This window comes from Neofelis nebulosa, chromosome 10 (genome assembly GCF_028018385.1).
Source record: "Neofelis nebulosa isolate mNeoNeb1 chromosome 10, mNeoNeb1.pri, whole genome shotgun sequence".
Lineage (NCBI taxonomy): Eukaryota > Metazoa > Chordata > Mammalia > Carnivora > Felidae > Neofelis > Neofelis nebulosa.
The window spans coordinates 102,208,702-102,280,790 of NC_080791.1; the positions used below are offsets into that span (position 1 = coordinate 102,208,702).

General features: G+C 42.2%; 1 protein-coding gene and 1 long non-coding RNA gene across 2 annotated transcripts; one reads left to right on the forward strand and one right to left on the reverse strand.

Annotated features, from left to right (window-relative positions):
• The first annotated feature begins 5,249 nt into the window (after positions 1 to 5,249).
• Positions 5,250 to 6,191, forward strand: LOC131486677 (putative olfactory receptor 5AK3). The gene has a single exon (XM_058686567.1). It carries the CDS (start codon positions 5,250 to 5,252, stop codon positions 6,189 to 6,191), a length of 942 nt encoding a protein of 313 aa, XP_058542550.1.
• A 19,135-nt stretch (positions 6,192 to 25,326) lies between these two features.
• Positions 25,327 to 45,196, reverse strand: LOC131487857 (uncharacterized). Its single transcript, XR_009250000.1, has 2 exons — positions 45,001 to 45,196; positions 25,327 to 26,104 (listed from the first exon to the last, which is right to left on the reverse strand). It is a non-coding gene; the product is annotated as an uncharacterized LOC131487857 (long non-coding RNA).
• Positions 45,197 to 72,089: the final 26,893 nt, after the last annotated feature.

Consider the following 72,089-nt stretch of genomic DNA (forward strand, 5'->3'; position numbering starts at 1 on the left):
TTCTGTGATCTCATTTTACAGACACTAGACCTGAGGTCAAGGGGAGTTACCCCTTTGAATCTATGAGGTGGTATGACCAAAATTCCAACCCAGGTCAGCCTATTCACTTTCCCTTCCACCTCACGGTGCTGCATATAAAGGAAGCTTCAGAAGCACCAGAGTTCAGTATAGGGTAGTCACGCTTGGGGGGTTGTCTCTTCTACTGGTTGTCCATAGTTCTTGAAAAAACGTCCCCCAATATCTCATGCATTTTATTTAAATTCAAGATGATTACATTGAAATGGTAAATGTCAGGATTCTATCAAGATTCTAAGCCAAGTAGACTCACGAGAATTCTAGCTTCCTCTGACCAGTGCCTTCACCCACTGGATAGAAGTCTCCTTGAAAGGGCTCTATTTCAACCCTTAGCCCTCACTAAATGTTGAAGAGCACGGTTTCTTTTTCCATCACTACAGAGTTAAGCCACTCTATTCTTCAAGATATTTGAAAAAACCAGACTGCCCAGGAAACATTAACAACAGGTGCAGTTTGCTAAACTCTCCACCACTAAATGCACTTTCTTAGCTAAAACTGATCATCTCATCTATGGAGCTATAGCTCTGCCTGGCTTTAATGACATGAGAACAGGAGATTTCTACTGATATAGTGGGGACATGGCTTTTCCTTTGTGAGGGATTTCTGTTATTACATAATATTTAAGGTGCATGAAAATATATTTAAGATAATGTAACAACTATTCATGAAGCCACCATCTAACTTCTGCGACTTGCTTTTTGTTGCTCAGCATTCCATTTGAGAAATTTATCCACATGGATTTTCTGGCTCCAGCTTACTGAATTTTCACTACTTTATTTAATAGTATATTTTTCTGTGATCAACAATGCTTTTTGTGTGTGTATAAATATATTTATATGGATACACTTACACGTGCATGTATTCATGTGTATATATATCCTTGCTTATGTGGTCAAGAATTTCTCTAGAATATGTACCTATAATGGAAATTCAGGAAGGCATATATTTAATTTCACTAATATTTCCAAATTTGCCCCCAACATGATTATGCTAATTTACCTTCTACCAGAAATATATGATTCCACATCTTCACCAAAACTTTGCATTTTAAACTGAAGAATACAAAATTATTTTTCAATGCAGCATTAATATATAATTATCAAATAACTAGTGAGTTGTGTTTACTTTCACATTTCTATTGACCATTTAGGTTTTCTTTTCTATAATATCCTGATTATATATTTTGTAAAGTTCTCCCTTGGGATAATTTATAGAAATTCTTTACATATACTGGATGCTAATTACCTGACATTTATATATGTTGCAAAAAAAAAAATTACCTAAGTAAATTTCTAGTCAGTATTTAGCCTCTTCTCTTTTACAATGTTGGTATTTTTAATTTAAAAATGGTTGGATTTTCAATGTTTTATTTTTTGTGCATTCATGTCCTATTTAAGTATTTTTCTGTATATCTAAGTCATGGGTATTTTGTTTTGTTTTACTCTCAAAGCTTTACAATTCAAATCTTTAATCCATTTGGAAATTATTTTCATAAAATGTAAAGTAGGAATACAAGATTATTTTTCATGTGTATAAACATTTATAGCGCCAATGTATTGGACCATTTTTCACTGACGTACATGCTCCTGGCTTCATACATCAAGCTTCCAGAGGCCCATGGGCCTGTCTTTTATTTCTTTTTTATGGATTCCATTGATCCATTTGTCCACCCTCACACCATTCCACACGATAATGTCTTTACTACTATCACTTTTTAAGAAGTTCTGATTCTGATAGAGTAAGTTCTCATCCTCTTCTCCTTTAAAATTGTCTTTGCTATTTTTAGATATTTTCTCTCCCACATAAATTTTAGAATAAGTTTGTCAAGATGTATGTAAAATTCTTCCAAATTTGCTTAGAATTACATTGAATTTGTAGATTAATATGGGGGGGATGTAATGTTTATAATATTGAGTTCCTCTCCATGATCCTGGTCTGTTTGGGTCTTCTTTAAGCCTTTAAATAAAATTGTATTAGGGTCATGAACATTCTTTCTCAGATTTATGTCTAGACACTTTATTTTTGATGTTATTATAAAATAAATTTTTTAATAACACTTTTGATTTCTGGTGAACAGAAATGCAATTGATTTGTTTATATTAAACTATTATTAAATAACTTTACTAGGCTCACTAAGAATTTATCTGCCAATTCTCTAGGATTTTTTATAGAGACAATTACATTATCTAAAGCTAATAACAGTTGTGGTTTTTCCTCATAATCATTTTACCTTTCATGTCTTCTTCATTTCGTTCTGGCTTCTGAAGAAATACTGAACAGATTCAGTCATAACAAGCATCCTTGTCTTATTTTTTATAGGCACTGTGTCTCATGATTTAATAGTAATTACGTTTAGTCCAGCAATGTGGTAAGTAACTTTTACCAGGTTATAACAGTCTCTGTTTTCATTTTTGTTCTATTGAATCATGAAAAATTATTGAATTTTACCCAACAATTGTTCTGTATCTATTGAGAAGATCATATGGCTTTTTAAAGAATATATTGATATGGCAAATTATATCAATAAAATTTCCAATGTTAAAAAATGCTTTCATTCCTGGGATAAATACAAATAGGTCTTGATTACTGATGGTAAAGTACCTTTTCGCTGCTTCTGATGTTTCTTTCCTGCAAGAAAACTCAGTCTGTATAATCGCAGACTCTCTATCCCCATCTTATCCACTAAGTTCCTAAAAAGATGGCATGACAAGTCTGATTAGTAAAACTGAGAACAATCTGGCATGTTTTGCCCTGCCTTAATTCTTAGCATCAGTCAACCTACTAAAGCCCACGCTCCCCTGAACTCCCAGAGGCACTTTCCCACCATGTGCAAGAGGCATGTTCCTATCACTGCCTTTAAGACTGGGTGGGAAAAATATCAACTTATGGTGTTCATTGGCAGCAAATAATTTGACTAATAAACTTACAATTTGGGGCATGCCTGGCTGGATCAGTTGGGGGAATATGCAACTGTTGATCTTGGGGTTGTGGGTATGAGCCCCATGTTGGATGTAGAGATTACTTAAAAATAAAATCTTTTCAAAAATAAATAAATAAATAAATAAATAAACCTAAAATTTCCCCCCAGGTGTCCAAAGGTGATATTATGGTCCCCATACAGACATTATCTTTTATTTATCAACTTGTTCAAATCCAAAAAGGAAGAGAATAGATATTTACGAGAGCCTCTTTGATATCCTAGAAACTATTTGTTTAATACATGAATGGATTTGGTCAATGAATGTGTATTTAAGTTGTTTGCATCTGAATTCACAAATGAGGTTGGGTCTAATTTTCTTTTCTCATATTTTACTTATTTTGGTTCCAATGCAATATTGACATGAATTGGAAAATGTTCTTTATTGTGATTTTCAGGAAGAGCTTATATAATATTAGAATTCATTGTTCCATAAATGCATGATAGAACTTTCCTATAACACAATGGGGACAAGTGTTTGTTTGAGTAAACTTTAAAATATCAAGTAAAGTCATTTAATGGTTTTAAAATATTTAAATATATTTAAATATTTCACACACACACACAATCACTCCAACTGCTATCACTACCCATTTAATCTACATTTTTCCTAAAAAGTTTTTTTAAACAAAATAAATTTTCCAAATTATATGTATGGAATAAAACACAGTTCAACAAACATCATGTAGCAGCAAACAAGTATAAAATGGATAGTAAGTTTTATTACTATGTTTGACTTTCCTGGGTAAATGAATCAAGGCAGGAATGGAGTTTATTCCATTTTTTCCCCAAAAGAACAAACAATAGGGGAAAAAATAAGGAATTGTTATTTTAAATGTAAAGATTTCTGGTCTACGGAGAATACTATAGACAAAGATAATAGACAACAGAATGTAAGAAAATTTTTGTCAAGTCAATAACAGAGTGCTCAAACTATATAAAGGAAGAGCATCCATCCATAAATTGACCCACAGAGATATCGATAAAAAATATGATTCCAAAATTCTACAAAAATATACTATACAAAGATCAAATTAGTTTCTGGTTAGAAAATAAAACAAATTAAAATGGAGATGTCACTTTACAAGTATTTTCTGGTATAAAAACTATTAAGAAAATACTAATGTTCCCAAAAAAGTGAGGATATGGGAACCCCCATGAACAATTAGCAGGAATGCACACTGGTGCCTCCATTATGCAATGTGATCTGGAAAACTTGGTCAAAATAAATACATGCATACTCTAAGAGTCAACATTTTTTGTTCCTAGAAAAATTTAGTTATTTGTAGTGGACATACAGTGGAAATAAAAAACACTGAGTTATTTGTGGTGGAAACAAGTTGTAGGTGGCCGACTACCCATTGTTAGGAAAGCACATAGGTAAATTATGATAGATGGACACCATAGAGTAATGTTACTCAATGTGTGGTCCCTGGACCAGCACCCCAGGTCCTGGACTCTCTGTTTCCACTCAATGATGTGATAAGAATTGAAAGTGAGATTAAGCATCTAAAACTATTACAGAATTTTGACAATGCTGATAATTTTTTATTGCTATATGCAACAATATTGATCCATGACATATAACAAATTTTACAAAGAAAATGGTCCTTTACCATAGATAACTTGATAAACACTTCCATAAAAGACTCTACTTGGGCATGAGTCCATGATAATGGAGGGAGCAGAATTAGTAAGGAGACAGAAAGAGTAAGGTGAGAATACAGAAATAAATTAAAGCAAGATCATATAGAAATTTATGGGTAAATCAAGATTTTCATACATAATAATTTATGTTAAATGAGATTTATGAATTAAAATGTATACAGCATAAAAGAAAGCTTAATTTTTAAAAGTATGTTTTCATATGTCCCCTAATTAATAGATTTAAGAAATATATTTAACAAAAGCTTAAATTCTTAGTATAATTAAAGAGTCAGTTTTCACTCTCATAACAAAGAAACTGATCCATGGCAATTTTCCCAAAACATAGATCTAAATTATCTAAAGTCAGATGTCAAGGTATAGACTTTAAATGTGAGCCAACTGTCTCATAGAAAATATCCTCTGACTCCACTGTGAAACCAAATATTATACCATTGCCAATTCCAAAATTAGTTAAAGGACCACAAGGTCTTAGCTTTCTCTGCTCTTCTTTCTTTACACCTTTCCAGCTGATACTTAATCTTTGCTAGTCATGGAACAAAACAATGGCACTGAAATAAGTGAGTTCATTCTCCTGGGATTTGCTGGTCAACGCAAGTCTTGGCATATTCTCTTCATAGTATTTCTAGTGATCTACGTGGCCATCCTAGTGGGCAATATCGGAATGATCCTACTCATCAAGATTGATTCTTGCCTTCATACCCCGATGTATTTTTTCCTCCAACACTTGGCATTTGTTGATCTCTGCTACACCTCTGCTATCACTCCCAAAATGCTGCAAAACTTTGTACAAACAGAGCAATCCATCTCATTCATAGGGTGTATGGTGCAATTACTAGTCTATGGTGCTTTTGCAACGACTGACTGTTACATCTTGGCCGCAATGGCAGTGGACCGGTATGTCGCCATCTGCAATCCACTCCGCTATCCAATAGTCATGTCCCAGAGAGTCTGCATTCAACTCCTGTTTGGCTCATACTTCATAGGTTTTCTAAATGCCTCTGTAAACACAAGTTTTACTTTTTCACTGAACTTTTGCAAATCCAATAAAATTAACCACTTTTTCTGTGATGAACCCCCAATTTTAGCGCTCTCTTGTTCCAACATTGACTTCAACATCATGCTGCTAACTGTCTTTGTGGGGTTTAACCTAATGTTCACTGTGCTGGTTGTCATCTTTTCCTACATATATATCCTGGCTGCCATCCTGAAGATATCTTCCATTGCAGGGAAGAAAAAAGCCTTCTCCACGTGCACCTCCCACCTGACAGCAGTCACTGTTTTCTATGGGACTCTGTCTTACATGTATCTGCACCATGGGACCAATGAGTCTCAAGAGCAAGAAAAACTGGCTTCTGTGTTTTATGGCATTATGATCCCCATGTTAAACCCCCTCATCTACAGCCTGAGAAACCAAGATGTGAAGGAAGCCCTAAAAGTGGTTACAAAGAAGTGCTTCTGGTTGGATCATTGATTTCTGATTTTTTACACTTGTAAACAAGACTGACAGTGCCAGTTTTTAAGAAATCAAAACCAAACCTCCAAGCAACAGAAGAAAATTTGCTCAATCTTTCTAATACTGAGCTGCAAATTAAAGTTTAACAGTGAGATAACCAGTTTAAAGTAACTGGCAAAACTGAAAAAGAATCCTAACACTTACTAATTGCTGTGATGCAAGGGCAATCATGCTCTCATTCATTGTGAATGGAAAATTGAAGTGTTACTTCACCCTAGAAAGTATCTGGCAATATCTTTTTTTATGTTTTTAAATTTATTTTTGAGAGAGAGAGGGAGAGAGAGAGACAGAGTGCAGGTGGGGGAAGGACAGAGAGAGAGGGACACATAGAATCCGAAGCAGGCTCCAGCTCCAAGCTGTCGGCACAGACCCTGATTTGGGGGGGGGGGGGCGGCGCAGTGGGGTTCAAACTCACAGACCATGAGATCATGACCTGAGCTGAAGTTGGACGCTTAACCAACTGAGCCACTCAGGCACCCCGGCAGTATCTTTTTTAAACAAACAAAGAAACATCTTCAATTCAGAATTTCAGATGTGTAAACTGATCTATGGAAATAGAAATTCCAGTCCATAAGGTCATATATTTAATAGATATTAAATTGCAGCACTGTTTAGGAAGATAAGACCAAGAAAGTGAATACTGTTCACTAGGGAAATAAATTCGTATTTGTTATGATTCCAAAATCTGTATCTGTTGCTACATAGCAAATTTCTACAAATTTAAGGGCTTAAAACACAATTATTATTTTATGCTTTTATGGGTCAGGAATGTGGACACTGCTTACATACATCCTCTGAGATGCTACAATCAAGGTGTCAACCAGGACTGAGAACTGAGGCTCAACTGGGGATCCAGTTTCCAAGCCCCCTAATGTAATAGGCAGGACTCATCTCCTTGCAGTCGTAAGACTGAGATTCCTGCCTTCCTATTGGCCGCCAGCCAGAGGTTTCGCCCAGCTCTTAAAGGCTATCCACAGTCTTTTCTGTGTGGCCCTCTCCATAACCCCTCTCATAACATGGCAGTTTATTTTTCAAAGCAGGGAAGCCATACGGTTGATCGGTATATATACCATGTGAAACAAAACACACCTCTATGCCCAAATCATACTGCCATTTCAAGAGTCAGTCTCTCCTTGAAGTTTTCCCAGCTTAGCCTTCGTTTCTTGCCAACTTTCTACCCCTTGGGGGGTAATTCTTTCTTCCACTGAGTACCTACAGCACTTTATTTATTATTTATCACTTCCTATATAAATTACTTACTTATAAGACTCTCACTACCATTTATACCATTGTCTTTCTATGACCTTTTAACATCTGGTATAGAGCCTTAGACACAGTAGGTATTCTATAAATATTGAATGAATAACTGGTGATAAAATACAATAATACTGACAGCTTTCTAACTGTAAGTTCTGTGAGCATGTAGCCTACACTAGTGGTCTTTAAAAACCAATCTGTGGGCAGCAGTATTCAAATGACCAGGAAAAGTTTTTAAAGTGTAAATAATCATTGCTTAGTCCTGGAGGTATTGATTCAGTAACATTAGCCAGAGGCCAATAACTATAAATATCTATACATGCAGAGTGTTTCTTTAGTTGCATGGTCCACTGGAAAGCAATATTTAAGAGCACAAGATTTTAAATAGTTTAGTATGTAGTTGATGTCCCAACCCTGTCACTTGCCAGTACTGTCCTTTACAAATTATTTCATCTTTCAAACCTTGTTTCCCATAACAATACATATCTCAAGAGATTTTTTTTTTTTTTGCTTGCTTGTTTGTTAGTAATAGGTAAGCTAAAGAATAGAAATCATAGTACCTGGCACTAAGGTGTGGCAGTCTTTATAAAAATACCCTCATTACTCTCTCTCTCTCTCTCTCTCTCTCTCTCTCTCTCAGTAAAAAGTCTCCCAAAACAAAACAAAACAAAAAGTCTCCCAGGGTTTGCAACATGAAATCTTTCCCCTCTGGGAAACTCCTCTCTTTCAGCAGAAAACTAACCAATGAAGACTGTTTTCTTTGATCCTGTTTCAGCATCTAGAGGCACAGACACTCAAGGGAACAGATACTTACTCCCATACCTCAACTATACACTTTTTTGTGGAGAAATCACTTGGTTAAACATAAGCCTGCACTAGCTGGGGGAAGGGTGGGGGGGGGGTGGAAATCTAAAGACAAATCCCCTGTAAATAAATCAAATTGAATTTTTCCTGTTCAGCTGTGCATTATTTTGACAGGGGGGAACCACAATAAAATCTGTAGGATTAGAGCCAATGTGCCAATATAATTAACTCCAAGGGTGGGTACAGTCATCTTATCTTCAGCAAAGTAAAAATGTAAATGGAGAGAGGAAATTATCAATCATATTGAGAAATTATGAAACGGTCAGAGAGATGACAGCTAACATGTTAGCCATGATGTCCCCAGCTGAACTGAACAACTTTTACAGAATATAAGCAATAATAAGACAAGGCCACTCCATGAGTGAGATGAATTCAGACGGAGAAAAGGCCACTCTTGCGACGATGTCTGAAAAGTGACCGGAACAAGAACTCAAATATTCCCCTTTCCAACGAAAAGGAGTAAACATCCCTTCCCTAATCACTTTAATGTCTCTCTTTCTGGTATAAATTACAAAAGTGTCTAATCATCAAATTCCTGGTAACACTCAAAACAGAACTTGCGTCCACTTCCTAAATCCTTCTTCGAATCACCCAGCGCAGGTCTAAATCCTTCAAAAGTCCTTCCCAGTTTCCTCTCATCCAACACGCGGGGCGCTCCGAGATGCGACGTGGTTTTCCTCACTGCAGCAGGTGAAGGAGGCCCGTCTACATCTGGGCTCCTGGTGTTGGTTGGCTATTGTGTGTTGACGGTGAGAACTGTGCCACGTGCATCTATTAGCTCTCTTGAATTCGGCTTCTCTTTGTTACTCATTTTCTTACCGCAAAAGAAACTAATATGTGCCCATGATCTTTTAAAATATAGCTGGTCTTAAAGTTATTTTTATTCCTCAGCTTTCTTAAGTTTGCCATATATTTGTCCAGATGGAGTTTTCCTCACATAAGCACGCGTGCGCACACACACACACACACACACACACACGCATAAATACACACAAATTTTTAGTTAAAAAACACTTCACATACTATATACATTTTTCTGCAAAATGCTTTACTTACCTAACAGTACGTTATTAACAGTTTTTCTAAAAAAATACACATAGATCAGGGCGCCTGGGTGGCTCAGTCGGTTAAGCGTCCGACTTCAGCTCAGGTCAGGATCTCGCAGTCTGTGAGTTCGAGCCCCGCGTCGGGCTCTGGGCTGACGGCTCGGAGCCTGGAGCCTGTTTCCGATTCTGTGTCTCCCTCTCTCTCTGCCCCTCCCCTGTTCATGCTCTGTCTCTCTCTGTCCCAAAAATAAATAAACGTTAAAAAAAAATTAAAAAAAAATACACATAGATCTACCCCATTATTTTGGGGTGTTTCATGGAACCATAAACTATAGATTCACTCTCATTTATTTTAGCATCACCCTACCTACTGCTTATATTTTGGTGTAAAAAAAACAGTACTTCATAGAATCCCCTGGATTTCTGGGTTTAAAGTCAATTTTTTCCATCTCCTTCTATGAAAGATAAAACGGAAGTTGAGGGAAATTACAGTTGCTGTCCAAGATCACATACCTACTGGATGCTAGATTCAAGATGCAAATCTAGATCTTTCCGACGACAAAGTCTATCTACTTTTCATGGCAGGTGATATAAAATAAAACCTCAAGGTAGCTTGGATACAATATAGTTTGGACAACTCCAAAATGCTTGTATTATTCATCCAGTTAAAAGCCCCTTCCAGAACTTCTACTTCTTCCCAAGATGGAGTAACAGGGATTGGATTTACCCTCCTACCTGAAACATGAAAAACTGGACAAAATATATAAACTAATGGTTTGCAAGACACTTGCATCAGGCGATAAAAGACAACGATTCTTGAGAAGCAACAAACAAATGAGCTCTAAAATTTCCCAGACTTCTGCCTTAAGAAAGTTTCCAGACCACAGTTCAGAAAGGTTAGTAGACTTTCTAAAGGAATGGAGCTGAAAATCTGGAGAAACCAAGGAAACCAGGGTTTGCAGGACAAGACATTGAAGAAAAGGAGTTGCACAGACAGAAAACCCTAGATGTGCAAAGGGTTAGCTGAAAGCTGGTCAGTACACTTTCTTCCTCTATGCAATTTTTTTTCTCAGTAAAAATATGTAATATCTGTGTCTAAAACTATAGAAATCTACAATGACCTTTTTGTCGATTTTTCTCTTTTCTAGTAGGTGACACAGGCAGGGATCAAAATAACTTTAAAAGCATATTGCAGAATTCATTCCTTCATTTCATCTATTGCCTGCCTTGTTCCCAGGAAAAGTTTAAAGTATATTATGGACTCTCTAAACACAAATTTTAATTTTTATTCAAGAAAGTTTAACACACTATAACACAAAGCCATTTTGTCAGATGTCATTCTGCAAAGGTGATTTTAATGTTGAAATGCCCATCTAATAAGTGAACATAAGCTTAATATTTGAGGCAAATTATTCTGCAAAACTTCATCACGGATGATCAGAGATTGAGGTAACTTCAGTGAACACCAGCACCATAATCCAATGAGGTATAAAAGAATAGAAGGTGAGGAATGTACCTCCTTGATCCTTGTGAGTTTTCATACTTTCTGGCAGATGTGAGCATAAAGAGAGGCAGAGAAATTGGTAGAAAAAATGAGACCTTTGCCCTAAGAATTGTAAAAGGGAACCTGGAGAAAATCAAACACCGGGAATAAGTCTCCTGGAAAATCATTTCATGGAAGAATGGAATTACAACAGCATCATTCCATGGACAAAAGCCATGGATGTTCTTCTTTTATGTAAGACAGTTTATTAAAAGCCTGGAGACAGAATCAGACTTATTATTAACTAAAATTAGTATAGGCTTTCTACATGTCCACATATAGAAAATACATTATCTCGTTAGCTTTAACAAAATAATCCTCATTTCAGATTATGAAAAACATGTAATCCCTATGTTCACATTATGTAACTCAGAGAAGTTGAACAATCTGTTCAAACCACATAACTAAATGGTGAAACCAGGGTTTTAATTTAATCCCAGAGACTGCACTCTTGACTAATTAGATAGATAAATGATTGATTGATAGACAGACAAAGAGAGAGACAGACAGAGAGAGAGAGAGCATTGGAGGAGCAGAGAGAGAGGGAGAGACAGAATCCCAAGCAGGCTCTGCACTGTCAGCATAGAGCCTGATGTGGGGCTCAAACTCACAAACTGTAAAATCATTACCTGAGTCAAAACCAAGAGTAGGATGCTTAACCCAATGAGCCACCTAGGCACCCCCAAGGCATTTTTTTAAGTTTATTTATTTTGTGAGATTGAGAGGCAGGGGTGGCTAGCAAAGAAAGAAGGAGAGAAAGAATCCCAAGCAGGCTCCACTCTGACAGTGCAGAGCCTGATGCTGGGCTCAGTCTCACGGACCGTGAGATCATGACCTGAACTGAAATCAAGAGTTGGCTGCTTAACCAACTCAGCCACCCACACACCACAGAGTGTTCACGGAATTTTTAACAGAGCTATTGTAACTATATATCTTACCTTTTCATTACCTTTCTGCAGTTCTAATGCCATCGGTCACTTTGTCTGTCCTGAACCCCCAGTGACTCTTCATGCTCCCATATACATATCAGCATAGCAATCACTGCCTTCGTGGAGTTGAACTTGAATATTGCATCAGTTGCCATGATGGCCATCATATTCTCCTGCACATATATCTGGCTGCTGTCCTGAGGATGTGCTCAGGGACAGGGCTGTGGTTCCCACCTAATAACTGGCACCATGTCCATAGGACCCTCTCTTATGTGTATTTACAGCCTGATTCTAACAACCCCAGGAAAATATGAAAGTGACTGCCATGTTTTACACTTGCAATTCCTATGTTGGACCCTTGATCTACAGCCCAAGAAACAAGGAAGTGATGCAACCAAAAATACAATAGCAAAGAAGTGTTTAGGAACTGGGCCTTGTTTCCTAATATTAGGCACGAGGAAATATCCAAGCAACAGTTTTTCACAAGAAGCTATTTGCTCAAAGCAATTTTTCCAATGTTGAGATTCCTAAATCCCTAAATTACATGAAAGGTTATCAAATCTTCACAGAGATGAATCTATCTGGAGAGCAACACAGCCCTTTTGCCTAATGAGCTAGCCTCTCTTGCTAATGACTGATCTTTATAAAGAGTCTGAAAAAATAGCAATAAATATGCTTACAGCAACATCATTCAAAGAGTATCTGAAAACCAGCCAATGCAATATTAATCTGAGAAAAGCAACATCCACTTCCACGAACAGCTAAGGTAGAAAAGAGAACTTTTTGTACACTGGGAAAGCAGACGAGAGTCCATAAAGACATCTGAGGTAGATTGGGGTGCAAAAAAAAATATTAAGCAAATATCTATGAAGATCCAACACAGAGCAGAACCTCCAGGATAGTCAACAATAAAAAATTCTTCCCAGATCCTATAAGTACACAGATCTCATATTATCCCATCACCAATAGTGCCCAGATGCTCTCTGCCAAGATCTGAAGCCATTAGAGACCCCAGAGACAGAGGACACCTCCAATTGGCCAATGGCTGTGGTGACAGCCATGGCCAGCAGTGAGCTACCATAACAGACTTCTGACATCAGGCCTAGCAACATTCTGCCTAGTCACTGGCATGGGCTGGAAAAATGATGGAAAGCTCTCACCCAGCATCCATGCAGACAAGCTCTGTGTCAATGCAAACAGTGACAAAATTTCCCTTAACCCAGCATTTCCCAAAATGGAGTCCAGAGAACTTATTCTCACAAGCAGCTCAACATGAAAAGGCTTCCAAGGACAAGAAGTAGTAAAAATTGTAAGTTAATCAATATCCTATTTGTTTACCACTGAACTTTCCAGAAGTATATAACACAGGAACGTGCATTTTGAATCTCTAAGACAGAAAGAGCCTGGAGTATTTCCCAAATTTGTTGGGCCGCAGGACTCTTTTTAATCTATGGGCCATTGGCTGTACTGTCTTGATTCTAAAATGCACATTTCTTTCATGATTTAATATTTCCGATGTTGGGATTCTCTTAAAATCCAATGTACACTTAACAGAGCAATAAAATTATTGTAAAATTCCTGCTGATTGTCAATCTATCTAATATAATATGACATAATATAGGAAATACACAGTACCAGCTTGGAACACAAGTTTCCTGTAGTACGGTTTGAAAAATACCTTTTTTTTAAAAAGAGCTGTTTAAATATGTTTATAAAAGTAACTAAAGTGAGCACAACTTGGGCACGGAGTGGGGGAGGAGCCAAGATGGTGGAACAGCGTGGAAGGTTTTTTCTGCATCTCCTGTCCGTGAAATACAGCCAGAGCAACGCTAAACCATCCTGCACACCTGAAAAACTGATGTGGGGGGTTCACACAGCAATCTGCACAACCTGAACCACAGAACTTAGCAGGTACGCGTCACGGAAAGGTAAACTGGAGGAGAGAGAAGCCGCAGAGGGAAGGATGCTGTTTTTGCCCAGGGAGGGGGGGGGGGGGAGGGGGGGAGAATACGGAAAAGCACCCCCCCAAAGCAGCTGGAGAGAAAGTGGAAAAGGGAAACAGCCGCAGGGACTGAACTAAAAATAAAGGAGAAAGGAGAGGGTTTAAATTCCATTAAAACTTTATCAACAGAGGGAGCGCAGAGTCTGAAACTCCGCAGCTCCATACCTGGTGGTGCTCTGGTGAGAAGGGCGAATCCCCAGGAGCAGACTGGGGTCCAGGTGTCTTCAGGCCACACGGCAGAGGCAGTTTCCCTGCTGGGAGGACATCTAGTAGAGGCTGTGTAGCCCCCGCACAGGCAAAAGCGCCAGCAGACCCCAGAGAACAACCACATTGGCTGGTGCCAAAGCAGGGTCATGGAGGGTGAAGCCTGGTGCCAGATGTGTGTTGTGATTTTCAGTAATCCCTGAAATGCTGCTGCTACACGATCGCGTGAACTTTTTCTGGGGTGGACTGGCATCCAGCCACAGTCTCTGGACATCAGCAGTAGCACGGTCTCACGAACGTTCCTGGGGAGGCTGGCCCAGCCATTGCTCATTGCTCAGCGAGACCCTCCCACAGAGGATCTGAGCTGGTCAGAGCTGCCACCCCTGCAAACTGAGGTGTCGGGCAATACGGCCGCATCTGAGATAAAACTCAGGAGGGAGGTGCCGCCCGGCAACCTGACGGCTTGGTCACAGACGGTGTAAAAGCGGAGAGTGGATGGAAGCCGGAGAAAAAGGACGGGTGTGTGATTGCTTGTCAGGGAGAGCGCGGAGTTCTGATGGGAGAGACTGAATGCCTGGGTGACGCCATTTTCATCCGTCCCACGCATGCGCATACACACCTACAAACGCCACAGCAATCCACCCCAGTGAGCTAAGCAGCGCCATCTAGTGGAGAACAGGACCATTACACTAAGCCCTGCCCAACTGGGCCAACCTCGCTCTTTAGGAACACCACAAATTTCTCCTCCTGCTTAGTTTACTGACCATAAAGTCCTTCATAGTTTGACTTCTAGGAAAAAACAGTGTAATTTCAATCATATTCCAGCCTGTTCGCTGGTCCATCTATTCAATTTTCTTTGTTGTTGTTGTTGTTGTTTCTTTTCTTTTTCTTAAATACATAAAGAGAATAAATTTATTTTTATTTTCAATTTTTATTAAAAAGATTTTTCTTTATTTTTTCTATTTTTTTTACTTTTTTGTAAATTTATCAAATTCTACTTTAATTCCATCATTTCATTTTATTCTATTTCATTGTATTCATTTTCTTAAATTTTCAAGTGTTTTCCCTTTTTTCCCCCCTTTTTTCTCTAATCTATCAAGCTCCTTTCAATAACCAGACCAAACCACACCTAGGATCTAGCATGATTTATTTGATGTGTGTGTGTGTGTGTTGTTTTTAATTTTTTAGCTTTATTATTTTTACTTATTATTTCCTTTTCTTCCTTCAACGTCATGAAACAAAGGAATTCACCCCCAAAAGAAAGAGCAGGCAGAAACGACAGCCAGGGACTTAATTAACACAGATACAAGCAAGATGTCTGAATTAGAATTTAGAATCACAATAATAAGAATACTAGCTGAAGTCAAAAACAGATTAGAATCCCTCTATGTAGGGGCGCCTGGGTGGCTCAGTCGGTTGGGCGGCCGACTTGGGCTCAGGTCATGATCTCGTGGTCCGTGAGTTCGAGCCCCGCGTTGGGCTCTGTGCTGACAGCTCGGAGCCTGGAGCCTGTTTCAGATTCTGTGTCTCCCTCTCTCTGACCCTCCCCCATTCATGCTCTGTCTCTCCCTGTCTCAAAAATAAATAAAAAACGTTTAAAAAAAATTTTTTTTAAAAAAAGAATCCCTCTATGTGGAGATAAAAGAAGTAAAAGCTAGTCAGGATGAAATAAAAAATGCTATCACTGAGCTGCAATCTCAAAGGGATGCCACGGCAGCAAGGATGGATGAGGCACAGCAGAGACTCAGCATATAGAGGACAAACTTATGGAGAATAATGCAGCAGGAAAAAGAGGGAGACTAAGGCAAAAGAGCACAATTTAAGAATTAGAGAAATCGGAGACTCATTAAAAAGGAACATCAGAATCACAGGGATCCCAGAAGAGGAAGAGAGAGAAAAAGGGGTAGAAGGGTTATGTGAGCAAATCATAGTGGAAAACTTTCCTAACCTGGGGAAAGACACAGACATCAAAATCCAGGAAGCACAGAGGACTCCCATAAGATTCTACAAAAACTGACCATCAACAAGGCATATCATAATCAAATTCACAAAATACTCAGGCAAGGAAAGAATCATGAAAGTAGCAAGAGGAAAATGTCCTTAACCTACAAGGGAAGACAGATCAGGTTTGCAGCAAACCTATCCAAAGAAACTTGGCAAACCAGAAAGAAGTGGCAGGATATATTCAATGTGCTGAACTGGGAAAATATGCAGCCAAGAATTCTTTATCCAGAAAGGCTGTCATTCAAAATAGGAGAGATTAGAAGTTTCCCAGACAAACAAAAATTAACAGCAACATGCAGAAGTTTGAAACTAGACCACTTTCTCACACCATTCACAAAAATAAACTCAAAATGGATGAAGGACCTAAATGTGAGACAGGAAACCATCAAAACCCTAGAGGAGAAAGCAGGAAAAGACCTCTCTGACCTCAGCCATAGCAATTTCTTACTTGACACATCCCCAAAGGCAAGGGAATTAAAAGCAAAAATGAACTACTGGGACCTCATGAAGATAAAAAGCTTCTGCACAGCAAAGGAAACAACCAACAAAACTAAAAGGCAACCAACGGAATGGGAAAAGATATTTGCAAATGACATATCGGACAAAGGGCTAGTATCCAAAATCTATGAAGAGCTCACCAAACTCCACACCCGAAAAACAAATAATCCAGTGAAGAAATGGGCAGAAAACATGAATAGACACTTCTCTAAAGAAGACATCCGGATGGCCAACAGGCACATGAAAGGATGCTCAACGTCGCTCCTCATCAGGGAAATACAAATCAAAACCACACTCAGATATCACCTCACGCCATTCAGAGTGGCCAAAATGAACAAATCAGGAGACTATAGATGCTGGAGAGGATGTGGAGAAACGGGAACCCTCTTGCGCTGTTGGTGGGAATGCAAATTGGTGCAGCCACTCTGGAAAACAGTGTGGAGGTTCCTCAAAAAATTAAAAATAGACCTACCCTATGACCCAGCAATAGCACTGCTAGGAATCTACCCAAGGGATACAGGAGTACTGATGCATAGGGGCACTTGTACTCCAATGTTTATAGCAGCACTCTCAACAATAACCAAATTATGGAAAGAGCCTAAATGTCCATCAACTGATGAATGGATAAAGAAATTGTGGTTTATATACACAATGGAGTACTACGTGGCAATGAGAAAGAATGAAATATGGCCCTTTGTAGCAACGTGGATGGAACTGGACAGTGTTATGCTAAGTGAAATAAGCCATACAGAGAAAGACAGATACCATATGTTTTCACTCTTATGTGGATCCTGAGAAACTTAACAGAAACCCATGGGGGAGGGGAAGGAAAAGAAAAGAGGTTAGAGTGGGAGAGAGCCAAAGCATAAGAGACTCTTAAAAACTGAGAACAAACTGAGGGTTGATGGGGGGTGGGAGGGAGGGGAGGGTGGGTGATGGGTATTGAGGAGGGCACCTTTTGGGATGAGCACTGGGTGTTGCATGGAAACCAATTTGACAATAAATTTCATATATTGAAAAAAATAAATAAAATAAAATAAATTATGTAACAAGAGATGAAGAAGGGTGTTATATCATAATTAAGGGGTCTATCCACCAAGAAGACCTAACAATTGTAAACATTTATGCTCCAAATGTGGAAGAACCCAAGTATACATAAATCAATTAATCACAAACATAAAAGAAACTCATTGATAATAACACCATAATAGTAGGGGACTTCAACACCCCACCCACACCAGTGGACAGATCATCTAATCAGAAAATCAACAAGGAAACAATGGCTTTGAATGACACACTGGACCAGATGGGACTTAGCAGATATATTCAGAACATTTCATCCTAAAGCAGTGGAATATACATTCTTTCTTAGTGCACATGGAACGTTCTCCAGAATAGATCACATACTGGGACACAAATCAGCCCCCAACAAGTACAAACAGATCAAGATCATACTGTGCATATTTTCAGAACACAACGCTATGAAATTTGAAATCAACCACAAGAAAAAAATTGGAAAGGTAACAAATACTTGGAGACTAAGGAACATCCTACTAAAGAATGAATGGATTAACCAAGAAGTTAAAGAGGAAATTAAAAAGTACATGGAAGCTAATGAAAATGATAACACCACAGCCCCAAACCTCTGGAATGCACCAAAAGCAGTCATAAGAGGGAAGTATATAGCAATCCAGGCCTTCCTAAAGAAGGAAGAAAGGTCTCAGATACACAACCTAAACTTACACCTTAAAGAGCTGGAAAAAGAACAGCAAATAAAACCCAAAAACAGCATAATACAGGAAATAATAAAGATTTGAGAAGAAATCAATGCTATGGGAACCAAAAACAAAAACAAACAAACAAACAAAAAAACAGTAGAACAGATCAATGAAAGCAGAAGCTGGCTCTTTGAAAGAATTAACAAAATTGATAAACCACTAGCCAGTTTGATCAAAAAGAAAAAGGAAAAGACCCAGATAAATAAAATCAAGAATGAAAGAGGAGAGATCACAACCAACACAACAGAAATAAAAACAATAATAAGAGAATATTATGAGCAATTATATGCCAATAAAATGGGCAATCTGGAAGAAATGAACAAATTCCTAGAAACATATACACTACCAAAACTGAAACATGAAGAAATAGAAAAATTGAACAGACCCATAACCAGTAAGGAAATAGAGTTAGTAATCAAAAATCTGCCAAAAAACAAGAGCCCAGGGCCAGATGGCTTTCCAGGGGAATTCTACCAAACATTTACGGAAGAGTTAACACCTATTCTCTTGAAGCTGTTTCAAAAAATAGAAATGGGAGGAAAACTTCCAAATTATTTCTATGAAGCCAGCATTACCTTGATTCCAAAACCAGACAAAGACCCACTAAAAAGGAGAACTGTTGACCAATTTCCCTGATGAACATGGATGCAAAAATCCTCAACAAGGTATTAGCCAACCGGATCCAACAATACGTTAAAAAAAATATTCACCATGAACAAGTGGGATTTATACCTGGGATGCAGGGATTTATACCTGGGATTTATACCTGGGATACATTGATTACAATCAATGTAATTCACCACATCAATAAAAGAAAGGACAAGAACCACATGATCCTCTCAATAGATGCAGAGAAAGCATTTGACAAAATACAGAATCCTTTCTGATAAAAACCCTTAACAAAGTAGGGATAGAAGGATCATACCTCGAGATCATAAAAGCCATATATGAATGACCCAACACTAATACATCTTCAGTGGAGAAAATCTGAAAGCTTTCCCCCTAAGGTCAGGAATAAGACAGGGATGTCCACTCTCACCACTGTTATTCAACATAGTATTGGAAGTCTTAGCCTCAGCAATCAGACAATGCAAAGAAGTAAAAGGCACCCAAATCGGCCAGGAGGAGGTCAAACTTTCACTCTTCACAGATGACATGATACACTATATGAAAAACCCAAAGATTCCACCAAAAACCTGCTAGAACTGATTCATGGATTCAGCAGTCACAGGGTATAAAATCAATGCACAGAAATCGATTGCATTCCAATACACCAACAATGAAGCAAAAGAAAGAGACATAAAGGAATCGATCCCATTTACAATTGCACCAAAAACCACAAAATACCTAGGAATAAATCTAACCAAAAAGGTGAAAAAACTATACACTGAAAACTATAGAAAGCTTATGAAAGAAATTGAAGAAAACACAAAAAATGGAAAAAGATTCCATGCTCCTGGAGAGGAAGAACAAATATTGTTAAAATGTCAACACTACCCAAAGCAATCTACATAGTCAATGCAATCCCTATCAAAATAACACCAGCATTCTTCACAGAGCTAGAACAAACAATCCTAAAATTTGTACGGAACCAGACAAGAACACGAATAGCCAAAGCAATATTGAAAAAAAAAAAAAAACCAGGAGGTATCACAATCCCAAACTTCAAGTTGTATTACAAAGCTGTAATCATCAAGACAGTATGGTACTGGCACAAGAACAGACACTCAGATCAATGGAACAGAATAGAGAACCCAGAAATGGACTCACAAACATATGGCCAACTAATCTTTAACAAAGCAAGAAAGAATATCCAATGGAAGAAGGACAGTCTCTTCAGCAAATGGTGTTTGGAAAACTGGACAGCAACATGCAGAAGAATGAACCTGGATGACTTTCTTACACCATACACACAAAAAGAAACCCTCAAAATGGATGAAAGACCTAAATGTAAAACATGAAGCCATCAAAATCCTCAAGGAGAAAGCAGGCAAAAACCTCTTTGACCTTGGCCACAGCAACTACTTAAAACATCTCCGGAGGCAAGGGAAACAAAAGCAAAAATGAACTATTGGGACCTCATCAAAATGAAAAGCTTCTGCACAGTGAAGGAAACAATCAGCAAAACTAAAAGGCAGCTGATGGAATGGGAGAAGATATTTGCAAACGACCTGTCAGATAAAGGGTTAGTACCCAAAATCTGTAAAGAACGTATCAAACTTAACACCCAAAAAACAAATAATCCAGTGAAGAAATGGGCAAAAGACATGAACAGACACTTCTCCAAAGAAGACATCCAGATGGCCAACCGACACATGAAAAAATGCTCCACATCACTCATCATCAGCAAAATACAAATCAAAACCACAATGAGATACCACCTCACACCTGTCAGAATGGCTAACATTAACAATTCAGGCAACAACAGATGCTGGAAAGGATGCGGAGAAACAGGATCTCTTTTGCACTGCTGGTGGGAATGCAAACTGGTGCAGCCACTCTGGAAAACAGTGTGGAGGTTCCTCAAAAAATTAAAAATAGAACTACCCTATGACCCAGCAATTGCACTTCTAGGTATTTATCCAAGGGATACAGGTATGCTGTTTCGAAGGGGCACATGCACCCCAGTGTTTAAAATTTTTTTTTTTTTCAACATTTTTTATTTATTTTTGGGACAGAGAGAGACAGAGCATGAACGGGGGAGGGGCAGAGAGAGAGGGAGACACAGAATCGGAAACAGGCTCCAGGCTCCGAGCCATCGGCCCAGAGCCTGACGCGGGGCTCGAACTCACGGACCGCGAGATCGTGACCTGGCTGAAGTCGGACGCTTAACCGACTGCGCCACCCAGGCGCCCCCACCCCAGTGTTTATAGCAGGACTATCAACAATAGCCAAAGTATGGAAAGATCCAAGTTTCCTTCAATGGATGAATGGATAAAGAATATGTGATATATATATATATATATATATATATATATATATATATATATGGAGTATTACTCGGCAATCAAAAAGAAAGAAACCTTGCCATTCGCAACTGCGTGGATGAAGGTATTATGCTAAGTGAAATTAGTCAGAGAAAGACAAATATATGATTTCACTCATAAGAGTACTTTAAGATGCAAAACAGATGAACATAAGGGAAGGGAAGCAAAAATGATGTAAAAACAGGGAGGGGGACAAAATCATAAGAGACTGTAAATATGGAGAACAAACAGAGGGATAATGGAGGGGTTGTGGGGAAGGGGACGGGCTAAATGGGTAAGGGGCGCTAAGGAATCTACTCCTGAAATCATTGTTGCACTATATTTCAACTAATTTGGATGTAAATTTTAAAAAATAAATTAATAAAAAAGTAACTAAAGTGAGTTGACTATTGAAGTATTTACCAGAAAATATCATTTGAAGAATATCTTCAGCTCTAAACAGAATATCACATTTGTATATACATAATCAATATTCTATTCAGTTATTAACACAAGTGCCTTAAAGATTTCCAATAGAAAGCATGCTATTTACTCTGTTCTAGTTATTGTGGATGTTAGATGTCCATTTCTTTAAAAAGTACCTGATGATTCATACTGGCCATTTCACACAATCTACCTATTTTGGTGAATTCCTAGCCCTTGAAAACACTTATTACTGTCATTTTTTACTTAATTTTAATATAAGTCAGCTTTATTCCTTGCCCAAGGGAGGTATACCTTGCAAACATTTTCTGGAATCCCTGCTCAGTCTGACCCAAAGAGTAGAAGTTAATTCCAAACAGTTAAGTTGGAGAAGAAAGTTAATTCCAAGAGTGGTTGCTCATTCCTACCCATCAGCTCTCCCTGACCATGCCTCCCCTAACAGGATACCACCCATGGCCTTAAAATAGCCAAAATGTCACTTTCTGTACTCCTTGGTAGAGCTGGTGTAACAGAATAGCACCAAACTGTAATTTATTGTCTCGCATTTCTGGAGGCTAGGTGCCTGAAATTAAGGTGCTGGCAAGGTTGTTTCTTTCTGAGGGCTGTGAGATAAAGGTGCTGTTCCAGGCCTCTCTCCTTGGCTGGTAGATGGATGTCTTACCGTGCACATGGTGTTCTCTGGATCTATGCGTCTGTCTCCAAATCTCCCCTTTATGTAAGGACAAGAATAATATGACATAATTTTAATTTAATTAAAATATCCCTGTAAAGACTTTCTCTCCAAATAAGGTCCCATTCTGAGGTAGTGACGTTTAGGACTTCGACACGTGAATTTTGAACAGGCACAATTCAACCCATAACAGCATTGATAGTAAAGGCCACTCAATTGTTCAGGACAGTAGGAATCTAGACCCAAACATCTAGACCCAGAACAAAACCAGATCAATCCTTTATTCCCTCTTCCTTTCTTGATAGATGAGTCTCTGGGTGGCAATTTGGACCTGAGTGCTAATAAATGCTCAGAAGTATGACTTAAACATAAGGAAGAATATAAAAAGGTGAGAGATTATTATTTAAAAAACTCAATTTCAAGCTTAATTACAACCTCCAATAACACCAGACCTGAAATCAAAATTCCATGATAATAGCCAATAATGATGATTAATTATAGCAACCATTTACTGAATAGTTACTATGTGCCTGGAATAGGTACTGTATATGCATGATTTTATCTAATCCTATCACTGTATGAGGTTGATACTTTTAATTAAATTTGATATGTAAGTAAAAAGTTTACCATATAAGCTGTCACATTGTGTATGTTTAATAACCAAAGCTTACATACGTGCCTAATGGATAAGGAAACTGAGCTTCAGAGATACCTAGAATTGCACTAATAGTGAAAGATGCAGGCTACATTTGGATCGAGGCATGTTAAATTTTACAGCCTGAGATCTTATCTACTAAACCATGCTGCAGCCCATTCCTACCCCCGTGTCACAGAAGCCTAAGATTATATAAAACCCAAGACATCGGTTGCATCCTGAGTCACTGGAGCCTTTTACGCATGCCCTTATTTAGTCTATGGAGCTTGAAAATTACTATTTTAAGATCCAACTAGGACTTTAGAAATGTGATTTGGGAGCTCCCTCTTTCTCCAGGACCCCTTCCCCCGACACACACCCAGGTAGTACCAGAAACTTTATGAGCACCAGGAATGGTCCCAGCTGTGCTTCATGAACCCAGATGGTTGATAGCGTCCTGTTTCCCAGACCTAAGTGACCGGCTGGTGAAAGAAAGCCATCCCCGGCCACGGAGAATCCCAAGTAGTTTTCAAAACTGACTCTATTTCATGTTTTCCGGCTTCCAGCAGTCCTGGGGACCGCAGGCCCCAGCTCTGTGCTTGATCCACACAGATCAAGCACAGAGCTGAGCTCAAGAATTTACCTGAGCTCAAGAACTCAGAGTCAGCGTGTTCCTGGGGTCTTCAAAATTGGCCTATTTGGGTTTCTTCAGGTTAAAAGAGCTGTCTCAGCAGAGCCTCTGCAGTCAGGAAGGTGGGAGTATAGTGTAGCCTTGCCCCTGCCACCATTGTCCCCTACTACTCTTGTTGTCAGTGGAGGGGACACTGTGGCCCAGCCCAGCAAAACATGGAAAGTTTTCAGAGATGCATGTTCCTTAACTTGACATCAACTGGTGAATGTACCAGATTCCTCAATAAATGAAAGTTGGTTGATTGAGGAAGAGCCCTCTATTTGCTTAGTTTCTAAATCAATTGTTCTCTTTCAACTCACGTTTGGGTTGCCATTTCCTTTCCTTAATTTCCGCACCAGAACTATATACAGTGTCCAGAAATATGCAAAATACTTTTACATATGCCACTTTATCTGACATAACGACTCTGTGAATCCACTCTATGTCGTTAGCCCCTTTTATAGACACAGAAAACAATATCCAGGATGATTCAATGGCTTTCCAAATCCCTCAGCTAGGGAATCACAAATGAAGATGGATATTTATGGGGGTTTTTTTATTCTTCTGTTTTCTTTCCATTACAATCCATTGCATCTCCGATTCTCAACACTCCCTTTCAACTCTGGTGTCTCTGATTATATTACATAAATCTTACTTGATCAACTCAACTCAGTTTTCAATCTTGTTTGACATTCCTGAATCAATTTTCAGAAATTCACTTCTTAAACAAGTGGGATGCATGTTTGGTGTCATATTTTGAGCTGAGTGAGGGCATAAAAATGAGGGAGCCAGACATGGCATCTCCCTTCAGGCAGTTATAGTCTAGTATTACTGCCATAACCAGTCCAGAACTTAGCTTACGATGCCAAGAGCATTGAACCAATGAGGATATGGTTCAACCATATCCAAATGCAGGGAACAAAGGGCCTTTAATAAGGAACTTAGAGTTTAATTCCTGAAAGTGTCCATCAGGAAGAGTCCTGAGTGCTTGGAGAGATGATTCTAGAGGCTAAAATGAACCATCTGCAAACAGGTCACCTGGCTAGCCGTCTGTCTGCAAGAGTTGATGAGTAAACTCATTATGAAAACATTTTTATCTTACCTTTTTACCATGTGAAGTTCTCAGACTGAGCCAGACATAAGAGCTTCTGGAGTCTATGTTTTCGTAACAACTATTCATAACAACAGGGAGAGCCAGAGTCAGTCTAACTAATGCAGCCAAATCACGGTCTACACTGGGGAAAGGCCCCGGGCCATTACTGTCTGGAGCCTTTGTCTCTAGTCCATAGCTCTAAATTTCACAGGGTCTCCATGTTTTCATTTGTAATCTGGGAGCTGTAATAACCTGTCAAAAATGATTGTTAGGAAGATTTTTTGAGAAAATATAGTCAAATACCCTATGAAAACTCTCCTTATATAATCCCTCCTGGAGGCTCTGTTTTAAGATTTTCTTAAGCTCAAAAGAGCTACCATTTTTAGAGTGGTAAGTAAGTTTCTGCCATCTGGTTTGAAGAATGAAATTTGCCTTTGCAAGAGTCTATCATTCTTGGAGGGAGCTTGTCAGCATATTTAGTTTTGCAGATGTTAGGTGAGCATTCATTTTTTGTTTATTTGTTTTTCAGAGAAAGACCTGAATAAATCACTCTAGGTTATTGTCCAAGGATTGAACTGGCTTCAGTTTCATTTTGATACACAGACTCAAATAACAACATCCAGACTTAATTTCTTTGCATCATTTAGCTCTGCCTCCTTCCTGGGTTGTCCTCAGTCTCTAGCTGGTCTCCCTCCTGATAAAAAATGTCTATAGCAGCCACACATGATTGAAACCAGTGGCGGACAGAAGGCATTTCTTTCCAGGAATTACAGAAAATATCTCCTCAGAGCTTACTGGCTCAGCTTAGATTGTGTGCCCCTCTTTGAAACAATTGCAGAGGGGAGGGATAATCAGCTCATGCCAAAGACTCTGGAGGTGGAGCTAATCCTTCCTGACCACAAAACTAGTGGGAAGAATGGCCTGCCGGGGGAAATTTACCAAAATAAGAGAGATTAAACACTAGACCACAAGTGATAGATGTCCACTTAATTGGGGAAAGCGAGATTCCTATGCACCTCATTTTAATACAACGTTGATTAAGATGGGCCAGGTAAAGGTGTGGGCAAAGGGCAGGGAGCAGAGAGAGCTTGATTCTGAGAAGGATCCAGGAATGTCACTTCGACTTGAGCACTGGTCTTGATTCTGCTACAGCACAGTGGAAGCTGGTCTTATCTCATCTTCAGGTGACCCAGGTTCCAGCTGCTACTCCACGACCAGCCTGTCATGTCATATATACCAATGTAGTTCTCCTCCATACAGGTTCCTTGCCTACCAAATAAATAGATAGATAGATAGATAGATAGATAGATAGATAGATAGATATGTGATCTTAAACTCTTAAGCCTCTCCAGTTCTAACTCTTATGGAGGATTCTTACAGTGGCATCCTCCTTTTCTGCCCTCAGGTGCCCAGATACCCATGTATCCCTTACACTGTGATGCTTCAGCAGGTCCTGCCCTCTCTGGGTTCTGCTCTGTCTCCTGTCATCAACCAGCCTGACATCAACTGCTTTGCTGGGTAATGAAAGATACAGGATTATTATTTGCATTTTGACAGAAGCCTTCTAAAACTTGTGCTTTAACATAACAGATTTATTAAAAGAATGGAAATTTGAGTATTTTGTTTTTAATCAAGTGGGTGGGACACAGGGCCTTTCTAAAACCAACCATGAACTTAGCTGCCTTCACATACAGCTAGCAGTAGAATAATTAGGAAAACCAGACTTGGGGAAGCCAAGATTTCAGACTTTGATATTTATATAATGTAGAGTGCAACAAATATATTAAAGAACTTTTTATACAAGCCTTTGTAATTCCTCTTTGACATAGGAGCTCTGAGTTACCTCTACGGTCATTTCCCTGAAGCAAGCATGGAGACATTGTGAATTATGAGGTCGTGCTTTGACAGTGACACATTGTCTTGTGTGGCTCAGAGAGAACATGAAGGAATTGCCCTAAGGAAAGAACTGATGTCTCTGGTCAACAGCCCTCAAGAGCTGATGGCTCATTTGCCAACAGCCACCTGAGTGAGCTTCAGAGAGGATCTTCCTCCATAGAGCCTTGAAATAAGACCACAGATCTGGCTAACACCAGTAAGACCCTGAGCCAGAAACCCTCAGCTAAGCCACATCTGGATTCTAGACTTGAAGAACTGATAGGATAATAACTGTCCTTTATTTTAAACTACTAAGTTTTGGGGTAATTTGTTATACAACAATAGAAAACTCATATAATGAGTAATCAAAAATGCCTTTCAGAATCTTGTATTTAAAAAAAGAAAAAAACCTTTTACTTCTTGCCCTATATCTGTCTCTCACTCTACAAATCACTTCTGAACATTTGCCATGCTTTAAAAGTCCACTATTTTTCAAGCAATTGCTGGTCTAAAGACTTTGATAATTTCCATGAAATGTGCTCTTTCCAAGAAATTGTATAGGTATCCATATCTCAGAAAGGTTTTTTCTCATTAAAAAGGTAGTCCTGGGGCGCCTGGGTGGCTTAGTTGGTTAAGCGTCCAACTTCGGCTCACGTCATGATCTCACAGTTCATGGGTTCGAACCCCATGTCAGGCTCTGTGCTGACAACTCAGAGCCTGGAGCCTGCTTCGGATTCTGTGTCTCCCTCTCTCTCTACTCCTCCCCCGCTTGTTCGTTCTCTCTCTCTCTCTCTCTCTCTCTCTCTCTCTCTGTGTGTGTGTGTCTCTCTGTCTCTCTCAAAAACAAACAAGTGTTTAAAAATAAACTTTTTTAGGGGCGCCTGGGTGGCGCAGTCGGTTAAGCGTCCGACTTCAGCCAGGTCACGATCTCACGGTCCGTGAGTTCGAGCCCCGCGTCAGGCTCTGGGCTGATGGCTCGGAGCCTGGAGCCTGTTTCCGATTCTGTGTCTCCCTCTCTCTCTGCCCCTCCCCCATTCATGCTCTGTCTCTCTCTGTCCCAAAAATAAATAAAAAACGTTGAAAAAAAAATTTTTTTTAAATAAGCTTTTTTAATAAAATACATTTTTAAAATGTAGTCTCTGGGAAGTTGTGATAAAACACAACATAACTATGTTATATTTTAACATTTATATTTCTAACATATATATGTTTTGTATGTTATATGTATAGCTCCCACAGGATTCTGTTTGCAGGCACCTTAGTTAAGATGAATTTGCATTTTATATTAAGAAGTCTGGACTATGAGAAGAGGAACAAAGTCCATTCAAATACCCTAAAACAGCTGGTGAGTGAAAGCTTATGAACCCCACTGACTCCCAAGAGATCATTTGGGGTCATCAGCTGACATTTTTAACAACCTTTTCACCTATTCATCATGTTCTTCCCAAGCCCCAGCATAACCATCACAGGTAAGTGGCTTCATTTGCCAAAATGCAGGGGGTCCAGCCCTTAGGAAGAGTCCCCATGGTGACTCTTAACTTTGAAAGGTCACAGCTGCTGCTAGAAGAAGAGATATTATTGTCACTGGGACATCATTGGGACTCTATTAATATTCCATCAAAGTCCTCTAAGGTTTCTCTCTGTGTCTGAATCCTTCATTGGTTTGGTGTTAGACATTATACAATTCACTTCAGCCTTCAAATTCCAATGGACTTTTAGTCAAATCAACACAAACATTTTTTGTGTATCTATTTGTTAGGGCAAGGGGAGTTGGGGCGAAGGGAAAGACAAAAATGACTAAAACACAGAAGTTGTTGCTACAAGGTCAGAGACTGTACAGACCTGGATAAACAGGTTCAGCAGTAGTTTGACAATGACCTAGAGGGCACTGGAGTAGAAAGCTGAAGAACTAGAATGTTAACTTCAGCTGGGCCTCTAGACCCCACATGTGCGTGGGCAAGCGACTTCCTTCTCTAGGCCTCGGTTTTTTCACCTGTACAGGAAAGAATTTGGGCTGGATCAGGGATGCTGAAGTCGGAGTAATTCTAGGATAGCCTCCCAAGATTCCCATCACCCAGCGTACACACTCTGTATAACACAGTCCTCGTGAATACAGGTGGGATCTATGTATGTAAGGGATCTCGCTCCCATCAGTAAGTTATATTCTAAGGAAAAATATTTTTAAAGATGTAATTAAGGTCCCAAATTAGTTGATTTTTCAGTTAATCAAAAGGGGGATTATCTGACTTAATCTTTCTTGAAAAGAGAGACTGAGGGGCGCCTGGGTGGCTCAGTCGGTTAAGCGGCCGACTTCGGCTCAGGTCATGATCTCTCGGTCCGTGAGTGCGACCCCCACGTCGGGCTCTGTGCTGACAGCTCGGAGCCTGGAGCCTGTTTCAGATTCTGTGTCTCCCTCTCTCTGACTCTCCCCTGTTCATGCTCTGTCTCTCACTGTCTCAAAAATAAATAAAACGTTAAAAAAATTAAAAAAAAGAAAAAGAAAAGAGAGACTGAGTCTTTCTTGAAAATGTTTTCCTGCACACCTGGAAGAACAGAGTTGCTGTGTAGTGAGCAAGACTGGCACACAGAGGATCTCTGTGGGTACTTGAGAGCTGAGAGTGACCTCCCTCTGACAGCCTGCAAAAAAATGGGGACCTCAGTCCTGTGACTGCAAAGAAATGAATCAGCCCAACAACTACGTGAGTGTGAAAGAACACCTGAGCTCCAGGAAGGAACAGCCAACATTTTGATTGCAACTTTGTGGGACCTTGAGCAGAGGGCCCAGATAAGCCCAGCGTGCCCAGACTCCTAACCCACAGAAGCTATGAGATAATAAATATATGTTGTTAGAAGCTGCCAATTTTGCATTAATCTGTTTCACAGTAAATGGAAAATGAGTATAGATTCTAAATGAGTTCCATCTCACCTGCTAATTCTAACAATTCATAATGTCTGCCTGGAGTACCATATTGGAAAGGATTCAAAATCCTTTTGTAGATTAAGCTACGGAAAGTGTCATAATTGATTATTAATACCTACCATGGGGGTTATTAGTTTGGACTCCTCTGATTGTAAGCAACAGAAAATATCACCTAAATTAGCTTAAGGAGGGAGAAGGAATTGTTAGATCTGGCATTTCTTCAGCAAATATTTACTGAACCCTACTGTATGAGATGTTCTAAGCACTGAAGTTACAAAAAAGATGAGTCCCTGACCTCAGAGCTCACATTTTAGAGGTCATGGGAACTAGAGACTTGGGTTCTTGAAAAAAGACTCCAAGCCCTCAATGGCAACCCCATGGAGGAAGTCACAGACTATTGGAGAACATTCCTCAGATCACATCAAAGCTGGAAGAGCCTGTACCTTTCCACCAAGTGCCCATCAGTTTCCCACAAGTAGCAAGGATCTAAGACCCAGGGTGCTCTCTCTGATAATCATGTGATATCATGGAAAGAGCACGGAACTTAAAGTCAGTGTCACCAGGCTTCAAATCCTGGTTCTGCCACTAATTATGGGATCATCGACGAGGTACCATATTCTTTGGAGCCCCTCATCTATAAAAGTGGGGATAATGACACCCACCTACAAGTTCTTGTGTGATTGAGTGAGATAACAGGACACATGGCAATACCTAACAGACACCTAGTAATGAATGGGAATAAGAAAGATGGAGCCTGCACTGTGGCATGAACACGCACTGGCATATTGGACCAGGAGCCACAAGTCATACACAGTCTACAGGCTGATGTAGATGATAGTTAGGACCCTGGAATTTGGACCAGACTCTCTTGGTTAGAATCCCAGCTCCACCATTTACTAGCTGTAGGGCGTATTCGAATTTCATAAGTAACATGAATTTCAAAGTTATTTGAACATTCCATGTCTCATTTTTGTCTCTCTGTAAAATCCAGATAATAATAGTCCCTAATTCATAGGGCTCTTGTGAGAGTAGAATGAGTTCAATAGATGTAAAACCCTCAGAACAGTGTCTAACACGTTCACACTCAATAAATGTTAGCGATTATCATTATTATTCATCCATCCAACACATATTTGTTGTTCCGAGAGATATGTTAGGGGCTAGAATTAGCATAAATGTATATGGTTTGCTCCTTGGAGGATCTCAGCACAAACAGATAAATAGATTCTTTTAATTACAAAATGAAATCATAATCACAGCAACAGAAGACTTGAAATACTGTGGGAGTCCAGAAGAGGGAGCCTAACGTTGGAAGAAGGAGAGAGTCTTCCCAAAGAAGGGAACATGGCAACTGTACCTTATTTTAATAAGCCATATAAACAGGAAAGCCAAAAAGAACGGGGGAGGGAGGCAAAGCCGCTGAAAAATTAAAAAGATCCCTACCTGAGAAACATCACACTGAGGGAAAGAAAGAATGAGATTCCTAACGCTATACAATTGCTGAAATACCAAGACTTACATACAAAATGGCCACTTAAATTTTGCAAAATCACATACAAAAAATCAAAAATTCTCATGAAATATACTGAATGGGAGTGTCGAGAAGAAAATATAAACGCATAAATAACAATTTAAAGAGAAAGAAAACAAGATCATGAACAGCCAGCGGTGGTGATGCATCATCAGCTGGGCGTGGGAGTGGGGTAGCAAAATATGTGGAAATTTGCCAGCGAATATTGCATCTGAAATTCTGGAAGGGTCAGATCACTGTTGGTAAAACAAGGCATCACATCATTTGATCTGAATTCTCAAAGGTAAAGTTATGAGCAGTGCATACACCTGCTCAGACACACAAGTTTAATTGTGAAGACGAACACAGGCCCACCTGGGCCATCAGGAAAGGATGCTTCAGGTCTGCACTAGCCTACCTGGCCCACTTATGAGTTATAAACTGGTGCTTGCCCTGGACAAACTCGGTAGTAACAAAGCACACAGGTCAGCAAGCAAGAGTGGAAGCTGGATGTCGGCACCACGAATGCCCTCAGCAGGGCATCCTTGTGCAGAATGCAGCTGCACAACCCTCCTAGAAGGTCCTGCAGATCAAGCCTCCAGAAAACTCATGAGCAGCCCTAAACCACACACACTACAAAGAAGCAAAGGCACAGAAGGTGCAGATGGTGAGAGCGCCCCCTTCTGGCAGATCCAGGAGCACTGAGCCTCGGAGTGGGAAAATTGCCAATATCAGCCTCCCACGTCAGAGCATTTCCTGCGCTTGGGAAAGACTGTCTCTTGCAATGGGAGATAACATCTCATCATCTTCAAATGGAATGTCTACGGTGTTACTCTAGGAATTCCCATGACTTTTTTAACTTCAAATCATTTTCCCCCTGGCCAAGACAATGTAACCCATACTCTGCCTTTCTTCCTCTGGCCTAGGATCTTTATGGAGAAGCTACACCCTCATTCTAAACTGGAAAGAATGGGTGGATGTTAACATGTGGCAAAGGGAGAAAAGGTAATGGGAAGAAATGGAAGATGAGATATGGAGGGATTAAAGGAATAAGCAGCCTGAAGTGGTAAAGAACAAATCCTAATCAAAGTGGTTTCTTTACTTAATACAAAAGATTAAAAATCTGAAAAGGACTTTTACATCCATTTACATCATAAGTTAATGGGATCTTCACAACAGTCCTGAAGAATGAATATTAAAATCATGAGTAGTGCTGGAGGAGGAAGAAGGGACATCACGAAGGGCGGGATGGGAGGGATCAAATCTCAAGGTCGGGAGGCCATGGCCGGCTCCTTACCAGAGGAGAAAGCATTTTTAACTGTAGAAGGACATAGCAGGCAATCAGACATTGCTAATAGGGTTGTAGACTTTGCAGACAAATGGATCTGGATTCCAGCCAGCTAGAGATTTGGAAAGTCCATAGTCATTCTGAGCTAATTTTCTTATTTACAAAAGGGGATATAATAATACCCACATCATAGGGATACTTGGAGGGATAAATGTTTACAAAGTGCCTATAACCATTCAATAAATAGAAGCTACTATTCATTCATGTACTCAATTAACATTACTGAATGCTTTTTTGAGTCCATCACTGATCCAAGCCCAGGGTATAATGTTTGGCAAGAGACAGACACGGTAATTGTCCTCATGAAACATACAGTCTTGTGGGGTACACAGGCAACAGTAGAATAATTGCCAAAATAGGTATTAATCATAAATTATTCTAAGTCACTCTATCCTACCACTTTTTCACTATGTCTCATGTCTCATGTCCTTCCTTCTTTAGCTTACCTTCCATGGTCAATCACCATTGCAATCCTCTGGGAACACAAGTTCAACACCTTTGTCCCTCTCTTGCTTTGTCATATTCACTTGGTTAAAGCATAGCTCTAATCCGACCCGCTGGACCCTCTGCGCTGTCACCCATTCAACTAACAGAAACACAGGCTACCATGTTGGCTGGTCCCACTCTATCCTCTCACCGTCCCAAAGCCCCTGCTGCTATCTGGCAACCACACTGCGTGTCCTCAGTCCATCTGCTCTCTTAGCCAACTGTTTCATCCCATCTCTTCTCTCCTCCAACCTCTAACATGACGGCCCCATCCTTCCTCATAGCTAGAGAATCTGGTTATGTCACAGAGAAAATTTTTTTTCAATATATGAAATTTATTGTCAGATTGGTTTCCATACAACACCCAGTGCTCATCCCAAAAGGTGCCCTCCTCAATACCCATCACCCACCCTCCCCTCCCACCCCCCATCAACCCTCAGTTTGTTCTCAGTTTTTAAGAGTCTCTTATGGTTTAGCTCCCTCCCTCTCTTAAGTTTTATTTTCCTTCCCCTCTCCCATGGTCTTCTGTTAAGTTTCTCAGGATCCACATAAGAGTGAAACCATATGATATCTGTCTTTCTCTGTATGGCTTATTTCACTTAGCATCACACTGTCCAGTTCCATCCACGTTGCTACAAAGGGCCATATTTCATTCTTTCTCATTGCCACGTAGTACTCCATTGTGTATATAAACCACAATTTCTTTATCCATTCATCAGTTGATGGACATTTAGGCTCTTTCCATAATTTGGCTATTGTTGAGAGTGCTGCTATAAACATTGGGGTACAAGTGCCCCTATGCATCAGTACTCCTGTATCCCTTGGGTAAATTCCTAGCAGTGCTACTGCTGGGTCATAGGGTAGGTCTATTTTTAATTTTTTGAGGAACCTCCACACTGTTTTCCAGAGTGGCTGCACCAATTTGCATTCCCACCAACAGTGCAAGAGGGTTCCCATTTCTCCACATCCTCTCCAGCATCTATAGTCTCCCGATTTGTTCATTTTGGCCACTCTGACTGGCGTGAGGTGATATCTGAGTGTGGTTTTGATTTGTATTTCCCTGATGAGGAGCGACGTTGAGCATCTTTTCATGTGCCTCGCAGAGAAAATTAAAAAGAACTTCTGCAATTTTTCTTGACCAAATCTTACCCGCCTGCCTGATTCCCTGTCCATCTACTCCTACCATCCCTCCCACGCTCACGCTCCTATTTAAAGCTAACCTCTCTATTTGCACACCAAATTCCATCTCTTCTTGCCTAGTCATGAACATCGTTGTTCGCATTTTCTCCTTCCTCTTTTACAGCTTCAGCTTCCCCCTTTCTCCTGGACCATTCCCATCAGCATCCAAATGTGCTGCTCTTTCTCCCAATATTAATATAACACACACACACACCTAAAATCCTTACTGGTCCATCCCTTTTCTTCTCTTTACAGCAAAACTCACCGAAAGAGTTGTCTAAACTCACTGTGTCTAAATTTTTTCTTCCCATTCTCACTTAAATCTACTCCAAACAAGTTTTTATCACAACTGCTTTTCTCAAGATCACCAGTAACTTCATGTGGCTAATTGCAATGCTCAATCCTCAGTCCTGAGCTTACCTCACCTTTCATTGGCACTTAACACAGTTGGTGATTCTCTTATACCTCAAAAACTTTCTTCACTTGGCCTCCAGTTGCCTGGTTTTTCTCTGACCTCCCTAGCTGTTCAACCTGCTTCACTGGTTCCTCCATATGTCCTTGACCTCTAAGTGAAAGAGAATCCTAGGGATCAGTCCTTGAATCTCTATTTTTATCCATAGGCATTCATAGCTTTAATGCCATTTAATACCATAGATGCCCATGACTTCCAAACTCATATGTCTAACCCTGATCTCTCCCCGTTTTGTTTTTTTTTTTTTAATTTTTTTTCAACGTTTTTTATTTATTTTTGGGACAGAGAGAGACAGAGCATGAACGGGGGAGGGGCAGAGAGAGAGGGAGACACAGAATCGGAAACAGGCTCCAGGCTCCGAGCCATCAGCCCAGAGCCTGACGCGGGGCTCGAACTCACGGACCGCGAGATCGTGACCTGGCTGAAGTCGGACGCTTAACCGACTGCGCCACCCAGGCGCCCCTACCCGTTTTGAGTAATTATACTCAACAATTACTCTACACGTCTACTGGAGTATCTAATGGATGTTTCAAATTTAACATAAATATTGCAAATCCCCAGATAGTCCCCCTAAAACCTGTCCCTCCTGCACCATTTCTGATCTCATTTAACCGTGGATCCATGTTTCCAGTTTCTCAGATAAAACACACTGGGGTCATCCTTAATTCTTATCTTTCCCCACATTCAGTGTGTCAGAACATCCTCTCAGATACAGTCTCTTCTTTTGCCTATATCCTCAAGATATATCCTGAATTCTATTGCTTCCCACCATTTCCTCTGCTATGACCCTGATTTCAGCCAAGCTACAATCACCTCTCCTTCTGTATCTTTGTAATAATCGCCTAACTTATCTCCCTGCTTCTGTATGTATCCTCCTGCAAGCTATTCCCCACACAGGAGCCAGAGGAGCATGCTAAAACAAGTCAGGTCTTGTCTCCCTCTCTCTGCTCAAGACCCTCCAATGGGTCCTAAGCCAAGCTCCTTACCACATGCTCCAGGGCTACAAGGCTGACCCTATCACCTCTTTAACCCCAGCACCAACCACCCCATGTCCCTCACGCCATTCCAGCCATCCTGGCCTCTTGCAACTTTTCCAAAATGCCAAACTTGCCTCTGCCCCTGGATCCTTACCCGGGCCGTATTCCCTCTGCCTGCAATTCTCCCAGATACTGCTCGTCCTCACTCCCTCACTTCCTCCAGGTCTTTACTCAAATGTTGGCTTCTCACTGAGGCTTGTCCTGTATACCTCACCTAGAATTCACCCTCATATACACACATTCCCTTACTCTTGTCCTCACCTTTTATTTTCCTCCTTCAGAGGAGGAAAATTACTATAATTTACTATGTATATTTGATTTGAATTAAACTATGAGCTTGATGAAGACAGAGATGCTTGCCCGTTTCCCTTATTACCATCTATCTGGAGCCTAGAACAGTATTTAGTGCACAGTAACTTTGAAGGAATGAATGAATGAATATGGAACCTGAGTTTCCAGTAACTTTAGTAATTTCCCCCAATTACAAATGTGACAACTAGTAAGTGTCACAGCTAGAACTCAAGCCCCTTCTCAGGACGCCCATGTTTTCAAGACGGTGACCTTCCCAAGCCAGAATAGAAAACTCTCCATCCCTGTTTGGAAGAGGCTGCCCAAGATTCCCATTCTTCCTGAATTCTCGTAAAATATTTATAATCCTATGAAATAACTTTTCCCGGTGCTCCTGCTAGGACTTATTATTCATCTTTAATTTAGTCGATCGAAACAGACAGAAGGAGAGTTGCTGCCCTATGAATAAAGAAGCACATAAACAGCTCCCTAAGTTCCAAGTTGCAATTAGCAATTCCAGGGAGCAAAGTGACTTTATATACACCAAGACAGCGATTACCAACCCTGCTATAAGTACTACACCCACAGAGAAGACCAGGCCTTATCTCAATTCACAAGGCCACCACGAAACGAAAATCCATTCGTGGAAATTGAACTTGATATAGCTCTCCCCTTCAGGGCACCATTATCTAGAAATTCAGTGTCCTGACTGGCCTGGGAATTTTATATTAAGCTGATAGAATTTCCACATTTGCTGAGCGCTAAACTGTATGCAAGGCAGTCTATTCTGTTGAGAGACGGGTATAAGATAAAAATAAGAAAATAATACCATTTTGAAATGTATTATGTGTTGAACTAAGAGCTTGATAATCAGTATATCATTTAATCCTTGCAGCAACTCTGCAACATGGTATAATGTCCACGTTATGACTAGGAGCTAAGTCAGCTCATCTTCCTACAGGCCATAGACAAATAAATACCACAGTGGAAATTCCAATCCAAGTCCCTCTGACTCCATGTGTCCTTACCTAGTATGCCAGACCAGCTTTAGCTAAGATGGTTAAGAAGTTAAGAGGGGGTAAAATTCAGACTCATCCCTTGTTCCCAGAAGCTGAGATTTCCAACAGAAAAACATCTAACTCTGATTTTTTGTGTGTGCTGATCACTGTAATGATACCTGTCAGGGAAAAAATGTATCCTCTATGTATAAGACATTTGAATTATGTTTGAATTATAGGAAAGGTTAAAAGACTGATATGAGGTAAAGGCAATCCCAAGGGGAAGAGACCTAACGTGAAAAAAGAGAAAATCTTGAATCGACTAAAGCAACGATCTTCATATGTACAAGATCGAAGGTACATACACATCCCCACTCTGCAAAAGAGATCAATAACTGTACCCTAACAGGAGGACCCTCAAACTAAACTCCCACACATGCCATCTGTTTGGAATTGTTAAAGGAATAAGGAGAGCATCAGCCCCTAAAGTTCTCTCCTTTTGACCTGAAGGCCTCCATCTTTTTATCTTAAGATCTGAACTTCCAGATAGGCAATGGGTTAACAACTTGCATCTAAAAGCTAAAAGCCCCTAGGAAAATTACAATCTATAAATCACACCTCACTCTGTATTGATTTACTCCCTTGGCTTCCTTCTGACCCAGCTGAGAGCTAGCATCTGATGCACAGAGTATTGATGGGGAGGAAGGAGGGGGAAGGAAGAGGAAGAAGTAATTGTAGAACCTGAAATAGACCCCAAAGGGGCAGGTCTGAGTGAAATCCTGAGGCTGAGATGTCTGTGAGAGCTTAGACACAGGAAACGATGAGACCAATGCTAGGAAAAAAGAATCATTACAAGGCACCGAAACCCAATTCAAACCGGCCTAAGCAAATTAGGGAATCGACTGGATCATGTCTCGGGTCTAAACTGTGAAGTAGCTAAATGTGCAGGCTTTGCCACCACTTTGTCTGAGGTAAGATCTCTGCTCAAACCCTTACTCACCATAGGACCTTGAGCGTGTTACCTAACTTCTCTGGGCCTTACTTCGCTCATGTGGGTGAGGCCATGATGATAAATTCATGCCTACTTCATTGATTCGTTGTGGGGATTGGGTAAATCAACACATGTGTTATGGGTTGAATTATGCCACCCAAAAAAGATACATTGAACGGCTCACCCTCAGTACCTGAGAATGTGACCTTATTTGGAAACAGGATCTTCGCAAATGTAATCGGTTAAGATGAGGTCATACTGGAGTAGAGTGGGTGGGCCCTTTATCCAATGTGACTGCTATCCTTCTAGAAGGGGAGAAGGGACGCGGGGACACAGACACAGGAGGAGAGCACCATGGGTTCTTGGAGGCAGGATGTGCCACAGCTGCCAGACAAGGAACACCTGGAGCTACCAGAACCTGTAAGAGGCAAGGAAGGAATCTCTCCTTCAGGTCACAGGTCACGTATCAGTCTGGTTGGGCTGCCGGAGTCAAATACCCGTGGACTGGGTAGCTAGAACAACAGAAATTCGTTTTCTGGCAGATTGCGGGCTGGAAGTTCCAGATCAAGGTCCAGCAGGGTCAGTTTCTGGTGCGAGTTCTCTTCCTGGCTTGCAGGGGGCCAACTTCTCACGTGGCAGAGAGAGAGCTAGAGAGCTCTCTTGTGTCTCTTCTTATAAGGACAGTAATACTATCAAACCAATGGCCAACTCTATGATCTTATATACCCATAACTACTTCCCTATATGCCCTTTCTCCTGAGGGTTAAAGATTCAACATATAAATTGGGGGGCCTAATTCAGCCTGTAGCCAAGAGCATGGCCCTGCCAACACCTTGAATCTGACTCTTCAGCCTCCAGAACTATGAGACAACACATTTCTGTTGTTTTCAACTGCCCAGTTCATAGCGCTGTGTTATGGCAGCCTGAGAAAATGTTGACAACTTGTGAAATGCTGACACCAGTGCCTGGTACCTAGTATCTAAGACATGTCAGCTGTTACTATTACAACTCAGATCCTATTCAATCCAGGTTCTTAACCAATGTCATCAGGAACTTCTTTCTCTTCATCTCTCAGCTTTGCTTTCCTCTGGACTCAGCCTCAAGAGCCCTCGTGTCGATTCACCCTCCTGGGCTCCCTGAGAACTCCAGTCTTCAAAGCCACCAGCCTAGGGGCTTGGCAAAGAGACACACCTCTTCTGAGTCATTCTGGCAAAAGTCCTGGCATGGAATCTATTGGCCTGGAGGCGGTCACATGCCCATCCCTGAACCAATCACGGTAGCCAGAGGGTGCGGTGCTTTGGCCAGACTTACCCACCCTGCAGCCATGGCTGGCGTCAGCCCTGCTTGAACCGCGTGGACCCAGAATGGAGACAGTGGTTTGGAAATGGAAACTCAGGCTGCTAGCGCCAGAAGGGGTACCGGGATGTGGAGGAGGCAGAAACGACGGATAATCATCGCGTGGGATTGATTTTAGCAACCTGAAGTTTATCAACATCCCTGAAGTTTTCATTCTGTTCGTGGTGCTATACTAGTAAGAATTACTGGCGATGAACCACGGAAACACGGGTTCATTAACTTAAACAGAAATGAATTTTCTGGGGTCTCTGCTAGTTCAGAAAGCTGGAGAATCAGCCTTGCACCCGAGTGAGCAATGCTAACCCCGGCCAAGGGCTTCCTTGTGTTCCGCCAGACAGAGGCCAAGGAGCTTGGATGTCTTGTCCCTCTTCTGGCTTCTGTGCAAGAGGTGGGACCCTTCCAGCGACCCCCTTAGGATTCCCTCCACCAACCGAACGAGTAGACCATCTGGATGTTGAGCCGACAAAGAGAAAGGTTCACCAGTTTCCTGCTCAATGGCAGCACGGGAGGGGTCATGACTCAAACAGGGCCCTCGAGTCTTCCAGAACCCGTGATCCAGGTGGGGAGGGACTGCTTCAGAACCAACCCACACCCAGGTCAGAGGGCAGGGCCAAGCCCACCAGCGAGATACTTTGCGGGAACCAGAGAAAGTTCCACTGGAGAAGTGGCAGCGAGGCAACCAGGGGGATTTCGACGGGAGCCCAAGTGCAGGAGTCGGGGTAGAAAAAGAGGATTCGGGAAGAAGCAACGGCAGGAGTAAAGACCTGGACAAAAGTAAAACCAGGCAAATGGAACAGGGGAGCCTTTCTCGGTTCAGGAAATTTGTTTTGTAGCAGCATCTCAGTGCCTCAAAGATGATCTTTCAAAACAGCTGTTCCCCAACAACTACTTAGGGCTTGAAATAAAGGAAAACATTCCCACGCCAATTCCGCACTCAAAATAGAAGCTGAAGAGACACAGAAATCCGAGGCCACTATGACAGCCTGAGTCGAAGCTTTTTATGGAACAAGGCGCTCCGTGGGCCCCGAAGGCCTCCCTCCTCCTCCTCACAACACTGTGAGGTTGTTCCCCTGAGCGCCCACTGTCACTTGTTCCCCTGAGCGCCTTCCGTCAAGGCGGCCTGGAGGGAGCAAGGGCGAGCAGCCGTCTGGGGCCAGCGCCAGCCTCCAGTTCCTCTGCACCCCTGCGAGCGTGCTCTTCCCAGGAAGGATGCGGTCCCCAAATAATGAAAGTCGTCTCCGGCTTTTACTGAGCGCTTGCCAGGGCTAGAGCTGTGCCGAGAGCCTCGCTCAGGTGACAGCCTCTTTGGTAGGTGATGCTCTCATCCCCATTTTACAGAGAAGGAAACTGAGGCGGAGAGCTATGGAGTCATGTGCCCACGATCACTTGGAGAGACCTGTCATCCTGCCTCACACCGCACCGGAGAATGCTAACTGAAATCTCTGTGGCATGGGACACTTGTCAAAGGCTGAGGGAGGGGAGGGGCCCGGGAGGGGGAGGGGCGAGCTGAAGGTTGAATACTTGCAAGGTGCCAGATTCTGGGCTGAGTACTCTACACAGTGAAGAAAATACAAGCAAAACCTATGTAGTCGATATACTACAATGGGAATGATTTAATGCCACGGAACCGCGCATTTATATATGGTTAAAATGGTACATTCTATGTTATATATATTTTACCACAACAAAAACATCTATCCGGTAATATTATGTGGCAGGCTGTGCTCTGCCCGGGAGCCAGCGGCCCTGGGAGGCAGGTGGCATTTCCCATCCCCAGGGGACAATGAAGAAGTGGAAATTCCCAGAGGTTCCCAGAAGAATGGAGGAGGCCCCTTGGTCAGGGTCCCCCAGCTGGGGCCCGCTTGCAGTTCTATTCCAGTCTGCTGTAGATAGTGGTGTTAGCAGTGATATTGCGAGTTCTGTTAGTGTTACTTAGTATCATTCATTACTGATAGCATTATTAGAAGTGATATTAGTCCTAATGCTCTCAGTACTCACTACAGTGCCCCCCCCTTAACCGCTGCCTGGCTTCCCATGGTTTCAGTTATCCGTGGTCAGCTGCGATCGTGCAATAGATGATCCCTCTGACACATCATCCAAAGGTCAGTAGTACCTAACGCTGGGTCAGAACGTCTACACCAGTCACCTCCCTTCATCTCGTCACGTAGGCATTTTATCATCCGATATCATCGCAAGAAGAAGGATGAGTACTGTAAAAGGAAGATATTTTTAGAGACCTTATTCTCATAGCAATATGCAGACGTTATTTTAATTGTGTTATTTTATTATTTGATTATTGTTCATCTCTTACTGTGCCTTGTTTACAAATCAAACCTTATCATACACGAGTATGTGCAGGAAAAACAGAGTATATATAGGATGAAGTGTTATCTGAGGTCTCAGGCATCCAGTGGAGATCCTAGAATGTATCCCCTACTGATAAGGGGGGGACTGCTGCGCTTAGCATAGATTTGGAAGCAGCCAGTGTGGTTTTGAGTCACAACTGTACCATCTATTAGCTGTGTGATCATGGGCAAGTTAGTTGACTTCTTTGTGCCTGCCTGCTCATTCTTAAAAGAGGGGTAATAAGAGTGCCTCTTTCACAGGATCGTCATGTGGACTGAAATGAGATAGTTGGTCAAAGGTGCTTACAGCAGTGCCTGTAAAATAGCAGGTATGCAATCAAATATGATTGCTACTACTAAGTTCTGCCGGAGGGAAATTATCGCAAGGGGCTGTGCAACTGGCCTGAGGCCACATAACTAATGACAGAGGAGAGTCTCACGCCTTTTCTGGCCACAGTGGAAGAAGGAGGATGTTCACGGGGACAACATGGTACTTCTCGCAGCCATCAGAGGACCATGACAGAGGGATTTCTGGAAGAGATCTTAGATCAATGAAGGAAGGCTCAGATATCTTGCTGAGTAAGGAGCTCTCTGATAAATCTATAAAATTTAAAGCTATATAGACAGTCTGTCCACAAAATGCATACACGGGAAAGACGAAAACCTACAGCCAAGTTCCCAGGATTCTCAGATCCCTGAAGTTCACCCCCCATCCAGGGGAGCCCTGTGATAAGAACTCCTACCCTGGATGACCCAGCCCAAACCCCACACCCGGTTTGATTTAGAAAGAAATCTACCAGACAGGGTAGGGCAGCAGTTCTCACTTCTGTTTGTGATTCATTAAGTCCGTTGTGCCATACAAGAATGTAACTTTGTAACAGCCTTTCCCAGAGATTCGGATTCAGGGAGACACCCTATTCTGAGAAGCAGGGGTTTATAGGACTCGCCCAAGGTCACTCAGGTAAAATGAGATCAGTGCGGGACTGGCCCTGAGAAATGACCCCATCTAAGGGGTCCTGACCCCATCCCATGGTCTCTCCACCTTCACACAGCCTAAAGATACTTTCAAAGGAATTAAACTTTGAAAACTTTACAAAACAGCTCTGCAAAGACAAAAATTCTGCAGAGAAAAAACTGGAAGGGAATCCACCAAGATCTTAGTAGTGGGGGCTCTGAGAAAACGGGATGTAACCCTTTTGTTCCCTTTTACTTACTTTTAAATATTCTTCCAACTTTTGTACAATAAATATGTATTCCATATGAGATCTTTGAAAGTAAATCTTCATTCAATATGTATATGTTCATATTTTGGTTTCCTGGGCAAATATTTCATTTAGAATATGAAGCCACTTAATTTATATTTATCCTTGCTTTTTACTTTTAAAAAATGAGGGATGGGTTGGGGAACTGAAATGAATTTACTTGACAGTGAAGCATAACAAAGGTGGGATGGAAAACTCTAGGATTTGATTAGCAACTCTGTGAAGAAGTGCAGACGCAGACCTACAAGTTTTAGACTTCTGTATTGAACTTGAAGAGAAAAAAATTAATAGTGCAGCCTTGGATGATTTAATAAAGCATGTGTTTTCAGATCTTTTAGAAGAGTGCCATTAGGAAGAAGAAGGTCAGGAAGACAGAAAAATGCCTGCATCCTGGGAGTGTGATAACAAAAGAATAATGAGCGAGCCCTACATCTGTCTAGCACTTACCAGTCCTCAAAGCCCATTTGTAATAATTAGCAATTGGAAAGAACCCAAATGGCCAACAATAGGGGAATGGCTAAATAAACAGTGGTCGATTAACTCAGATGGAATACTTCATAAAGAGAGACAATGGTGAACTCCCAGACTCTGCTGATTCTGGAAATGTCTGTGTGACCTCATGCTACCTAAGAAAAAAACGAAGCACAAAGTGGTGCCTTGGGACTCCAACAAGGCATTTTCAAAACCAATCACATTAGCTTCTCAGGCAAGATGGAGAAATGAGGGCTTCATTGTTGGAGAAAAGAACAAATGTCCAATTCCAGCTCCCTCAGAAACTGGCTGAGTAGCCAGAGAGAGCTTAAAGGCGATCCCCTATGTGTGTAGATGATGCATTTCGGTCTCTAAAGTTTTTCAAAAGGCTGAGTTGGTAAATTAGCTTGCATGTCATGAAGAGAATTCTTTTCCCAAAGATGAAAAAAATATGTAAAATCTCTAATACGTCAAGCCTTCTTAAGATGATCTCTCTGGCTTTATTTCTAGCAATTCATATCATCTTTAATCCCACTCTCCTTTTCAGCTGAACCTGATATCTGAAGGCTTAAGTCAAGAGTTCACTTTTTTTGGCATCCCCAACCAATTTCATTTTAGTGTCAGTTTGCATTGAGTATTAAATACTAAGTCTATTATCAACAGCATTAGAACCTAATGTTTTTCAAGGTTCCACACAAACCAGCAAACCATGAGTCAGGCATGAGGGTCTTGGCCTTGTCTATCTGGCATTTTTGCCTCTGAGATTCAGTGAAGAACAAATTCAAATAATGTAAGATCTTTTAGTACAATGCCTGACACATAATTTGTCCTCGGTAGATGGTTACTAAATCTTATTTTGGATGATAGTTTGAAGATTAATGGCAAATAATGGTGCAGACAGAATACTATTTTAAAAATAGAACAGTGTTAGCCTAGAAGAAGGTCCCTGCTAACACACACCAGGGCTCCTGGCTTTGCTCACCGTAAGATTTTTATCCCTGCATCAAGCGGTGATGTAAAGGTCAGACCATCAAATCTGTGAATGGCAAAAAGCCAGAAGGGGAGCAAATATCTTGGATGATGGGACAAAAATCTAGACTAATTTTGCCAAGTTCTAAGGTATGGTTTATACATACCAAGGTGAAAATTGATGAGGGCCATGGAAGACCTTTCACTTACATTCAAAAAGACTAATTGCCCAAAAACAGGTTGGAGAAAAAATAACTTAACTCTGGCATGTGCAGAAAGGGTTTAGGGACTCTGGCTAGCAAGAAGTCCGTTGTGAGTCAGTTACAATCTGACTCCACAGAAAGCTAATACGTACTTAGGATGAGGGGCAAGGATGCTTTGAGAGCTTTGAAGTTGGTTCTCTTAAACTTACTGTAGGGGTGCCTGAGTTAAGCATCTGACTCTTGATTTCAGCTCAGGTCATAATCTCACAGTTCATGAGATCAAGCCCCATTTTGGGCTCTGTGCTGAGTGTGGACCCTGCTTAGGATTCTCTCTCCCTCTCTCTCTCTGCCCCTCCCCTGCTTGTGTATGCACACACACGCTCTCTCTCAAAATAAATAAATAAATAAATAAATAAATAAATAAATAAATAAATAGATATTTTTTTAAAACTTACTTTAAAAAGGAAATAAGCAGGATAAGATTTGTGTTTGGAAGAGAGTGACCAGAGCAATCAATGAGAGGACTCATGGCTTCATCATCTGCAGAATATTTGAAGTACCTGGTCAAAAGAAAATGTTCTGGGGGATATAATAGCTTACTTCAAATGCTACCAGCTATAGATGAAGAATTAATACTTACCGTGTGGCCCATCAGGGTAGGATCAAATGTGAAGTGAGAAGGCTCAACCAATCAGGACTTTCCAGAAATGAATCACATTGGAAGTCTACCTTTAATGGAGGTGTTTGAACACAGACAGGAGAACTGCCAGCTGGAAAGGAGTAGAAATCCCAGAAGCATACAGTGATAAGGAGGCAGGTGCTCTTAAAAAAACAACCTCTAACTTTGCTCCCTGTTCTTATCTTGTGTCTGTGACCATTTGAATTTAAGTATGCAGAAATAAGTGTGTGCAAGGCTAAAATCGGAAGTAAATATAGAAAGATGTGAACAATTGACAGTTTAATGTGCATTGGGTTCCTTCTTCATTTATCCACACTCCCTTCCTCATACCATGTAAGAAGTGTGCATGTGTATGTGATGTGTGTGTGTGCATGCAAATAATAACCTAGACCAAAATATATATAAATTAGAGAAGGCCAGTTCTGAGAGCAAAAAGCAAACAGCTATATTAGAATGACGGTCACTTAGGTTCTATGCAGTCACTAAATAAACTATAAATTTGGCACTGAGCTTCCTGGTTGCCAAAGCAAAAAGGGGGAAAGTCATCAGTCACATGATTCTTGAGGTTCACAAGAAGAAAATATATTGGATCTTCAGAGCAAGCAAAATTTCTCCTGGCACTAAGTCCTGAAGAGACTAGGTCTACAGGGCCACTGATTAATGTCAAACCCAGTGTCCTTTACAAAATCCCTGAAGCAGACAGAATAATGTGCGCCTTAAAGCTGTTTTTGACTGTTTTAGAAGACCAAGAGTGTGACTCAATGCAGCAGAAACAATTCTTTGCGGACCTGGAAAACATGGTTTGAATTTTTTTACAGTCTGGATAACCTAAAAATTAGTAGTATCTAAACTGTATTTTAAAATGGGGTGGATGATGTAGATCGCAGGCTATCCTTTCTACACATTACTTCTCTAAGCCAGTTAGAAAGTTTGAACTTACTCTCTGCGATGAGGGGCCAGTCCTCTTTAAGTTTATAAGTGTTCCCCCCTTTTTAACTCTTTTCCTTAATGCCCAGCATGTTATGCAAGGCCCCGTCTTCTACTGGGGATGTTTACTGTCCCCAAACTCTCACCTACAGCCTCTATATACAGCTCACTTCTCCTTTTGCGGTACTAGACAGCTTGTGTGACATGTATCCTCCCACTGGGAACTAAATTAAGACATCAAAATCTTGTCACATCAGGCACTTAATAATTGCTAGTTGTTTGCTAGCACTGTTCATTTGGGATGAATGCAAAATTCTGATCCTGAAAGAAAGCTGCCAGTTTCCATTAACAGTAGAAATCAATTCAAATACCCTGACTGTGGCTAAGGGTGGAAAGCTGATAGACAAAGGGTTAATGAGATTCTACCCACACCTTGAACTAGCGTATCCTGATTCAAGGACTGGTGATCCTTCTCATCAGTGTCCTACTGAGCGCTATGTATGGGTGCAGCTAAACAAGAGACTGGGGCGGGGGTGGGGGGGTGCGGAGGGCGGGGGGAAAGGCATGCAACAATGACCTAGCGATTATTACTATAACCTACATGATTGGTGCCAGCCACACCCAGTCCCTCTCTGCCACTCTCTCATCGACTTTCTTTCTAATCTTAAAGTTCTGTTTCCTTTCTTTATTGATTGTCTACCTCCTCCAACTAGAATGTAAAATCTTTAAGTGCAAGGACCTTGAGTCTTTGCTATCTCCAAGGCCGAGAACAATGCTTAACATTTCGTAGACACTCAATTAATACGTACTGGGCTCACTGGGTGAATAACTGAGCAACTGAAATTTACCAACTAGCTTGGTGATGGCGGTAGATCATTTTTCCTCTATGGGCTTTTGTTTCCTCCTCTTGAATTTTTTTTAAATGTTTTTTTTTTATTTTATTTTTTGAGAGAGAGAGCAGAACAGGGGAGGGGCAGAGAGAGGGGGACAGGCTCTGAAGTAGGCTCTGTGCTGACAGGCTGACAGCAGCAAGCCCAGTGCAGGACTCGAACCCATGAACCATGAGATCATGACCTGAGCCAAACTCAGATGTTCAACTGACTGAGCCACGCAGGCGCCCCCTGTTTCCTCCTCTTTAAAGAAGGGGTTTGGGCCAGTGTGTCTGAGGTTGGCAGCTGCACACTAATACGTGTTCTCTCTTCTTCTGTGTCCTCTCGTAGGGGACCTAACTGATCACGTGGCTACCCAGGAGTTGGGTGGCCATGTGGCTAAGCTCCTGCCACTGGAATGTGGATGGAAGTGATGTGTGCATTCTGTGCTGTAGCTTTTAAGGCAATAGAGGTGCCTCCTCCATATTCTCTTTTCTCCTTTCCTGCCAACTGCAAACTGTGCATAACAGCCCCCCACCCTGCATGGGTGCGGTGAGAACACCCAGGAGGACGCCAGAGCTGTTCAGCCAGCCTTGGCACCTGCTATCCTGGACAGAGCCCAGCTACTCATCCCAAAGAGAAAAATGAGTCATTGCATTTGGGGGTCTCTTTGCCAAGGCAACTTAACATCCCCCAGTGAGTACAGCCAGATAATCTCTGAAGACCCACTCCCACTCAGAAGAGCTTGATGGGTGACCGATGTCATCACATCTAATCACTTGCTGCATTTAAGAAAGCTGTATTCTCAGGGACCATCATCATGTAAAAAAGATACACTTAGGGGCGCCTGGGTGGCGCAGTCGGTTGGGCGTCCGACTTCAGCCAGGTCACGATCTCGCGGTCCGTGAGTTCGAGCCCCACGTCAGGCTCTGGGCTGACGGTTCGGAGCCTGGAGCCTGTTTCCGATTCTGTGTCTCCCTCTCTCTCTGCCCCTCCCCCGTTCATGCTCTGTCTCTCTCTGTCCCAAAAATAAATAAAAAACGTTGAAAAAAACAATTAAAAAAAAAAAGATGCACTTAAAATGTGATCTTAAGATTTTTCTCTACTTACAGGAAGGTGCATTTCTTGGAGACAAAATTTAGTTTTCACCTTTGAAACAACCACCTGTACCAGCTGAGTGGAATCAGGGTCAAACACTTGGCTTCTTTATGAATCACAAGTACAGTAGCAATAATCTGATAAATCGCTATGGTTTTGCATAGAGAACACTACCTGTTCCGTCACGGCTCAGAGAGGTTTCTAGCCAGTGTTCCCTCAAACTGTGCCAAGCATACCAGAAACAAGAGATGAGATATTGTAGGCAGGACACAAATTGTTTTTAATTTAATAGCTATGTTATTTTTTTTAAGTTTATTTATTTATGTTCAGAGGGAGGGGCAGAGAGAGAGAATCCCAAGCAGGCTCCATGATGTCAGTGCAGAGCCCAACGTGGGGCTTGATCTCACGGACCTCAAGATCATGACCTGAGTTGAAATCAAGAGGTGGTCACTTAACCAACTGAACTGCCTAGGCGCCGCTAGCTATGTGTTATTTGAATGCATATTTAATGCGCCTTCTATTTATGGCAAGCAACTGTGCTTCTCAACAGGGTAACATAGTTTTCCTTAAAAACTAATTTAAATAAATAAAAGATGAGTCCGTTTATAGAAAAGCACGATTAGCATAGGAAATAACAAAAATTATGATGGTGGTATGCACACAGCTGAACCAGAGAAACGCAACAGTAACTACGGGGTAGACAGAGAACACATCACAATATCCGCATCGTGGGGATGAAATCATGGCTCTCAAGTGGCATTGCTCAACCAAATCAGCAGACTAAATGATTAACTCAAGTTGAGATAACTGAGAAGTAGCCCTTGTAGGCACCTTTAGGTACAAAATGCTTTTTCTCGTTATCTCTCTTAGTTTCATAATCGAATGTATTCAAATGTAAGATTGGAGCAGGTGGAAAATAAAACAGAGTTCTATCTTTTGAAAGGCTGAGTACGTACCATGTTGTGTAGAGCAGTGGTAAAGGAGAGTCCTTGTGGGCTTTAACAGCCTAAGATCTATGCTCAGAATCCAGGTCTGTCACTCACAAACTGTGGGCCCCCTGGGTCTCTCACTCAACAATTGTAGGTAAACTCTGGCTGAGAACCTGTAATGTGACAGGCAGGGATTTAGCGCTTAGGATACATCCATGAACAGACCAGCAAGCACCCTTGCCCTTGGGGAGCTTAACTGCCAATGAGGGAGACATACACTAAACACAATAAATAAGTAAATTATATAATGCACTAGAAGGCCAGAAGTGGTCTGTAAAAAATGGGGAAGCAGGGAGAAGAGGAAGGGAACTGTATGAAATAGAGAGATCATGGCAGGATTCAAGGGGAGGTGGCATTTGAAAAAGACTTGAAAGAACCTGGGGCATGAGTTAAGTGAGTGTCTGGGGAAAGAAGGATCCAGCGCCGGGACTTCCTTAGCACGTTGTAAGGGCAGGAATGATGTTGAGACAGTTGTCAGGGGCCACCTCATTGCTGTCCCTTCTCCCTGGGGGATTTTATGCTGGGTATTATCCAATTTCTGAAAACCACTGGTTTATATGTTTAGTTGGTCGTTTAAGGTGGAGGGGTAAATCCAGCCCCTGTTTCTCCCAAGTTCAATTCTGAACGTGTTGAGTCTGAGTGGCCTACTGGACATCAAAGTAGAGACGGAGGGCTTACTAACATGCATCTTAGCTCCAAAGGGTCCGATTCAGCGGGTCTGGCGTGAGGCCCAGGTGATGTTGTTGCTGTTGGTCAGGGACCATTCCTATGATTTTTCCCCACAGTCTGGCCAATGTTCTTCTTATAAAAACATAGATCTGGGTGGCTCGGTCAGTTAAGCGTCTGACTCTTGATTTCAGCTCAGGTCATGATCTCATGGTCCGCGAGATCAAGCCCCTCATCGGGCTCTGCACCGACAGTGTGGAAACTGCTTGAGATTTTCTCTCTCTCTTTCTCTCTCTCAAAACAAATAAATAAACTTGAAAGAAAGAAAGAAAGAAAGAAAGAAAGAAAGAAAGAAAGAAAGAAAGAAAGAAAGAAAAGGAAGGAAGGAAGGAAGGAAGGAAGGAAGGAAGGAAGGAAGGAAGGAAGGAAAGAAAGAAGGAAGGAAGAAAAAATAAAGAAAAAGAAGAAGGGAGGGAGGGAGGAAGAAAAGAATGTTACTTCCCTGGTAATAACCTGAGCTAGCTGCAGAGATCTGGAATGTCTGAACCTTGCTTTCCCTTGCCAATCTTTCTAGCCTCCCACCCCACCCTCCCCCATATCCCTGTGCAGGACCATTTGTGCAGTATCCTGCAAGCCAGGTCCTGGGGACTTCGCCTACTGCCTGTCCTCATGCTGTGTCCTCGTTCTAGAAGGCCCTCCTCCCACCACCATGATCTGCAAGAGCAAGTCTAAGTCATCATTCCAGTCCCTTCTGTGAGTCCTTCCCTTCCCCTTCTGTTGGCTCCCATCCCTCTGCCAACACTTGGCACAGAGTTTCTTTTTTTTTTTTTTTCCAGTGGGAGGAGGGACATCTTTAATCCACCACTAGTAGAAATAAGAAAGGAAAAGATCGATTAGTACAAGGATAGAAAAACTCTGAATGTCAGGTGGTTCATAAAACAATAAAAGGACAAAATTAGGAAAAATCTGCAATTAATATGATTAACATAAGCTTACTTTAAAACCATCAAATGTAGGGATTTGAGTTATGCTCCTTGGTTCATAGTACATTATTTTTTCCCATCTATTAATGGAGTCGCCACCTAGTTTCTTCATAACTTATTTAACATATCTATCTTCCCCCATTATACTTAGAGCTCCTTGAGGGTTCTTTAATTATTTTTTAATTATTCTTCATTGAATCCCTTTAGCTTTGTTCCTAATTGGAAGGTAAAGACCCCTGCGAACTTCTTTTCAACTTGCAGGAACAGTGTTAATTGTCACGATAAAGTGGGGTGAGGAGGGAGAGTCAGCATGTAGAGGTCAGAGGTCACCGAAGCCTCGAACAGTACAGGCTCACACTAGCAAGAATGGTCCCATGTCCCTTGTGATTTCCAAATGTCCCTCTAGACATCACGAGAGTGAAAGGCATGTTTCTCATTATCTCCACTTAGAACCTGTTTTACAATACACACAAAATATTTTTTCCACAATTTTAGCATACACTGAATTTTCCTGGATTGCACCTACCACATAAATGGAGGAAAGCTTGGACTTTGTTTTGCTGGGAGCTTGGCCAAGAAATGTGACCATTCGGAAAAGTCATATTATCAAAAGCAACACTCTCATTGGACTTGAGCCTCCAGGACGTGAAAATCACTCACTCTGCCTTCAGGGCTGTTTGTGCCACGACAACATACAGACACAGCATCTGTTTTATTACGTCGTCCAGAGCAGCTGTGCTTAAGCATTCGAACATTAAATGCTTATTTTTTAAGCTACCTACCTTCTATTTCCCCTTTCCTTTAGAGCTAGAAGGCTAGATGGGTCTTTTTTAAAAAAAAAAAAACTATCTCTGGAAGCATGTCATTCCATTTCACTGAAGGACAGGAAAGGAGCTGCACTTAATTAGAAAGTGTTACCAAAGGGTCATTTCATACGATAAGCTGTGACCACCGTCTACAGAATCATAAGGTGGCATTAGAAGCCCTTCGCTCTGATGCCTCTGTCCAATCTCCATTCCAGCCTTCTCCCACCTCACCTTCTCCAGCCATGGGGACTCCGGCTGCTCCGGAGACACCATAGGCTCATCCTTCTTCACACATGCCCTAACCGTCCCCCCTCCCCTCCCCTGGAGCTTTTTTGCCCCTTCTATTGAGTTTCCACTGAGCCCTGCTCAGATATTAGCTCCACTCTAAAATCTTGTCCAGCCTCCTCTTCAGGGCCGTCCTGGGCCCATTGGTCGGATCGTTCTGTGTAAGCACCCTCACCCTGGCTGTAATCACTGGTTTACAGGTCTTCCTGTCCCCCCAGTCTAGGGGCTCCCAAGGGACAGCAGGTTGGTTGAGGGCTTTGGCTTGGAGTCATCCAGCTGGATTCAGATTTACCTCTGACATGCTCTCCATGGGTGATCTTGACTGTGGACAATATAATTAAGTTTTCTAAACATCAATGTTCTCATCCGCATAGTAAAAGAAATAATGCTTACCTATCAAAGAGTTTGAAAGAATTAAATGAAATCGTGTCTGTCCAGCAAGCACCTAGCTCAGTACCTGTCCCTGAGTAAATGCTCGCAAAATAGTAGTTATTGCTGTCATTGCTGTTAGCTTTCATTCCTTACACCTTGCATATAATATGACATATAGTGGATGTTCCGTAAGTGTTTGCTGAATGAATTAATTTGGTTCTAATACACTACTCCTCTAAAAATAACTTGTTTTTAAGAATCGTTAATTGTGGAATACCTAACTTCAGTGAAAGCTATTGAGAGATTAGCCAGAAGATTTTTCTCTCTCTCTAGTTGCACCACGAAGACAATCCACTGAGCCAACCCCTCCCTGTGCCTCTCTTGACCATTTATAATTAATCTGGTTGGCCCAGATCTCAGATGAAGGGAATTAGCCAGAAAAATAGAGACGGTTGCTCTTTTTATTCAAGCCTCTGTGCCAGAATATAGATAATCCTTTTAAAGGGGAATTTTTAGACTCTGTGGGAAGACCTGTCTCATACTCTGTTCCAATTTAAAACAAGCACTGGAATTGGAAGGGAGTCAAGGACTCTGACATGGATGGGGGAGGAAGGGAGCACGCTCATTTCACCCACAGAATTGGACAGAGGGAGTAGAGGGAATTCATAACAATTCCAAAAGGAGAATTGAAGAAGGAAAGTGCATTCAATCACAAAAAACAAACCAGGGAGATTTTCCCATTCCCTCCTGCACTGGCAATTACATTGATTCTCCACTCCCAAAAATAAGCAAAGAAATGAAGGATGTATTTGGATTAGAATCATTTTTTTACACAATTACCCAGAAATGTCAAATAAAAGTTGGTGTTATTGAAATAATTCTTGTATTCTGCCTTAATAAGGGCTAGATGTTCAGAAACTTAGAGAGATAGAATTTTAGAAGAACGCTAAGTGATGATTTCTTCCTGTTACTGTCTTTATGTTTAAATGCCACACAGGCGGCATTTCTGCAATTACCGTTACAAGTTTGACAAGAATGGGTTTTCCGGGAAAACCATTCGGAAGCTGATTAATTTTTCAGCTGTCCTTTACCAGCACTTTGGTTAATTGACAGCATTTGGTGCAGTTGTCAAACTTCCTTAGAAAAAAGAAGCTGATCCAGATAGTTTTTGTGTCCTATTAAAATATAATTTATTTCAGGGGCGCCTGGGTGGCTCAGTCAGTTAAGCACCCAACTCTTGATTTCAGCTCAGGTCATGATCTCACGGTTCCTGAGATGGGGCTCCTCATCTGTGCTGACAGCACAGATCCTGCTTGGGATTCTCTCTCTCCCTGTCTCTCTGCCTCTGCCTTCCTTGCTCTCTCTCTCTTTCTCAAAATAAAGAAACTTATATATATAATATATATATATATATATATATATTATATATATATATCATTTATTTCAAGTATCTTTTATCTATTATATATATCATTTATTTCAAGTATCTTTATCAATTATATACATATATAATCTATTTCAAGTACCTATTAGTTTTGCGTTCTATTTGCTAGATATAAATGCGTTTAGGGTGTGAGTGGTTCACATCAGACTCAACCGCAGTGCATCATTAACTAGCCAATAAATGCTTTCCTTGTTCACCCTTAGGGAAATGTTTTCCATCTCTCATGCTGATACTTGGGATCTATCTATGGTTCTACCTGCCATTTCTCCTTCTTGAATAGAGGTTCAGACAAGTCTCAAAATTAAAAATCCTGAACTAAAACTGGCCCGAGCACTTCTCGGTTTCATGAGCCTTCCAAATCCCTTCAAGCCCTGGCCTTTGTTCATCTCTTCTCTTCACTTTCCACCCTTGTCTGGCTATTTCAGATTCCTTTAAGTTTCTCAAACATGCTCCGCACATTCTGTTCTCTCTGCCTGAGATACTCTTCTCTTTCCCCTTCCCACTGCGGCTCATCCTTCAAGCCTCGATTTTAAACCTCGCTTCTTCCTGAAGGCCTTCCTAGAGCCCCTAGATTGGGCAAGAGGCTCATGTAATGTGTCCTTGGCACGGCCTGTATTTCCCCACTTATGTAACGATCAGTTTCCTTCACTGAATAACAGGATTTACTTCTGCCTTGGGCGCACTGCTTCTCCATTATTGCTATCTCCATTATTACATACATTCTCTAAACACTAACCGAATGAGTAGATCAGTGAGTGAATCAGCTGTCCCACACACCTTTACATGGTAAGAGCTTATTCCTTCTCGAATGTGAATTAACCAAGGTCTAGCGAGCTGAAGAGATTTGCCCAACATCACTGCAGCATTTTGGCATCAGAACTAGTATTTAAATCTCCGGCAGCCGGTGCAGTACTATTTCCATTCTTTCGAGGATTACAAAATGAAACCGTCCACTAGGGTAATAAGTGAGATGGGAGGGACGGAAGACCACACGCAGGGGAAGGGGTCTGTGATAAACTGAATGACGCACACCCACTATTCGGGTTGAGTCAATTGTTGCCATAGAACAGGGTCCAGTGTTGCCAGAGCTTACTTTTATATTTTAAGAATGATAAATCCAGAACTTTGTGTGAAACAGTCTGATGTTTTACTACCAGCCAAAAATATATATATATATTTTTTTTTATCGTAATATATTGTGCATTCCGAACAAAGCACTCAAGGACTAGGCGGGGCCTCCAAATCCCCATTGTGCTACCATCACATCTGTCTGGACTGAGCTCCTTCTTGCTACACAACTCAGCCCCACCCTTGGAGTCACCCTCCTGTTTTCCAACAACCAACACTTGGCAATTCCACAGCCACCTCCTGAAGGAAAATCACTCGAGAATCAAAAAATTCAAGGAAAGACATTTGCCTTTTCCCAGTAAGAAACGCTTAGCTCCCCTGTCTCCAACTGCTTCAGAATTGATGGACCCCCCACAGCATTCAGCTCAGTTCCCACACAGGCTAGGATGACTTTTCTGATCTCACGTGACAGAAACCCAAAACGACAAAAGCGGAAAACCAATTTTAGTCTTCACAGAAGGGTCCAAAGGACCACTTATATGAAGATGGAATTCTGGTTTTTATTTCTGGGAGAAGTTGGTACCAGAGTTTCGACTTTCCTTCCCGGTCCGTTATGACTGATCAGTGTGTGACGGAGAGAGAGTTCTAGCATCAGACTCAGAGGGGTTGGGTTTGGGGTCTGGCCCTTGCACTCGTAGTTCTGTGATCTCAGGTGAGTGGTGACCTACTGAGAGCCTTAGTGTCCTCATAAAACAGATAAAACAGGAGACAGAGCCATCTCCACCTAAATGTCGAGTTAACAATAAGCACAGCTAACTGGACTTTGTTATTCCTGTGGTTCTACTCTGGGTAGAAAATGCCTGGTCCCCAAATCACTGCTCTGTGCCTGAGTGTGGTTCAACTGGAACCTCAGTGGTCCAGAGAATTAACTCACCCAGAGAGGAAATCCCACTTCTGTTCCCTTGAGCCTGTTCGTCTAATTTTCATCCAGTTACTCTCCTCATTCAAATACTGACACCAAGTCATGCGTCCTCCCCACCACTAGTTCGTCACCAACCTCTCTGTCATTTCTCAGGGCACTAACTGATGTTCCTCGGGCTGCTGCAGACACCATTCTCTGCACTGACCTGTGTCTGCTCGTTTGACCCTCACGTCCAAGCGAATGGGTTGAAACCCCCCCACAACTGGAAAGTGGTGAGGTCAGGATTGGAATCTTGTTTCTCTGGTTCTTGATGCTGAAGAGATGCCATGATACTCACTTCCCGCCATAATATTTACCTACCGTGGTACTTACTTCCCCCTTGACCCACAGGAAAATGACCCCACCATTTCTTCGCTCATTCATTCCTTCAGTCAACAATTATGGAGGAAGTGTCTACAGTGTGCCAGGCCTCCATGAAGCTTACAATTCTAGTGGGTAAGCCAGTAATAAATACCAAGGAGAAAAAAAATGCAGCAAATAAGATGGATTTGAGGTCTAGAGCAGAAGACCAGGCTGGTGATTGGAACATGGAGATCCAAGGGCAGCTAGTTCAGCAGCAGGCACAGAGGGCACATGAACCGTAGAATAGGGGGATCTGTAGGAAAGGAACCTATTAAGTCCCAACTCTGTGCCGAACACAACGTGGGCAATGTACGTTGTCTAATCCGTCTTCTACCCATCTTATTTCTCTGAAACTATTATATCAATTAAGAAACCAGAATCTTTAATAATTTTATTTTAGCATTATTGATACTCCTCCAAAGAAGGTATTGCTGTCCCCTTTCACAGATAATGAGGTGAAGATTAGGGAGGTTGCCTAATTGCTCGAGGTTTCCCAGCTGAAAGTGACAAGAGCAAGATTCAAACCCAGGAAGGACCTCAAAGCTGAACGTCTGTCTTCCAAACTACCTTACAATAGTCAATAAACAAGGAGGCTAGGTGGCTTGAGCAATAGAAATTTATTTCTCACAGTGCTGGAGGCTAAAAGTCCAGGATCAAGGTACCAACATGTTCGGTGTCTCCTGAGGCCTCTCTCCATGGCTTGCAGACAGACACCCTCTCATGTGGCCTTTCCCTGTGTGTCCCTGGAGTCTCTCTCCTCTTAGAGGGACAGCAGTCACATTGGATTAGGTCTCCATCCCCGTAACCTCACTTAACCTTCAGGCCCCATCTCTAAGTATAGTCACGTTGGGGGTTAAGACTTCAATGTATGGATTCTGAGGGGCCATAATCCAGCTCATAATAGCAGGTGACAGAACTCCAGCTCTTTGGGAAGAGGGAAGAGCTGATTGAGAAAAGCACAGTCCCCGCCCCATTACAATGAGAGCACAAGCCCTGGCCAGAGGGAGATCAGGGAGATGGGGCTGGGGTGGGAGCTGAGGGGCAGACTGACCCTAAGTCACCAGCATCTGATGCAGAGCCCTGTACGTGTGCTCAAGCAGCAGACTTATGCCCTCATTGCCTCAACCTGCAAAGCCGCAGTAGGAGGGGTCGTAGGCAATGCGGCTGTGGGACAGGGAGCTGGAGAATCATTTCGCTCTGTCCAAACAGTTGGCCTCCATACCCTGGCATGTCTCTGTCAGCTCACAGCTCTCTTTACCCAGCTATCTCTTGTCGTTCGTTACAAAAGTGTGTGTGTGTGTGTGTGTGCGTGTGTGTGTGTGTGTGTGTGTGTGTGTGTGTGTGTTACTGTTATCGTTATTCTAACCAGAGCCTGCATTTCTTTGCACTCAACACTGGTGTATCTATTCCCATCATCAATGAGCTCTATTCAATCCATGTACACCAATATCATCCTTTTCAACTGTGCACATGTGTGTTTATGTGTCTGTCTGTCGACCTGGGAGAGTTAAGCAGAAAGAAAGAATGAGCTAGAAAAGAAGCAAAAGAAAGAAAAGAGGGAAGAGAATGAAGTAAGAATCATGGGGCAGGGAGAAGAGGGAAGGACAACCAAGGAATGAAAATCCGGGGAGCCAGGCCGGGGTCCGTGGCCTGTACAGTCAGGCAGATGATGGTGGAGGAATCCAGAAGGCTCTACAGACAAGACCAGTTGTCTTGCCTATGGGCCTGTGGCTACTTGACTTAGAGAGTCTAGGCCAGTTTCCCAACCACCGTGCCATGCTCAGCATAGCCAGGCTACGCCTGGAGGGCTAAAGCCTCTAAGAGCATCTCTGGCAATGAGCAGCTTGTAGCATCTACCCAGGAGGCCAAAAGAAAGATTATTATTTTGTATTCATGACAGGTCATGGAAAAGGTTAGCGAGCATTGCTCCAGACTAGCATTTCCCAAAGCAGGGGAAAAAAAGCGTTCTGCTGTCATTTTAGGACATGCTGTATATTGTATTCCCTTTTGTAAATACACTCACAAAATGGCATTAGCATAGTAATTGCTCTGAGGAGTCCTAAGTGTGGGGGGTTGAGGTGGGGTTTTAACTTTGCTTAGGTCTCCCGATATCACGCTGGTTAGCATATGTCCTTAAATCTAGTTCAATACAGCCAAGGACAGGTGCTATGATAACTCCCACCCCAGACTGACGTTCTTTCTCTGCAGGAACCCTGACCAGGTGACCTGCTCTGAAGCAGATACAATCTCTAGGATCACGTGGCCATCTTCCTGGCCAAGCAACATGTTCTGAGCAAGTCAACCAAAACATCCTTCCTGGCCTAACCTCATGCTTCAAAACCCAATACCTTCTCCTGCCAAGAGTTCATAGCTAGAAATAAACTTGTTGCAACTTGTATGTTGAAGCTTGGCCAAACGGGAGCTTGAATTCTTAAGGTTGAGAACGGGGCTAAAAATTCACTATTTAAGTTGTAGGAAAGTCATGTGAGCCTGAGAATCTAGAGAATGTGTATGATTCGGGGCAGATCACAATTCTCTTAACAGGCCTCAGTTTTCGGGGCACCTGGATGGCTCATTCAGTTAAGTGTCCAACTTCGGCTCAGGAGATGATCTCACGGTTCGTGAGTTCGAGTCCCACGTCAGGCTCTGTGCTGACAGCTCTGAGCCTGGAGCCTGCTTCAGATTCTGTGTCTCCCTCTCTCTGCCCCTTCCCCTCCCCCCGCTCAAAAATAAATAAATATTTTTAAAAAATTAAAAACAGGCCTCAGTTTTCTAAATCTAAAGAGTGAGGAGAGGAGAGGATGACATTAGGGGCTGAATTGTGTTTCCCCTCCCAAAATTCATATGTTGACATTCTAATCCCAGTACCTCAGAATGTGACTGTATTTATTTATTTATTTATTTATTTATTTTTAATATATGAAATTTACTGTCAAACTGGTTTCCATACAACACCCAGTGCTCATCCCAAAAGGTGCCCTCCTCAATACCCATCACCCACCCTGCCCTCCCTCCCACCCCCCATCAACCCTCAGTTTGTTCTCAGTTTTTAAGAGTCTCTTATGCTTTGGCTCTCTCCCACTCTAACCTCTTTTTTTTTTTTTTTTCCCTTCCCCTCCCCCATGGGTTTCTGTTACGTTTCTCAGGATCCACATAAGAGTGAAACTATATGGTATCTGTCTTTCTCTGTATGGCTTATTTCACTTAGCATCACACTCTCCAGTTCCATCCACGTTGCTACAAAAGGCCATATTTCATTTTTTCTCATTGCCACGTAGTATTCCATTGTGTATATAAACCACAATTTCTTTATCCATTCATCAGTTGATGGACATTTAGGCTCTTTCCATAATTTGGCTATTGTTGAGAGTGCTGCTATAAACATTGGGGTACAAGTGCCCCTATGCATCAGTACTCCTGTATCCCTTGGATAAATTCCTAGCAGTGCTATTGCTGGGTCATAGGGTAGGTCTATTTTTAATTTTCTGAGGAACCTCCACACTGCTTTCCAGAGCGGCTGCACCAATTTGCATTCCCACCAACAGTGCAAGAGGGTTCCCGAGAATGTGACTGTATTTAGACATGAGCCTGTATAGAGGTCATTAAGGTAAAAATGAGGTTCCATGGTTGAGCCCTAGTCCAATATAATTGGTGTATATATAAATATACATGTATATATATGTGTATATATATGTAAATACAATATACGTGTATTTATTGTGAGGTGAGGGAGGGAGCAGAGAGAGAGAGGGAGAGAGAGAATCCCAAGCAGGCTCCTCCCCATCAGCGCCTGACTCTGGCCTTGAACTCACAAACCGTGAGATCATGACCTGAGCTGAAACCAAGAGTCAGACGCTTAGCCAGCTGAACCACCCAGGTGCCCCTAACTGGTGTCCTTATAAAAAGAGGAGATTAGGACACAACCATGTGAAGACAACTGGGGAGAAAGCAGCCATCCATAAGTCAAAGAGAGGCCATAGAGGAAACCAAACCTGCTGACATCTTCCACTTGGACTCGAGCCTCCAGAATTGTGAGAAAATAAATTTTTGTTGTGTGAGCCACCCCACCTCTGGCATTTCACTCTGGCAGCCTTGGCAGACTAATACAGATATCTGGATAGACCCCGCAGAGCCAGCACTTGGTTACCTATTCAATATCCATTCCCTCCTATTTTCTTGCTGACATAACCCACTTTTATTCAAAAATCTACCCTCTCCCATGTAACAGAAAGGAGATCTGACCACCAGCCCACAGGCACCGTGTGAATAAGCAATTGTGTTCAGTTTATTTCTGTTGCCAGTGATTAGCTCAGAAATAGGCAGAAGACCAAACTCAGGCCGGAGGCTTGGGGAGAAATCTCCTGGGGGCTTCTGGGAAGGTTTCACCCTTCAAGGAGAGACACAAAAGATGTGGTCTCTTGCTCTTCTAACAATTCAAGTGTCTAAATGGGACGTCTGAAAGATCTGCAGCTATTGGGGACCTAGCATGAAGCCAGCCTGAGGGCAATTTCCTAAGGATGGCAAAGAGGAGAGGCAGGTGCAAAAGCCTCTGATACTGGCTCAAGCAATCCTACAGTACATCCCAGCTCATCTTCCAGTGATGGCAGATGGAAAAAAATGTCCTTTTAGTGAAAATCAATCAGAGTTTTCTGTGGTTGCAGCTGAAGGCATCCAATCGGATGCACTCACTGATCGTCTCCAGCCCTGTGACCTCCTTAGCAGCTGTGTTCCTAAGACTACTGGTAACAGCTAACCCCTTACAGAAAAACTTACAAATAGCCCCCTGCCACCCTGTGAGGCAGGGACTATCTTTAGTCCCATTTAAGGAAATAACAGCGTTCAAAGAGGTTGTCACTTGGTTAAAGCCACTCTGAGATGTGGTCAGTACATAGACCCGTCTGGTCTGAGATCCTTGCTTTACCCACCATCCACCAGAACCTCTAAAATCCAGGAATTTTCCAATCAGCCAGAGGACCCGTGGGGGCCATGGGAGAAAAGTCCTTGCCCACCCAGAGGGCTTCCACTTGACATATTTACCTTTTCAGAATTTCTTACGCTCTTTTAAATTCTAAATCGCTGCAAAATTATTAGGAAGAGCTAATAAGCAACAAATTTAGTGTTGTACTCAGGATTCTTCAGCTAAGATGATAAATCTCCAACTAATTTCTACTACCTTTTCCAAAGAGATTTTACCATTTTCCAAGCAAAACATTGATATTTTTTCAATAATCCAGAGGCGTATGGTTCTCCTTTTTCTCTCCAACCCCCCCCCCCCCACACACACACACACACACTTTGGTTAAAGTTTGGTAATTGTTTGGGAATTTTTGTATAAGTTACTGGAAGGAAAAGAGAATAGAATGTAAAGAGGAAGTGATCTATCATAGAACAGAAGTAATTGACCTTGAAATGTAACAGAAGACTTTATAATAGACCTCATGAAGGAGCCTAACCAGAGAGCCATGAAATACTGAAAGCATTAGCAAGAAAGCCCATGAGAAAATCTTTCATAGAGTTTCAAAAACAAAACAAAACAAAACAAAACAGAGGTCTAGAAATTTTAGGTACAACTTTTCTTGATTGTGTAGGAAAAAGACTAGTTATCCAATCATTTGGTTACAAAGAACCCATCCAAACTAACTTAAACAGGAGGAATTTACTGGCAGAATGTAAGAGTATCCTACAAAAGCCAAGAACAGGACCATCAAAAACAAAAAGTCATTCAGGAGCCAAGTCAAGTTCTCCCTTCTCTCTCTCCCTCCCTTGCTTCTCTTTCTCTCTCTCCTTTTCACCCTCTTTCCTTGGTCATTCCATTTGTTTCTAATCCATGCCCTCTGCAGATGAACTTTCTCTGTGCTGCTCGCACCTGGCCCTCCATGTCCCGGGATGGCCCTCTTGGACTTCAGTTCTGCATCACCTGACAAGGCCAAGACCTACAGCAAGCTAAACCATCCTCTCCGTGATCGAAGTCCAGACTTCTTGGAGATGGTCTGACTGGTCCAGCCCAGCCTCTGGGCTGGTTTTTCTTGAGTCAGGTGTCCGCCCCTCGCCCAATCAGCCATGACAGAAGAGGCAAGAGTACGCAATAAAAATATGGCTGCAAGAGTCCATCCCCATGTGTGTAGGATGGGATGGCAAGGCAGAAGAACGACCCTCAGGTTAGATGGTGGGTGTGTCCTCCAAAAGACGTTCCCAACACGTCTTTAGAGCCTTCTTCCATCATGAAATTCTTGGTTGGGAGAGTTTAATGATGGTACGAATCTGCCCAGCGCACTCCCTTCATTTATTACCCGGAAATGCAAGCAGGCAGGAGAAAGGGATGGGAGGAGGCACCCAGCCCTGCTCCTCAGTTACAGATACTGGGCCCCAGGGTGGTGTTTCCCCCCACACGGGCCGGGGAGTGATATAGTATCTTCAGCCTGAGCAAGGAAGCACAATCTCAGTAGCTTGCTGGCCTCCCCTCAGCTAGTTAGCACTTTCACCCTCAGCCTCTGGCTCAGCCCCCAGACTAACCCTTTCACTCCCTCCATGAGTTCCAGGGGATGCCGGGTTCTCAAGTGCTCCTTGGCAAATGTATATCAGGAGTGGGGCAGTGCTCCACTCAGACCACTGGCCTACGTCCCTCACCCACACTGACCAGGGTGAAGCCTCTCTCAAATGAAAAGGGAAGCCCTGCAGGAGACACAGCCCACACCATGACCCTCACCGCACGCCTGTGGTTCCCTAACCTGCAGTATGTGGTTCCTGACCAAGCAGGTGGGCATACACTATTCCTCCCGCCTAGAGCCCATCTCTCTCCGGTCACAGGTTGCTGAGGCCCCGCTTCGGCTGTGGTGTATCATACGAGAAGGGTATTACTTGAGTTCATGTCTACCTCCTCCCACTGAGTTAACTCCTTAAAGGCACTCAGGCCTTGCTCTCAGGCACATTCCCTGGGCCTCAGGTGATGCCTGTGCATCAGGGAATGTTTGAAGAAAGTGAGAGAGAACACAAGTGAGGGAGGGAAAGGAACGAGGAAGGGAAAGACCCTCCTGCTCCTTAACAGTGACCCTGACCCGCTCTGCCAAGGGGTCTGGGAAAATGGAGGCCGGTGGTAACCAGGAAGGGCTAACTTCTTCCATCTGTCATAACATACAAAGGCCCACCCCTCTGAGGCTACCAGCAATTACCCCAATTTTACAGAGAGGAAGGACAAGAGCTCAGGAAGGAAAGGGAGTTGGAAGGCCACCAGTCGATCTCAATGCCCAGAGCCAAGGGGATCCCTTCCTGCCAAGAGGACTCCTTCCTGGCCAGCAGAGATGCCAGGGCCTGGTGGCACCCTGGGCTGGGCAGCCTCCGTAGGGGGCAGGAGGGGGGACCTGGAGGTGGTCCCACTTTGAGCAGCCACCCGGGAGCCAGCCCTGCTCACTGTCCAGTCCCTACCAGGCACAGACGCTGCCTTGTTCCCCTGGGTCCAGCAGCCTGACGCCTTCTCAGCTTTCTGCCAGCCCCTGCTCTGTCCTACATCTGGGAAGACAGTGAATAAGCCTCCCTTTCTCTCCGGAGCTTGTTGCCTTCAAGGTATTTATAGACTGCTCCCGGCCCTGCTGAAGCATCCTTTCCCTCCTGTTTAAATTTAGCTCCCTTTGTCCTCTTCTCCTGACTTATCTCCTGATCCCGCCTGGGTCCCCTCTACTGCCTTTGTTCTCCCTGTGTTTGTTCCACATCTTTCATCTGCTGAGCCGAAACCATCTCACCAAACAGTTGCTCTGAAGCCTTTATGTAACTTTCTCCAGGCTCAGACCTCTCAGCAGGTCCCCTCTCTGCCCACTTTCCGCCTTCTCTTGTAAAAAATACAAAGCCTTCATCTTCATCGTCCCTCAATCCAGCCTGTTTACAGAAAGGGAAAATGGGCATGACCAATTTGCAAACAGAGACAGAATCCACGGTTTCCCAGTCTTGTGTGCCCAAGGCTATTTTGACTTCTAAAAGTTCCCTGTTTCGATGCCTGTACCCTGAGTCTCAACCCGGAATCACTTTCACTTGTGCACGGAGAGATATGTCAGCATCTTGCACATCTTGGTTCTCTTAGGCCCTGAAACCTTCCCGAAGACAATCTTATCTTAGTGCTGGCAAGAGGGGCTGCTATCAAAATCCGGAGGAGGGGAACGCACTGCTTTGACTCTAATAACATTTAATAGACATAATATAGGTTGAGACTAAGTGTCCCAAGTTCAGATTGTCCAGGGGTCTCCAATTCCGATGCCTCCAGGAATCAGGCAGGTAAAGAAACAAATGAAGCAGCCACTGGCCACAGGCAGTAGGGACCTACAGCTTGCACGCTGCATTTAAAGGAAGTTGCGTGCCACGCTGCCCAGATTTTCTCATTTTTCCAGAGAAGCCAAGAATCTGGACTTTTAAACACTGGCAATGATTGAAATTTTTCAAAACACTGTATAAGAATAATAGAAGATGGGCCACATGACATCCACAAGCCTCACTCCTCACCACCTCCCTCGCCACAGCTTACAGACCAAATGGCCCTTCCAGTCCCACTCAACGTTTTTGTGGCTCTCAATACGTGTGGCTCCATGTCAACCCTTCTGCTATCACCACAGAGCTTTGCCTCTAATCCAAGCTTCCTGTTTCCCCTCTGTCCTCTCTTTCTGCTTGGCAAAGTGATATTCATCTTCAAAATTGTCTTCCAGAAGGCCTTCCGTGGTGCACCAGTCAGGATGAGCTAGGTTATACTGCAAAAACAAATAGCGTTACAATCGCCATAGCTTAAAATCACAAAGCTTCACTGCTCACCCGTGCTATGAGTCCTCTGTGGGTCTGCTGGGGCCACGGCTCCAAGCCCCTCTCAGACTCAGGCTGGTGGAGCGGCCACCATCTGAAACATTGCCGCCACCATGACAGAGAAAAAATATGATGAACGATAGACTGGCTTCATTTTCTTCACTGAAGTACAGTTGACGCACAATGTTACATTAGTTTCAGGTGTAGGTGCACTGGCTTTTAAATCTGTTCCCCAGAAGTAACATTCATATCCTTTCTACTCATCCAATTTCCCAAAGTAGATGACACGGCCATATCCAGTGTCACAGAAAGTGAAAGCACATCATTTATCATTTACCTGGAAGGTGGGAAGATGGAAATGTTAACGAACAGCACTTAATGACGTCCACATTTGGCATTTCCACTTTTGGAGAGGTTTTTAAGTGCTACTCAGTGGTTCCAAGTTAATTCGTTTATTTATTTAACGGTAATGACTGAGCAAAGTCCTGAGGTCGCGATGTGGGGACAAGAGTAAGAGCTTGTCTTCCTTGCCTTCAAGCGAATGTGACTTATTAGAGGGCATCCATAGATCTGTGTCAAACACTTGAAAACAAGGTACAACATGGGAAGCACCACAGCCAAGTGTAAACAAAATACCGAGCACAGGAAAGGCAGTAAGCATGGAGAAGTGGTATTCGAGAAAAATCCCCAGAGTGGGGGAAGGGAGGCATGAACAGGAAAGACTGTACATCCCAAGCTGAGTCCCTCCATCCCAGCGCTCAGGACCACATGGCAGGTCAAAATGCTACCCAGGCACAATGTCCTCATAACTAGTCCTACATCTTGGTAACCCCCACCCCTGTCTGGCTGCCGAGCCTAGGCTGGAACCAGTTCTTAGATTCAAACTTCAGCTCCTGTAATGACTTGCTAGATGACTTTGGGCAAGTCATTGAATCACTTGTGTCTGTTTCCTCATCTGTAAAATGGAAGTATTAATAAGACTCACAGCACTGACGTGAGAGTTGAATCCACTAATGGAAGGTTAGGTGCATAACAGACATCATGGCAGTGGTAGCTGGCATCCTGTTCTCCCCTTGTCATTGCCTCAGTCTGGTTGTCTTCTTGTCTCTTCTTTCTTTTTTTGTTTTTTACATTTTTACATAAATTAATATAATATATTGTCAAATTGGTTTCCATACAGCACCAGTGCTCATCCCAACAGTCTCTTCTTTCTTCAAACCCTTGGTTACAAGACTGCTTTTCATAAACAGTGGGCTCTTAGGTGTTGATTAAGATGGCTCTTGCATGGTCCTTGGAAGAAGATTTGATCCACATAAAACATAAAGCAGAGGGAAGAGGGTCCTCTGCCTTCAAGGTAGGTCCCCCTGAGCACATCCCATGTCTGCCTCATCACCTGTGAAATTCTCATAAATCTTTTTTCATATACCCCCCTGCCCTAGTACTCTGTGAACTTCTAAACAAAGTCAATTTTTCAAAGGGACAGGCCACAGAGTACAAATCTCACAAGACGGACTCCAAAGGAAAAGGGACTTCTGTCCTATACTGCCCATAGGAAAGTCCCTTTTGGAGAAGAGCATTTTGTTTCACTTAATCCAGCATTTTCTGGGTTGAATTCTGACCATGATAACTTTATTTTGCATCTTGTGCACATTAGGAAATGGTGTGCAGAGGCAAGAACTATTTCTTATTCATCCACTAATCCACATAAATGTGGATACTGTGAGGAGTGTAATCAGCATGGGGAAAAAGCCAATACATTGAACTAAACTTGTTACATAATCTCAAAGAAAATGTTTCCACCCTGGGCTTCAATTTTAAAATGAAAGAATTGGACTAGAGAGTTGATAAGACTCTTTATATCCCCTGTTAGTAGCCAGTCTTTCATTAGATGTTTTTCCTTGCCCTCTTCCGGGTCATTATTGAGCCTCGTTATTTTATTCAAGATGAGAGCAAGAGCAAAACTGTCAAACCCCCACAGGCAGGAGGCTGGCAGGGGAAATGCTCAAAGCTAGCATTTACTGGAGGGCTTTGTGGGGGTCACGGCACCTCATTACAACAAGCAGAACAGAAATAATTCCCATTTTACTTAAAAAGCATCAAGGCACAAAGAGACTACGCTATTGCTTAAACAAGCCTATCCAAATGGCAGCGATGGGATTTGAATCCAGGTCATTTGACTCCAAACCCATCCTCTATATCATTAGGCTACACTGCCTCTAGGGGCACATGAGGTGCAGGAGATCAGTCTAGTCCACTCTGTTTCCTGTTAAGAGAGGATAAAAAGCTCCAAAGATTTGCTTCATTTCTTCAGAGTGACTCAACACGTTGGCTAATATGATGTTTGTCTATCCTTAGATTATGACTTTCTTTTTGGTGTCAGCTTTCAGGAAAGAGTGCAGGGAAGAGTAAAATTCCATGCATTTCTTTTTGTCAATTACCATTTTAATAATTATCTAGAGCACTTCCGGGAAGCACTCTCATATCCATTATCAGGTATGGTTTTTACACCGGCCTCCATGTTGATTTCACAACCGAGGGAACGGAAGCTCCAAGAGGTGGAGAGGCTTGCCTAAGACCCCACGCCAATAAATCGTGTATCCCAGATTTGAATTTGGTCTTTGGGCCTCAGCGAAAAGGTCCTGAGGAGCTCTCACCATGATCCGGGGCACTTGGCTGCCAAAGTCAATACAGGTTGGGGGTGGGCCAAGTTGGTAAAGCTACAGGTGTGAGTTCAAGAGGACTTGGCATGGAGAACCTGGAACTAGTTGGGAAACCCAACATGACAATCAGAGGGGAAGGAGTGTCCCTCTCTCTTCCTTGGCATTGGGAGGACGGGGACACTGGGGGTTAAAGTCCTCTTCACACGCTTGCTCTTTTGCTGCTTCCTCTCTAACCTTCCTTCCACCATCTTAACCACTTCCCAAATTATGGGACTGGGACCACTTTTGCATTCACCCACAAACATTCACCGAGAGCCTTCAATATGCCAGGCCACTGCGACATGTGCTACGGGAGACTAAGATGCAATACGTACGAATCACTGGACTCCGGGGAAGGTGACTGACTTCAGGCTCAGGGCACGCAGAGGTGGCGTATTTGGTCCGAGTCTGGACGGAGCCCAGGATATGCAGGGGCCCTCTGGAAGCATGGTGTGGGCTGGAACAAAGACTGGGCCAGGAGTATTTCAGGCAGAGGGAACATGTGAAGAGATCTGGAATGCTTTCTGATTAAAACACATGAGCGTAGAGGGCAAGTGTCAGGGTTGAGGCCGGAAAGGAAAGAACAGCCAGATCTTGATGGGCCTTGAGGTCCAGCTGAACACATGGAACTTTATCTTTCGGACTGAGGGAGCATGCCCTATGAGCTAGGGTTGGTTTTCACCTATCTTTGTTGTCCTGCTCTGCTCATAAGAAGCCCTCCCAAAGACCCGGAAGCTAATTCAGAAATTCTCGTTGTAATTAGAAAGGAATGTGAAGACCAAAGAAGAGAGAAACAAATATCACTCCCCTTGGTCACAAAGGTAACCAGAACTTAAGGCACACCATGCCATGGGGTCACCAACAGGAATAGGTAGAGGTCTCCGTCCCTTGCCTAAAGCCCAGGAGGCAAGTAGAGGCAGGTCCTCAACACAGACCCTCTCCTCTCCCCTTGATGTGGCTCTGTATGAAAGGAACATGAGTGCTTATCCTACATCCTTCCTAGTGAAGCCAGCCTCCCCATATGAAAAGCTGAGTAAATGACAGTGGTGAGCCTCTGGGACGGGACTGACCCCCTGAGCTCTCATCCTCTGCAGCCTTAGGGAGCAGCTTCTCTGAGTGTTATGCACAAACTCGGCACAGGGAGGCAGTGTGGGCCCGTGGTCAGCCTCAGCCCAGACACCTTCTAACAGGGACCAGGGACAAACACATGAGGGAAACACACCCAAATAACAAAAGGAGGAGGAAAGGGAGAGGAGTTTCTACAACAAATTTACTGAGGTTTATGCTTAACATAAGAGATTTTCCTCTGGGAAGTACCTCTAATCTGTGAATCCAGTCCTTTGAATCTTGAGACAGAACCCTGACAAGCAGAAATCTTAGGAAAGTCCTCAGTCCTTGCTCATTTCCTGGGACTGGCACTTAACCCCACGGCCACCTGGTCTGTGCCTCCTGTACCAGTTTCTTATCCACACAGGATGCTCAAGCCAGCTTCTCTTCCCCACCCAGGCCCTTGTCTGTGTCTGTCCACCTGTTCTCTCCACCTGGAACAGCCCTTTCCGAAAGGCCTCTCCTCTGTTCCATTCCTGATCTAACTCATCTGTCACCAACACCATGAGGACTTTCCTGACCCGTCTCAAGCCAGAAATCACGTCGTTTCTCTCTCTTTCTCTCTCCCTCTCTCTCTCTCTCCAGTGCTTCCCAGAACACTCTCTGCCCCCCTCTGCCACTTGCCACCATCCGCCTTGCGTGGCAGTCGTTTGTATGTCTGCCCAGAAAGCTGTCTTCATGTGTCCATAGCAGGCACTGACTGCATGTGGGCCTTGCTCTTAAGTTCTGTCTGAGGAATGGCCAGGGACGTTCCTGTTTGCCGTCCAAGAGGTAAACTTAAAAACAAAACAAAACACAAAAGGCAAAGTACAGAATACTATAATGGTGCCACATCATTCACTGAGGAGGGAAAAAATGAAATTTTGTACACATACATACAATCGCACATAAATAGAAAAGTTCCGGAAGAATAGAGGTTCTATACGGCCTATACATCCATGGGGTCAGGTAGCGAAGCAACGTAACAGGGCAGTTCCTGTTAGGAATTCCAGGAGGAAAGGAGAGAGAAAAAGGGTCCGAAAAAATATTCATGGAAATAGTGTGCAAACTCCCCAGGGCATGTCAAAAGGAGAAGCACAAAGGTACTCACACCTAAACACATCGTACTCAAATGACCAAACGCCAGAGACAGAGAAAGTCTTGAAAGCAACAGAAGTGATTTACCTCATCACTTACAAAGGAAAAACAATTTGATTAATGACGGGTTTCCCATCAGGAACAATGGAGGCCAAAAGGTAGCGGAAAGACATATTCAAGATACTAAAAGAAAAAAAAACTGTCACCAAGCATTCTCTAATCAAATACACAGCTTTCAACATCAAAGGTGAAATAAAGACATATCCAGAAAAATAAAAATCAAGAGAACTCATTACTAGCAGATCCTTATTATAAGAAATATTAAAAGTAGTCCTGGGAGCTGAAAAGAAAAGATATCAGATGCTAATTAGCATCTACTACTACTAATAATAATAATTTTAAAATACAAAAAGCATGAAAAACTGTAACTATGTGGGCAAGTATAAAGGCTAGTATACATCTGTTTTTCTCTTTCCTTCTTTTAACTTCTTTAAAAGACGTAAGATTATGTAAAGCAATACTTGTGACACTGAGATGTTGGCTTATACATATAAAAATGTCATATATGTGACAATAATAGCATAAAGGAGAAGTAAACGAAGTTATGTTGGAGAAAATGTTTTATATTTTACCAAAATTAAGTTAGGATTAATATTGAATTAACTGCCAAGAAAATAGCTTTAAAAACATAGTTTAAAAAAATCAACCCAAAACTACCAGTTAGGAAGCAGATTATTGACAACCAGTAAAATAGCAAAATGCAACCATATGTTGACTATGAGATGTGTACTTAAAATACAGGCACATATTGCTTTAGAAGAGAAGGATGAAAAAGAGACATTTTTTAGTGAGAACTCTAAATATAACAAAATCTTTTGTGACTATAATAATATCAGACGAGGGGCACCTGGGTGGCTCCGTCGGTTAAGCATCTAACTGAGGCTCAGGTCATGATCTCATGGTTCGTGGGTTCAAGCCCCACATCAGTCTCTGTGCTGACAGCTCAGAGCCTGGAGCCTGCTTCGGATTCTGTGTCTCCCTCTCTCTCTGCCCCTCCCCCGCTCACGCTCTGTCTCTCTTTCAAAAATAAACATTAACATTTTTAATAAAAAATAATATCAGATGAACTAAACCAGAGTATTACCAGTTTCCCCACGGAATAGTAAGAGGGTTAAAGGCACTGAGACCTGTCTTCCAGCCCTGCTCAGCCTCAGATACCAGGCAAAAAACTGATAATAAGAGCTACATCATACCAAACACCCTACATGAATTATCTCTAATTCTCACAAAGCCCTATACAATCAATATTATTATCCCCTTTTTTTCCACTGTATAACAGCATGGTACATAATAGATACACAGTTCACTATAATAACAGTAATAATTATTTTTATTCTTATTTTTCAAAAAATTCTTACTATGTGTAAAGCACTATCCTGGGCTCTAGGGATACAGTGATAACGAGACTAAAGTCCCTAAGTTCATAGAGTTTATTTCTAGTGGAATAGAAAACACCAGAGTAAAACAAAATTACAATAGTTAATCAGATAGTGATAAGTACAATGCAGAGATTTACAGGAGAACAATACGATAGAATGATCCGGTGGGTAATTCAGATTGAGGAAATAATATTTAAGCTAAAATCAAAATTACAATAAGAGACATGAAGATCAGGAAGAATAGTAGTGTTGGTAGAGGTAATAGTACAAAGGCCCTGGGGCAGGAGCAAGCTTAGTATATTGGAGAAAATTTCACCGTGGCTGGAGATGTGGTGTAGGCATGGCATATGATATGTGATTAGAGAGTCTAAGTGTGCAAGGCTCTGTAAACCTGAATAAGAGGTCTATGTATTATTCTACATGATAGGAGATAATCAAAGGGTTTCATGTCAGTTAGTGATATAATGTGATGCACATTTTTAAATAACATTGTCTGTCGTCTCAGAGAGGAGAACAGAGTGCAGGGAAGCATGAACAGATGCAAGGAGATCATTCGGGACTCATGGCAGCAGTCCAGGAAAGAGGAGGGCAGGGTTGGTGAAGGGAAGTGGACAAATTTGAATGGATTTGGAGGTAGAGCTCATTTGGTGATGGGCTGGATTAGGATGGGGGAAGGGAGGGAGAGGAATCAAGGATGAGACTCAAGTTTGGAGCTTGAACAACTGGGTGGATGGCAGTGTTGTCTACCAAGAAAAGGAAGACGGGAATAACAGAACCGCTCAGGGTAATGACAGAGAGGCGGGGTGGAGGGGTGGAATCAGGGGTCCTACTTTAGCTATGGTGCATCTGAGAGACCCAGCAGGCTTCTTTAACTATTTACATCCAGGCAACAATATAAGCATGAGCAAGACAGCGTTCCCATCTTCCAGGAATT

Excerpts from the sequence above, each read along its gene's own strand:
- LOC131486677 (XM_058686567.1), top strand. The coding sequence starts at position 5,250 with ATGGAACAAAACAATGGCACTGAAATAAGTGAGTTCATTCTCCTGGGA.